The 72,089-nt window shown below is 32.0% G+C and overlaps 3 protein-coding genes across 3 annotated transcripts; 2 read left to right on the top strand and 1 right to left on the bottom strand.

Moving 5' to 3' along the window:
- The first annotated feature begins 38,753 nt into the window (after positions 1-38,753).
- On the top strand, positions 38,754-42,921 carry LOC120190017 (alpha/beta hydrolase domain-containing protein 17B-like). The gene is made up of 6 exons (XM_039193145.1): positions 38,754-39,504; positions 39,593-39,629; positions 40,185-40,421; positions 40,532-40,579; positions 42,094-42,539; positions 42,647-42,921. Exons 1-6 carry the CDS (start codon positions 39,209-39,211, stop codon positions 42,717-42,719), a joined length of 1,137 nt encoding a protein of 378 aa, XP_039049076.1. The 5' UTR covers positions 38,754-39,208; the 3' UTR covers positions 42,720-42,921.
- Positions 42,922-53,913: 10,992 nt separating this feature from the next.
- Positions 53,914-57,134, top strand: LOC120190037 (repressor of RNA polymerase III transcription MAF1 homolog). The gene is made up of 11 exons (XM_039193165.1): positions 53,914-53,995; positions 54,755-54,842; positions 54,970-55,040; positions 55,117-55,166; positions 55,259-55,332; positions 55,421-55,483; positions 55,841-55,928; positions 56,349-56,411; positions 56,482-56,561; positions 56,655-56,726; positions 56,819-57,134. The coding sequence occupies exons 2-11, from the start codon at positions 54,811-54,813 to the stop codon at positions 56,898-56,900; spliced, it is 675 nt and encodes a 224-aa protein (XP_039049096.1). The 5' UTR covers positions 53,914-53,995; positions 54,755-54,810; the 3' UTR covers positions 56,901-57,134.
- A 9,056-nt stretch (positions 57,135-66,190) lies between these two features.
- Positions 66,191-67,424, bottom strand: LOC120190653 (transcription factor MYB20-like). Its single transcript, XM_039193704.1, has 2 exons — positions 67,092-67,424; positions 66,191-66,890 (listed from the first exon to the last, which is right to left on the bottom strand). The coding sequence occupies exons 1-2, from the start codon at positions 67,352-67,354 to the stop codon at positions 66,260-66,262; spliced, it is 894 nt and encodes a 297-aa protein (XP_039049635.1). The 5' UTR covers positions 67,355-67,424; the 3' UTR covers positions 66,191-66,259.
- Positions 67,425-72,089: the final 4,665 nt, after the last annotated feature.

The raw sequence follows: 72,089 nt of genomic DNA, 5'->3' as shown, positions 1-72,089 counted from the left end.
CTTTAATGAGGATAATATAGCCGTTTTAGTGTGAAATCAATTAATAAAACAGTTTGGAGCGTGGGGGGAATCGGTACCCTAAGTGTAAAATTCAAATATTTTGACCGTTACACAGGGGGGAATCAGTACCCCCTGGGGTGGAATCGGTTCCCTCCGAGCATACTGGAATTCTCGGAGCCAAACCATTAAGGGGGAAATCGGTATCCCCTTGGGGGGGAATCGGTTCCCTCTGAGCAATCTGGAATTTTTGGCTTTAAAATGGTTTGAAATACTTTGTAAAATTATTTTGAAATTGTTTTAAGATTAAAACTTAATTTTACATTTGAGTAAGGATTAAAAATGATTTTTGAAAGATTTAGAGTAATGTTTTGATATTCGAATAATTATATCGAATATACTTAGAAAACCTTTATTGTACAATCTTAAAATTCATTTAACTTAATTTGTTATATCGAAATATCAAAATGTTTTCAACGTGAACCCAAAAGAATTTGGGTACCAAAAATTAGAAATTAATCTATGTATGTAGGAAAATGAGCATTGCTATAAGACACGGGAAACAAATCCAAATTCATGGTACCTTGATAGTGGATGCTCGAGACACATGACCGGAGACAAAAGCCGGTTCATAGAGCTTAATGCCAAAAATAGGGGTGAAGTGACTTTTGGTGATAATTCAAAAGGTCACATTGAAGGTATTGGTACTATAGGTAATACCTCTTCCATACAAATTAAAAATGTGTTATATATGAATTGATTAAAGCATAATCTATTGAGTATTAGTCAATTATGTGATAAGGGATTCAATGTCATGTTTGAAATTAATGGTTGTAAAGTCATTGACATTGCATCTAATCGGATTATGCTTGTTGGTCATAGAATAGGGAACATATACATGGTGCATTTAGATTCTATTGATATGACTAATTTGTGCCTAGTGGCTAAGGATGAACATGATAGTTGGTTATGGCATAGAAGACTAGGACATGCTAGTATGAGTGTTTTGCAACAGCTAATTCAAGGTGATTTAGTTCGAGGGTTGCCTAAGCTTAAATTTGATAATGATAAAATCTGTGATGCTTGTGCTAAAGGAAAACAAAAGCGAGTTTCTTTTAAATCCATTAATGACGTATCAACTAGTAGAGTATTACAATTGATCCATATAGATCTTTTTGGGCCAACTAGGACTAATAGCTTGGGTGGAAAACAATATGCATTTGTCTTGGTAGATGACTATTCTAGATATACTTGGGTTCTATTTTTAAGTACTAAAGATGAAGCATTAGAAAATTTCATCACATTTTCAAAAGTAATCCAAAACGAAAAAGGTTACTCTATCACTAGTGTTAGAAGTGATAATGTCACTGAATTTGAAAATCTTAGATTTAATGAGTTTTGTAATTCTAATGGTATTAGCCATAATTTTTCAGCACCTAGAACCCCTCAACAAAATGGAGTTATTGAGAGGAAAAATCAAACTTTAGAAGAAATGGCTAGAACCATGCTTTGTGAAAATAATTTGCCAAATTTTTTTGGGCGGAAGCCACAAATACTGCTTGTTATGTTGTAAATCGAGTAATGATTAGACCAATTTTAAAGAAAACTCCATATGGAATTTTCAAAAATAAAAAGCCTAACATTAGCTATTTTTATCCTTTTGGATGTAAATGTTTTGTTTTAAACAACGGTAAAGAAAACCTTGGCAAATTTGATGCTAAAAGCGATGAAGGAATTTTTCTGGGCTATTCCTTAAATTCTAAAGCTTATCGAGTATTTAATAAAAGAACTTTAGTTGTAGAAGAGTCTATACATGTTGTTTTCGATGATAATCTCCTTCCGAGGAAGGATTCTTGTGCTAATGATGATGTAGGTATTATAAATACAAATGACGTTAGACATGACGTTGGAGAATCATCATCAAAGGAAGAAACGAAAGATGAGGAAACTCATGATCCTCTTGAGAATCCAACCATTGAAGAAAGGGAAGTATCTTATCCAAGAGAGTACAACTATGTCAAGGATGGTGAGATTATAGGTGATCCATCCAAAGGGGTAACAACTCGATCTTCTCTTAGAAATATTTGTAATTATGTTGCGTTTATTTCATTCATAGAGCCTAAGAATATTAAAGAAGCATTAAATGATGAACATTGGATTATGTCTATGCGAGAAGAGTTAAATCAATTTGAGAGAAGTAAAATATGGACATTAGTTGAAAAGCCTAGTAATAAATCTACTGTAGGTACTAGATGGGTATTTAGGAATAAGCTTGATGAGAGTGGTAATATAGTGAGAAACAAGGCTAGACTTGTTGCTCAAGGGTATACTCAAGAAGAGGGCATAGACTATGATGAAACATACGCTCTTGTAGCTAGGATGGAAGCAATTAGAATGTTATTAGTATTTGTATGTTTTCATGAATTTAAATTATATCAAATAGACGTTAAAAGTGCATTTTTAAATGGTTTTATAAAAGAATAAGTGTATGTGGAACAACCTCCAGGTTTTGAAGATTCAAAATTTCCGGATCATGTTCTTAAATTGACAAAAACACTTTATGGTTTAAAACAAGCTCCTAGAGCTTGGTATGAAAGATTGTCAAATTTTTCAATTGAAAAAGGTTTTTCAAAAGGGAAGGTTGACACTACATTATTTTTAAAGCATAAAGGTAAAGATTTATTAGTAGTTCAAATTTATGTTGATGATATAATATTTGGTTCTACTAATGATGTTCTTTGCCAAGAATTTTCTAAGCTAATGCAAAGCGAATTTGAAATGAGCATGATGGGGGAGCTCTCATTTTTCTTGGGACTCCAAATCAAGCAAAGAAAAGATGGCATCTTCATCAATCAAGCTAAGTACGTTAAAGATATGCTCAATAAATTTGGACTAGAAAATGGCAAGCCTCATGACACTCCAATGAGATCTTCAACAAAGCTTGACTTAGATGAGGGAGGTAAATGTGTATATGTTAAATTATATAGGTCAATGATTGGATCTTTACTTTATCTAACTGCAAGTAGACCGGACATTATGTTTAGTGTTTGCTTATATGCTATATTTCAATCATGCCCTAAGGAATCACATTTACAAGCTGTTAAGAGAATATTTAGATACCTTAAGGACACTCCTAGTTTAGGACTTTGGTATCCTAGAGACTCTAGCTTTAGCTTACATGCCTTTTCTGATGCGGATTATGGAGGATGCAAATTAGATAGGAAAAGCACCTCCGGTACTTGCCAATTCCTTGGAAATATGTTGATTTCTTAGTTTTCAAAGAAACAAAATTGTGTTGCATTATCTACCACTGAAGCGGAATACATTTCAGCTGGTAGTTGTTGTGCACAAGTTTTATGGATAAAACAACAACTTTTTTATTATGGAATTGAAGTAGGTACCATTCCTATCAAGTGCGACAATACTAGTGCTATTTGTCTCACTAAAAATCCCATCCAACACTCTAGAACTAAGCACATTGAAATAAGACATTACTTCATTAGAGACCATGTCACTAAGGAAGATGTAGTTCTAGAATTTGTTGATACTTTGCATCAATTAGCGGATATCTTTACAAAACCTTTAGACAAGGAACGTTTTTGGACACTTAGGAGAGAATTAGGTTTAACTGACCTATCTTCACTAAGTGTTTAAAATAATTTTAGCATTTTAAAGAATAAATGAAAAATGCTTATAATAGTCATTTCTGATTACATTCATTGCTATTAGTTAGGGGGAGTTTATGATTCTTGATGAAAAATTAACTTTATGTTCAAATGTAGTTTAAGGATTAATTTGATTGATTGAACATAATTAATTTTTGATATATGAGTTGCCAATACCACTAGAGAAGATTAATTTAGCATTTTGAGTGTTTAAAATATAGATTTTTGAATTATAGGGCAGAGGGAATCGATACCCCCTTGAAGGGGAACCGATTCCCCCTAGGGGAATCGATACCCCCCTGGGGTTCTGGTTTTTTACGGGCAGAACACCCTATTTTTCTCAAACCCTCTTTATCTTCTTCTATTGCCGTCGTGCTCTTCTCCTCTCTCTCTCTCTATCTCCTCTTTGCTTCATAACATCTATTTCTAGTCGGAATTTCATCATTTTTCAAATCCTAAACCTGCTAGCATCATTAAAATCGTGCAAACAACATCAAAATCCACTCAATCTCATCTTTCAAGGTAAATTTTTCTAAACTCTCTATTTTATTGATTTTGAACATAGGACTAGTTTCAATTAGTTCTAGATAGAAATAGTGATCGGACATTGATTATTAGTGTTTAGAAACTAAATTTTTATAACTAATTTCATCAAAATCTCATAAATTTTCTATTAATTTTTGAATTTTTGAAATAAAAAAAACGAAAATCTTTAATTAATTTTAAACTATATATACTATGGTTTTTCAAACATTATTTTCAATAGTTTTTCAAAACTTTGCCCATTAGGATTTTTTTTAACCTTGAAATATTGAGAACTCAATTGAGTTTTGGGATTGATTGAATTGCATACATGTGTTTTCTAAATTGCAGGTTATCCATTCTATTCCGATTTCCTAAACCATGTCCAATCCTAAACGTGCTAGGTCTTCATCTAGTCGTTCAAACCAACAACCAAATCCACCTCCAAATCCTCCTCCCATTCCTGAAAATCCTATTCATAATCTCGTTGATCCTAATATGACTATCCAAAACTCGTGCTTCAATCATCTTGGTCCTAGAAATCATCGTTTTTGGTATTATCAATATTTTGACTCTTACAAAATTAGAGAAGAACGTATCCCTTCTCTTCAAGCTATGATAGATATCAATTTTAGATATCTTCCTCTTTGACAAGAGTGGAAATTTGATAAACTTTGTGACCTTGAACCTATAGTTTACCATCAACTTGTTCGCATCTTCTATTCTAATGTCGTTTGTATTAAAAACCGAGCTCAAACCAAAACCATAAGTGTTCATTCCTATCTCCTAGGTCAATTCTTCCATATTAACTCAGCTTACATAGCCAATGAATTAGGATTAGATAATGATGGTATATCAAATGAAAAACAGTTTTTAGGTTCTCGTTATAAAAGAAGTGATAGTGCGAGTGTCTTAGATCTTCATGATCGTTTTCTCATCTAATGATTTCTTGGTGGTTTCGACCATCCGGAGGTCGTTACTCAACTCTTAGAGCCTTGGATCTTTGGTGGTTACATTATTTCCAAAATAATATTAAAATAAATCTACCTCAGATTATTTTTGCTGAAATTGTTGAAACCGTAAATCTTGTTCCTAATAAGAAACTCTGTTCATCTCTAGTTTACGGTTACATTCTGAGTAATCTATTTTCTAAAGTCGGGCTTAGAGTTGGTTTAGATGCCGTCTTTCCTCTAAAAAACAAATTAATCTTCTTTCCTTAACGAGAGCAGGATGGATAAATAATAAAGAAACCGGTGGGTTCGATCTTCTGAGAATACTCCGGGAGCTAGTTCTTCACAAGCTCCACCAGAAACTGACGACGATCCCGAGCTTGAAAAATTAATGCAAGATATTGACGAAGCCGACGATGAGCCGGAGCAGCACGAGGAATAAGCTCAGCAAGAAGATCAAGTGCCTCCATATTTTCAATCATTTATGGAGACATTTGATTTCCGTTATGAATCCTTGGATTCTCGCTTCACTTCCATAGAATCTCACTTCTCGACTATGAAAGCTTAACAATTGGAAATTCTCCGGGAGATGCGTGCAAACAATGAAGCAACCAACGCTCGTATTAATGCACTCACTCATGAAATGGTTTCCCTCCTCCCGATCCTCCTACGGATGCTTAAACTTTGATATTTGCTTTGCTTGTTTGGATTGAACTTGGATATTTGCATTATTGTTAAAACATTTTGAATGCTTTTGGATTGTTTATTTTTTGTTGTTCGAACTTATGTTTAATATATTTGATTTGGATTTCGTGTTTATTTTGCATCTTTAGACATATATGACAAATTATCCATTACATGTTTATGAATATTGATTATGAAACTAATGGCTAACCTCTCTTTTGATTGTGATCTTAGCAACTTAAGCTTTATATTAATAAATCAATTGGCTTACGTTTTTCAAAATTATTGTTTAAAACGTTTTTATAGGGTCTTTTTGATTTAACAAAAAGGGGGAGAAAGTGTTAAAGTAAGGGGGAGTAGTATTTTTCAAAATCAAAATTCATTTTGAAATTAGAAAATCTTAAAATGTTTTGTTATATCAAAAAGGGGGAGATTATTGAAAACATTTTGATGTTTCGATATAACAAATTAAATTAAAAGAATTTTAATTTTGAAAATGATTTTTCTAAGCATATTCGATATATTAAATCGAATATCAAAATATTACTCAATTATTTCAAAGTTCATTTTAAATCCTTACTAAAGTGTAAAATCAAGTTTTAATCTTAAAATAATTTCAAAACAATTTTACAAAGTATTTCGAACCGTTTCAAAGCCAAAAATTACAGTTTGTCCAGAGGGAACCGATTCCCCCCCAAGGGGGTACCGATTCCCCCTGGATGGGTTTGCTCCGAGAAATTCCAGTATGCTCGGAGGGAACTGATTCCCTCCAGGGGGTATCGATTCCCCCTATTGTTCAACGGTTGAATATTTGAATTTTACACTTAGGGAACCGATTCCCTATGAGGGGGTACCGATTCCCCCCACGCTCCAAGCAGAAATATTAATTGTTTTCACACTTAAACGGCTCCAATAACTTCATTAATGATCCCCAACGTTCAGAAGTGATTCAAGGTGTATTTAAGCAAGCTTAGAAGCCATTGATCAATAACAAGAAACAACAAGCAACTAGAATCAAGAGAGAATCAAAGAGAAAGCATCAAACCTCAAGTTTAAGCATTTCAAGCCTATTTTTCATTCAATATTCATTTTGCTTTCAAGAACACTTATTGTGCTCAATTATATTTAATCTTGAGTGTTCTTTCTTTGTTCTAGAATTGTACAAACATCTTACCTTGTGAGGTTTTTCTTGTAAGTTTGTGAAATTTGTAATCTTCTCTTTGAGAAAGAGTGTTCTCAAGAATTGGGGTATAATTCTTGAGGGTGTTGTAAGGTTATCTCTTTGGCCTCAAAAGAAATAACAAATTAGTGAATTTGTTGGAAAATCCTTAGTGTGAATAGCTAAAGTAGTGGACGTAGACTTTGATTGAGAAAGTTGAACCACTCTAAATCGCTGTGCAACTACTTTAAAATTTCTGCAAAAGCTTCCAAAAAATTTTAATTGCCAATTCACCCTCCTCTTGACCGATTCCTTCAATCGATTAACTCAACAGGGTACATTGATGATTGATTTATAAGATGAAGTTGTGATACTTGAGTTTGAACCCAGAAAATTTGCATTGTGAATGAGTAAGAATGTGAGTTGAATGAGTCAAATAAATTAATACTGAGTTAGTTTCAACCAGAAAGGAAGTATATGATTGGAAGAACTGTTGCTAATTGACAAGGTTAAGTGATGAAGAACGTAGTTTAAAGATTAAAGTTGATGTCAGGTTAAGCTAACAGAGTATGGCATAAATTTGTAAATGGTTATGTATTTGATTATGTAAATGTGAGGTAGTGCAAGAGATAAGGATTTATATGTTTGAAGGAAATTAAGGATATGTGTATTGTGATTTGAACAAGAATTTTACAAAGAATAAGATTTGTGCAAGGAGTGTTTATTTTTCAAATTTATAAAGAGGTGATAAAGATCAGTAATCATAGATGAGCATAAGTGATAGGAAAAGAGTATGTGAGTATGAAAGAAAAGATATGATTTGTGCACAAAGAGATTTTGATTTTGAATGAATAAAGGAATAATAGAATAAGGAAACGAGAGGATAAAGTTTAAAGGATCAGATATGATAAAGACTATATGAAAGTGTAGATGATATGTTCAATATAGAAGTATGAAAAGTGTGCAAGGTGATGTGAAAAGATTGTTTAATTTTGTAAAGTATATGTTTAATCACATTTGAAGAAGATTTAAGGTTGTGTTCTTGGTTAAATGATGATAGAATAAGAGTTTGATTATTATTATGAAGTAATTAGAGATGGATTTATGATGTTGGGTGATGAAAATTGATGTTACTATTTACATGATGATTGACATTGTATAGATTTTTAAAAGGACAAAGAAAACATGCAGAATCAAAGGAGAGAAAAGACAGGAATGAATGGAGTTCTTTGGGGAATTGAAGTTAAATCACTGATCATAAATTATGAAGGAATAAAGTTGAGAAAACAACATGAGAATATTAGAAGATATGTTATTATCAAGATGTGTAGTGAAAATTCGAGGGCGGATTTTCTTTAAAGAATGAGAGATTTGTAACATCCTCAATACCGGGTTAGTGACCAAATTGAAATGTTTCGTAATTTGGTGATTAAAGTAGAATAATTGAATAGTTCAATAATTTATATGGAAATATTTCCTAGAAGTTGTTAGTAATTAATAAAGGAATTAAAGGGCAAAATGGTTATTTGATAAGGAAAATTTTTATATTCCTTTTATAAGATAAGGGAACCACGTGGAAAATGAGAGAATTCTCCAGAGTTTTCTTTCTTCTTCTTCCTCCTCCCGTATCTCCAAGCTCAAAGGTGAGTTTCTTTGCTTGTTGATTAATTGTTGATTTTAAGGTTGGGTTATGATCATTAGATGATAATTAAGCTTAAGGAAAGCTTATTTTGTTCTAAAACAACAAGATTAAAGATATAGAAGAGATTAAAGAAAATGAGTTTTTAGATGAATTTCTGGAAAAGAGTTAATAACTGAAATTTGAGAAGGAATTTGACTTGTCATCACTAATAATAAGAGATTTATGAAGTTATAAAGGATTAATAACAAAGTTGAAAGTTTAGTACGATTCTTAAAATTAAGAATCATGATGAGATATGGAAGATAAATATGGTTTATATGAATACAAGTTGGTTTAAGTAATGGTTGTTGAGTTTAATGACATGATAGGGGCTTAAAATAGAAGAATTGAATGAAGAGTTGATGATTTTCGGGCGTAAAATACAAATTCTGGGCAAAGTGTATCGATGCACATTCAATGTGTACCGATGCACTCTTTAAAGAAAAAACATCGAAAGTCATCAGTGTATCGATGCACAAGTAGTGCATTGATGCACCCCCTTAAAATACAAACATCGAATGAGATTTATGTACTGATGTATAGATAGTGCATCGATGCACCCGTCAAGGGATGCATCGATACACAGTGTAGTGCATCGATGCATACGTTTATTAAGAGATGAAAATAACTTTTCTTTTAGCCTAAGAAATGATAGTTTAGAATATATTAATTATTATACTGATAAGTATCAATATATTACTATGTAGATACAAAGCCTAAACAAGTTCCGGAACTTGGCAAGTATGATCAATAAAGGAAAAGATAATATATTGGTATTGACTAGTGGGGCCAGGTGAGTGCGTATTATTAGAAAATACGTATTGTATATATAAATTGGACTTGCGACAAGTCTGTTTCCAATATGTTGAATATATGATTGTATGATTAGAAGTATGCTTATGTTTGATATTACATGAATATGCTTAGTTCATATTACATGTTATGTGGTATGAATTTATATGATATGTGTTATATGGCAATGATTTATGTATTATAGGAAAATGTTATATGAGTTATATGAACTTGAGATATAAATTATAGGATCACGAACTATGTAAAATACCAATGACTTATGTGATAACAAGAGGAAATGACTATATAAACATGTAAGATAAATTATATGGGAAAGATTTATAGGCTTAAATGAATTTATAATGAATAAGATATATAAATAAAAATCTATGAAGCCATAGAGAGATATTATAGGAGCTTTTGATGATAATTTATTAGAAGACTTGTATATGTGATAAGCTATGTGAAACTGAACTAGGTAAATATATGAAATTAGTAAATAAATGATGGGAGATAAGTAATTATGTAAAACATGGAGTTATATATATATATATATATATATATATTATGAAAATGTGTACATGAATACATGCATAAGTGATATATGTTTATAGGTTATAATATGTTACATAATTTATGTGAATATAAAAGTATAAACCATAAGTTATATGATATGAGATAAGTTATTATATGTACATAGTGTACGTTATAAAATGTGATCTATGTGATTACCGGAGAAAGGATAATAGTTATATGAGTATATGAGTAAGTTTATAGGTTAATGATAGGACATATAAGATTATATAAATGTATTATAATATGGAAACTGAACTAAGTTGATGTTGAGCTTTATGAGTAAAAGTTATGTGATTATGAGTAACATGATTACACGATCTTAATATATGATATGTGACATGAGATATATAAAAGAGAAAGTATATGTCATATGAAATATTATATAACTATGTGATTATATGAAAAAGAATACAATTATTATGTGATAAGCTCTGTGATATGTGAATCATATGAAAATGTTCTACGCGTAAGTGAACCATGTGTTTATATGTATATGTTATATGTGATTTATATGACAATGAGCTATGTGAAAGAACTATATGACTAGGTAAATATGTGAATGTGTGATAACATAAATATTAATGCCCATGTTATGTGTCCTGAGAGCTAGAGGTATAGTTGGCATGCCAAGAGTCAAGGGTCTACACGGTCCTTTGGGACATATATGTATTCCTTGGAACATGTGTGATGTCTTTTGAGACACATACTTGATCCTTTGCATATGTATATGATTCTTAAATAATTTTCTACGTGGTCCTTAGAGACATTTTATATGGCACTTCAGTGCAATTCTACGCGGCACTTATGTGCAATTCTACGTGGCACTTCGGTGCATTTATATGAGCTGTGGTGACAACATTAGTGCACAACCTCTAGAGACTCACAAATCAATAGTTCTCACATATGTACATGGGCTAATTAAAAGATAATAACAAATATATGTTGTGATATGATAAATTTTATAGAAAGGACATGATGAGGTATAGGTATAGTATATTATTAGGAAGGTTAAGTATATATGTGCTATGTGATTAAATGATAAGTGACTAATGATGATTTATATGCATGCATGTATTTCTTATTAGATAATCTGATATGATTTATATGATGATGTATATATTGTTTGGTTAATTGAATAATATGTTGAGTAAAAGAATAGATATAAGAGGATATAATTATAAGATATAAATGATAAGAATATTGATAATGGACTAAGGTTAGAGATTTAAAATAATGTGTGATATGTATATGATATATATAATGTTATATGGTTTTGATGTGGCATTATAAGATGATATGTTCATGCATGTGTAAATAGTTAGAGTTCTTTCATAATTTAATGCCTCACTAAGTCATCGACTTAGCGTATGAATGTTTCACACGTAGGTTTCGAGAAGAGGAAAAAGGGATCAAAGATGAGCTCATCAGGTGAGTATCTCCTTCCTGAAGTTCAGATCAGAAAAATCTTGAATTTTATGCATTTTATGAAATGTAGTTGGCATGTAAGATAAAGGATTGGTATTGAATACGCTCTGATAAGTTTTGTAAATCAATATGTTTTACACAATAGCAATTAGTTGGTTTATTGAAAATATCTAACTAAATTTTTATTTAATTATTTTATTTTTGTTAAAATATATTATTTAAAAAGTCAAATATGACACCTCAGACTCGTATCCGGGCCGGATATGGGTTGGGGTGTTACATTTAATGGTATCGGAGCTAAGGTTTAGCCTATTCTAGGCTGAAACCCAAGGTAAAAAGAGTTTTAAAATGTGTACATGCAAACACAGAGTGAAAAAATTCTGATCTGATAGTATAAGGAGTATGATGTCTTGTTAATAAAATAAGATTAGTTTAATATAGTAGAAATCAGATCGTGAGAATTTTGAAGGAAAGTAAGAGGTGAACCTGATGGTGATAACAATTCACTTGCCCTGGCCAGGCAGGATGAAGAGCGGACACATCAGGAAGTGCCTCGTAAGATCAAAGGTTGATTTCAGAAAGCTGAAATTATATTAGAATAATGATAGAAGATCTTCATTGTTTTGAATTAGAAAAACGATATGGATTAGCTTTGTTAGTATGTGGATAAAGATAGAATATGGTGAATAAGTGTCACCATAAGAACGTTAAAAAGATCAAATGATGTGGTGAGTATTTGTAGAAGAGCTCAAGAATAAGTGCATCAGTGACAAGTGTATAAGATATATGGAGATAGAGTTTATGAATTTGAAACAAAGGAATTGTAACGTGTATGGATAAGAGTACAGTTTGATAAACTGAATGAATTGTTGTTATGCTAAATTAAGTGAATATGAGGTATGCAAGTGGTTTGTGAATGGATTGTGCACAGATGAAAAGAGTGTTATAGTGCTAAAGTTCTAAGGAAAAGGTTCATAAGGATTAAGAGAACTGGTATGTTGGGTTTCAAATATAACCTTGGTTGGAATTAGCTGTATTCCATATCAAATGATCAAAAATTTGATGAAAAACGGATAAGCTTGAATAGTAGAGTATGGTATTGGAAGATTAAATAAGGAGTTAAGAATGAATATGAAATTAAGTTTAAAAATGAAAGCAATGGATTGGATTAAAAGTTTTGCTAGAAATTATGTAAATAAAAATTATTTTAAAAGAATCAAGTGATATACGCACTGTTTTGCAAGGGTTTAAGAATGGGTACATTGAAGATTGATTTATAAGATGAAGTTGTGATGCTTGAGTTTGAACCCGGGAAATTTACATTGTGAATGAGTAATAATGTGAGTTGAATGAGTCAAATAAATTAATACTGAGTTAGTTTCTACCGGAAAGGATATATATGATTGGAAGAATTGTTGTTAATTGACAAGGTTAAGTGATGAAGAACGTAGTTTAAAGATTAAAGTTGATGTCAGGTTAAGAAAACATAGTATGGCGTAAATTTATAAATGGTTATGTATTTGATTATGTAAATGTGAGGTAGTGAAAGAGATAAGGATTTATATGTTTGAAGGAAGTTAATGATATGTGTATTGTGATTCGAACAAGAATTTTACAAAGAATAAGATTTGTGTAAGGAGTGTTGATTTTCAAAGTTATAAAGAGGTGATAAAGATCAATAATCATAGATGAGCATAAATGATAGGAAAAGAGTATGTGACTATGAAAGAAAAGATATGATTTGTGCACAAGGAGATTTTGATTTTGAATGAATAAATGAATAATGGAATAAGGAATGAAAGGATAAAGTTTAAAGGATCAGATATGATAAAGACTATATGGAAGTATAGATGATATGTTCAATATAGAAGTAAGAAAAGTGTGCAAGGTGATGTGAAAAGATTGTTTGATTTTATAAAGTATATGTTTAATCACATTTGAAGAAGATTTAAGGTTGTGTTCTTGGTTAAATGATGATAGAATAAGAGTTTGATTATTGTTATGAAGTAATTAGAGATGGATTTATGATGTTGGGTGATGAAAATGGATGTTACTATCTACATGATGAGTGACATTGTATAGATTTTTAAAAGGACAAAGAAAATATGCAGAATCAAAGGAGAGAAAAGACAGGAATGAATGGAGTTCTTTGGGGAATTGAAGTTAAATCACTGATCATAAATTACGAAGGAATAAAGTTGAGAAAATAACATGAGAATATTATAAGATATGTTATTATCAAGATGTCTAGTGAAAATTCGAGGATGAATTTTCTTTAAAGGATGGGAGATTTGTAACATCCTCAATACCGGGTTAGTGACCAAATTGAAATGTTTTGTAATTTGATGATAAAAGTAGAATAATTGAATAGTTCAATGATTTATATGGAAATATATCCTAGAAGTTGTTAGTAATTAATAAAGGAATTAAAGGGCAAAATGGTCATTTGACAAGGAAAATTTTTATATTCCTTTTATAAGATAAGGGAACCACGTGGGAAATGAGAGAATTCTCCAGAGTTTTCTTTCTTCTTCTTCCTCCTCCCGTATCTCCAAGCTCAAAGGTGAATTTCTTTGCTTGTTGATTATATGTTGATTTTAAGGTTGGGTTATGATCATTAGATGATAATTAAGCTTAAGGAAAGCTTAATTTGTTCTAAAACAACAAGATTAAAGATGTAGAAGAGATTAAAGAAAATGAGTTTTTAGATGAATTTCTTGAAAAGAGTTAATAAGTGAAATTTGAGAAGGAATTTGACTTGTCATCGCTAAGAATAAGAGATTTATGAAGTTAGAAAGGATTAATAACAAAGTTGAAAGTTTAGTACGATTCTTAAAATTAAGAATCATGATGAGATATGAAAGATAGAGATGATTTATATGAATACAAGTTGGTTTAAGTAATGGTAGTTGAGTTTAATTACATGATAGGGGCTTAAAATAGAAGAATTGAATGAAGAGTTGATGATTTTCGGGCGTAAAATACGAATTCTGGGCAAAGTGTATCGATGCACATTCAATGTGTACCGATGCACTCTTTAAAGAAGAAACATCGAATGACATCAGTGTATCGATGCACAAGTAGTGCATCGATGCACCCCCTTAAAATACAAACATCGAATGAGATTTATGTACCGATGTATAGATAGTGCATCGATGCACCCGTCAAGGGATGCATCGATACACGGTGTAGTGCATCGATGCATATGTTTATTAAGAGATGAAAATAGCTTTTCTTTTAGCCTAAGAAATGATATTTTAGAATATATTAATTAGTATACTGATAAGTATCAATATATTACTATATAGATACAGAGCCTAAACAAGTTCCAGAACTTGGCAAGTAAGATCGATCAAGGAAAAGATAACAGATCGATATTGACTAGTGAGGCCATGTGAGTGCGTATTATTAGAATATACGTATTGTATATGTAAATTGGACTTGCGACAAATCTGTTTCCAATATGTTGAATATATGATTGTATGATTAGAAGTATGCTTATGTTTGATATTACGTGAATATGCTTAGTTTGAATTACATGTTATGTGGTATGAATTTATATTATATGTGTTATATGGCAATGATTTATGTATTATAGGAAAATGTTATATGAGTTATATGAACCTGAGATATAAATTATAAGATCACGAACTATGTAAAATACCAATGACTTATATGATAACAAGAGGAAGTGACTATATAAACATGTAAGACAAATTATATGGGAAAGATTTATAGGCTTAAATGAATTTATAATGAATAAGATATATAGTAAAAATCTATGAAGCCATAGAGAGATATTATAGGAGCTTTTGATGATAATTTATTAGAAGACTTGTATATGTGATAAGTTATGTGAAACTGAACTAGGTAAATATATAAAATTAGTAAATAAATGATGGGAGATAAGTAATTATGTAAAACATAGAGTTATATATATATATATATATATATTATATGAAAATGTGTACATGAATACATGCATAAGTGATATATGTTTATAGGTTATAATATGTTACAGAATTTATGTGAATATAAAAGTATAAACCATAAGTTATATGATATGAGATAAGTGTACATAGTGTACGTTATAAAATGTGATCTATGTGATTACGGGAGAAATGATAATAGTTATATTAGTATATGAGTAAGTTTATAGGTTAATGATAGGACATATAAGATTATATAAATGTATTATAATATGGAAAGTGAACTAAGTTTAATGATGTTGAACCTTATGAGTAGAAGTTATGTGATTATGAGTAACATGATTACATGATCATAATATATGATACGTGACATGAGATATATGAAATAGAAAGTATATGTCATATGAAATATTATATAACTATGTGATTATATGAAAAAGAATACAATTATTATGTGATAAGCTCTGTGATAGGTGAATCATATGAAAATGTTCTACGCGTAAGTGAACAATGTGTTTATATGTATATGTGATATGTGATTTATATGTCAATGAGCTATGTGAAAGAACTATGTGACTAGATAAATATGTGAATGTGTGATAACATTAATATTAATGCCCATGTTATGTGTCCTGAGAGCTAGAGGTATAGTTGGCATGCCAAGAGTCAAGGGTCTACACGGTCCTTCGGGACATATATGTATTCCTTGGAACATGTGTGATGTCTTTTGAGACACATACTTGATCCTTTGCATATGTATATGATTCTTAAGGAATTTTCTACGTGGTCCTTAGGGACATTTTATATGGCACTTCAGTGCAATTCTACGCGGCACTTCTGTGCAATTCTACGTGGCACTTCGGTGCATTTATACGAGTTGTGGTGACAACATTAGTGCACAACCTCTAGAGACTCACATATCAATAGTTCTCACATATGTACATGGGCTAATTAAAAGATAATAACAAATATATGTTGTGATATGATAAATTTTATAGCAAGGACATGATGAGGTATAGGTATAGTATATGATTAAGAAGGTTAAGTATACATTCTATGTTATTAAATGATAAGTGACTAATGATGATTTATATGCATGCATGTATTTCTTATTAGATAATCTGATATGATTTATATGATGATGTATGTATTGCTTGGTTAATTGAATAATATGTTGAGTAAAAGAATAGATATAAGAGGATATAATTATAAGATATAAATGAGAAGAATATTGATAATGGACTAAGGTTAGAGATTTAAAATAATGTGTGATATGTATATGATATATATAATGTTATATGGTTTTGATGTAGTATTATAAGATGATATGTTCATGCATGTGTAATTAGTTAGAGTTCTTTCATAATTTAATGCCTCACTAAGTCATCGACTTAGCGTGTGAATATTTCACACGTAGGTTTCGAGAAGAGTAAAAAGAGATCAAAGATGAGCTCATCAGGTCAGCATCTCCTTCCTGAAGTTCAGATCAGAAAAATCTTGAATTTTATGCATTTTATGAAATGTAGTTGGCATGTAAAATAAAAGATTGGTGTCGGATACGCTCTGATAAGTTTTGTAAATCAATATATTTTACACAATAACAATTATTTGGCTTATTGAAAATGTCGAACTGAATTTTTATTTAATTATTTTATTTTTGTCAAAATAAATAATTTAAAAAGTCAATATGACACCTCGGACTCGTATCCGGGTCAGATATGGGTTGGGGTGTTACATTTAATGGTATCATAGCTAAGGTTTAGTCGATTCTAGGCTGAAACCCAAGGTAAAAAGAGTTTTAAAATGTGTACATGCCAACATAGAGTGAAAAATTTCTGATCTGATAGTATAAAGAGTATGATGTCTTGTTAATAGAATAAGATTAGTTTAATATAGTAGAAATTAGATCATGAGAATTTTGAAGGAATGCGAGAGGTGAACCTGATGGTGATAACAATTCACCTGCCCTGGCTAGGCAGGATGAAGAGCGGACACATCAGGAAGTGCCTCGTAAGATCAAAGGTTGATTTCATAAAGCTGAAATTATATTAGAATAATGATAGAAGATCTTCATTGTTTTGAATCAGAAAAACGATATGGATTAGTTTTGTTAGTATGTGGATAAAGATAGAATATGGTGAATAAGTGTCACCATAAGAACGTTAAAAAGATCAAATGATGTTGTGAGTATTTGTAGAAGAGCTCAAGAATAAGTGCATCAGTGACAAGTGTATAAGATATATGGAGATAGAGTTTATGAATTTGAAACAAGGGAATTGTAACGTGTATGGATAAGAGTACAGTTTGATAAACTGAATGAATTGTTGTTATGCTAAATTAAGTGAATATGAGGTATGCAAGTGGTTTGTGAATGGATTGTGCCCAGATGAAAGGAGTGTTATAGTGCTAAAGTTCTAAGGAAAAGGTTCATAAGGATTAAGAGAACTGGTATGTTGGGTTTCAAATATAACCTTGGTTGGAATGAGTTGTATTCCATATCAAAGGATAAAATATTTGATGAAAAACGGATACGCTTGAATAGTAGAGTATGGTACTGGAAGATTAAATAAGGAGTTAAGAATGGATATGAAATTAAGTTTAGAAAGGAAAGTAATGGATTGGATTAAAAGTTTTGCTAGAAATTATGTAAAGCAAAATTATTTTAAAAGAATCAAGTGATATACGTACTGTTTTGCAATGGCTTAAGAATGGGTTCATTCATGATTGATTTATAAGATGAAGTTGTGATGCTTGAGTTTGAACCAAGGAAATTTACATTGTGAATGAGTAAGAATGTGAGTTGAATGAGTCAAATAAATTAATACTGAGTTAGTTTCTACCGGAAAGGATGTATATGATTGGAAGAACTGTTGCTAATTGACAAGGTTAAGTGATGAAGAACGTAGTTTAAAGATTAAAGTTGATGCTAGGTTAAGCTAACAGAATATGGCGTAAATTTATAAATGGTTATGTAAATGTGGGGTAGTGAAAGAAATAAGGATTTACATGTTTGAAGGAAGTTAAGGATATGTGTATTGTGATTCGAACAAGAATTTCACAAAGAATAAGATTTGTGCAAGGAGTGTTGATTTTCAAAGTTATAAAGAGGTGATAAAGATCAGTAATCATATATGAGCATAAGTGATAGGAAAAGAGTATGTGAGTATGAAAGAAAAGATATGATTTGTGCACAAGGAGATTTTGATTTTGAATGAATAAAGGAATAATGGAATAAGGAAATGAAAGGATAAACTTTAAAGGATCAGATATGATAAAGACTATATGGAAGTGTAGATGATATGTTCAATATAGAAGTAAGAAAAGTGTGCAAGGTGATGTGAAAAGATTGTTTGATTTTGTAAAGTATATGTTTAATCACATTTATAGAAGATTTAAAGGTTGTGTTCTTGGTTAAATGATGATAGAATAAGAGTTTGATTATTATTATGAAGTAATTAGAGATGGATTTATGATGTTGGGTGATAAAAATGGATGTTACTGTCTACATGATGAGTGACATTGTATAGATTTTTAAAAGGACAAAGAAAATATGCAGAATCAAATGAGAGAAAAGACAGGAATGAATGTAGTTCTTTGGGGAATTGAAGTTAAATCACTGATCATAAATTACGAAGGAATAAAGTTGAGAAAACAACATGAGAATATTAGAAGATATGTTATTATCAAGATGTGTAGTGAAAATTTGAGGACGAACTTTCTTTAAAGGATGGGAGATTTGTAACATCCTCAATACCGGGTTAGTGACCTAATTGAATTTTTTCAGAATTTGGTGATTAAAGTAGATTAATTGAATAGTTCAATGATTTATATGGAAATATTTCCTAGAAGTTGTTAGTAATTAATAAAGGAATTAAAGGGCAAAATGGTCATTTGATAAGGAAAATTTTTATATTCCTTTTATAAGATAAGGGAACTACGTGGGAAATGAGAGAATTCTCCCGAGTTTTCTTTCTTCTTCCTCCTCCTCCCGTATCTCCAAGCTCAAAGGTGAGTTTCTTTGCTTGTTGATTAATTGTTGATTTTAAGGTTGGGTTATGATCATTAAATGATAATTAAGCTTAAGGAAAGCTTAATTTGTTCTAAAACAACAAGATGAAAGATATAGAAGAGATTAAAGAAAATGAGTTTTTAGATGAATTTTTGGAAAAGAGTTAATAAGTGAAATTTGAGAAGGAATTTGACTTGTCATCACTAAGAATAAGAGATTTATGAAGTTAGAAATGATTAATAACAAAGTTGAAAGTTTGGTACGATTCTTAAAATTAAGAATCATGATGAGATATGGAAGATAGAGATAGTTTATATGAATACAAGTTGGTTTAAGTAATGGTAGTTGAGTTTAATGACATGATAGGGGCTTAAAATAGAAGAATTGAATGAAGAGTTGATGATTTTCGGGCGTAAAATACGAATTCTGGGCAAAGTGTATCAATGCACATTCAATGTGTACCGATGCACTCTTTAAAGAAGAAACATCGAATGACATCAGTGTATCGATGCACAAGTAGTGCATCGATGCACCCTCTTAAAATACAAACATCGAATGAGATTTATTTCTGATGCATATATAGTGCATCGATGCACCCATCAAGGGATGCATCGATGCACCCGTCAAGGGATGCATCGATACACGGTGTAGTGCATCGATGCATAAGTTTATTAAGAGATGAAAATAGCTTTTCTTTTAGCCTAAGAAATTATAGTTTAGAATATATTAATTAGTATACTAATAAGTATCAATATATTACTTTGTAGATACAGAGCTTAAACAAGTTTCGGAACTTGGCAAGTAAGATCGATCAAGGAAAAGATAACAGATCGGTATTGACTAGTGAGGCCAGGTGAGTGCGTATTATTAGAATATACGTATTGTATATGTAAATTGGACTTGCGAAAAGTATGTTTCCAATATGTTGAATATATGATTGTATGATTAGAAGTATTCTTATGTTCGATATTATGTGAATATGCTTAGTTCGTATTACATGTTATGTGGTATGAATTTATATGATATGTGTTATATGGCAATGATTTATGTATTATAGGAAAATGTTATATGAGTTATATGAACCTGAGATATAAATTATAGGATCACGAACTATGTAAAATACCAATGACTTATGTGATAACGAGACGAAGTGACTATATAAACATGTAAGATAAATTATATGGGGAAGATTTATAGGCTTAAATGAATTTATAATGAATAAGATATATAATAAAAATCTATGAAGCCATAGAGAGATATTATAGGAGCTTTTGATGATAACTTATTAGAAGACTTGTATATGTGATAAGCTATGTGAAACTGAACTAGGTAAATATATGAAATTAGTAAATAAATGATGGGAGATAAGTAATTATGTAAAACATATATATATATATATATATATATATATTATATGAAAATGTGTACATGAATACACGCATAAGTGATATATGTTTATAGGTTATAATATGTTACATAATTATTTTAACCAACATGACTCATTTAACCAACATGACTCATTTAATCAACATGACTCATTTACTATCAATATAATTATTATTTATATCTTGTAATCATATCCTTTCGTACTTAACATTTTAACCAACATGACTCATTTAACCACGCAATACACATATCATCGTTCAAATCATATGATACAATTCATCTCACAAAAGCATATTCATCACATGTAATATATTTATTGTTATATCCTTGTTTAGCCCATGTACACTTTTGAGAACTATAGATATGTGAGTCTATTGAGGTTGTACACTATGCTATCACTACAGTTCATATGGGTCCCACTAGGGGCTATGAAATTTGTCCCGAATGACCACTATGAAATGTCCCAAAGGACCACTATGTTCCGAAAGACCACTGTGTCCCGAAGGACCACAGTGTCCCGAAGGACCACTGTGTCACGAAGGACCAATGTGTCACGAAGGACCACTATGTCCCGAAGGACCGCGTAGACCCTCGACTATTGGCATGCCAACTATATCTCTAGATCTCATAACACATAACATAGGCAATATCTTTATATCGTTTCACATCTTCATATAATCATATGATTCACTTTCACTTGTCACATATACTTTCTCTTTCATATATCTCATGTCATATATCACAGGGCTCTTTATCTCATTCTCATATGATCATATAATCATGTAGTTCACTTCTCATATCATTTTGCATGGTTTTACATAAACATATATCATATCTTATTCATATATATATATATATATATCCGCAAACACATGTAAACACATATTTTCTTATCTTATAACTTATGTTACCTATGCCTGTAATCTTATGACTTATTGTTAAGTAACTCAAATAACATTTTATTATTATATACTTTATTCCATAACCCTATATTCACATAACACATATACACTCATACTATCAAGCATACATACATTTCATATTAATCACATACTTCATGTACTATACTATCGGAATAGACTTATCGCAAGTCAATTTCCATATAATCCTATGCAATAAGATGCACTCACCTTGGCCTCACTAAGTTCCAATCCACTTTTATGATTTCCTTTCTTTCGATAGAATCTTAATTTGATGATCGTTCCAGAACTTGTTCGAGTTCGGTATCTACATAATCATACACGGATCCATATCAGTATCCAATTGATGTATTCTAATCTATCATTTCTTAAACCAAAAAGAAAGATTTATTCCATTTCCTATTGAAGTGCATCGATACACAAATCACCTTCGATGTTTTCCTTTTAAGGGGGTGCATCGATGCACTCCTTATGCATCGATGCACTAATTGCATTCGATGTTCATTTATTTGAGAGTGCATCCATGCACATTGAATATGCATCGATGCACACAACCCAGAAATTCCATTTGAGCCCGAAAATTCTTATTTTGACCTCAAATTCTACTTATTAACCCCTCCTTATGCCTTAAAACTCATCTATACATATGTAAACCTTCTTATAATACTATAACACTTAACTATCCCTCATAATTCACCACAATACTTGAATCAAAGAATTTCATCAAATTTTCAATGTGTTCTTAATTCAATTCTATCACCTCTAACTTCTTAATTAACCCTTTGACAAGTCAAATTTAACTTCAAATTCTGTTAACTCCTTCTATTCAATAATTCACTTAATAACTCCTTTTTCTAAATCTCTTATAACTTATTCATTTTAGAGTTTTAGGTCACCATAACTCTTCCCTTACTCTTTCTTATCACTCAAGAATCAAAAGAAACCATAAGATTGAAGAAACAAGCAAATTAAATCCAACTCACCTTATACATGAAGACACAGAAAGAAGAAGAAACGGAACTCCATCTCTCCAGAATTTTCTTTCCCATTTACACGTGGTTATCTCATTTATAAAGAGATAATAAAAATCTTTCTTTACAAAGACCAATTTACCCTTAATCCCTTACATATTTACCAAATAGTCCTCAAAATATTCCTAATTAAGTCTAAACTTTCATATCATTCGAAATTAGACTTCAAATTTTCAAAACTTCCATTTTAGTCACTTGCTCTAGTTTTGGGATGTTACAAATCTCCCATCCTTTTAAGAAAATTCGTCATCGAATTTTCATTGCACATACCAATAAGAACATACCTTATAATGTTCTCATGTTGCCTCCTTTACTTAACCTTTCCTTCTTTTAGTTCTTCAACTTCCTTTTCCCTTTATACATTCATTTACTGTCACTTATCATATAAATAGTAACCAGTAACTTCATTCCATTTATGTCTTTTTCTCTCCTTCGATTCTGTATTTTCCTTTGACCTTTCTAAAATTTCATGTAATGTCACTCATTACGTAGACAGTAACATCCATCTCTAATTACCTTATAACAATAACCAAACTCTTCTTTTTTTTTATTTTTTTTCCATCATCATTTGACCAAGAACACAACCTTAAATCTTCTTTAAATATGATTAAACATACACTTTAAAGAATTAAACAATTTCTTCACATCACCTTGCACACCTTTTTTTTTACTTCTATATCGAAATTATCATCTACACTTCCATATAACTTTTATCATCTTTGATCTTAAAACTCAGTCCTTTTTCATTTCTTTATTATATTATTCCTTTATTCATTCAACATCGAAATCTCCTTATACATAAATCATATATTTCCTTTCATGTTCACCTATTCTTTTTCTATCACTTATACTCATCTCTGATTACCGATCTTTATCACATTTTCTTAACTTCGATAACCAAATTCACTTATACAACCCTCATTATTTACTATCTCTTAAACTTCTATTTTCCTTTCTTAAAGCTCCATACAATTACTTATCTCCTTATCTACATCATAGTTATCTGATCCGAATACACAACTATATTCAAATCCACCTAACAATTGATTAACTCAACTTTATCTTTTCTTCCAATCTTATAACTCTATCTATTTTATTCTGACATATAGTCAATAACAACTGTTCAATCCAGGGCACAGGCCCTAATCAACTAATCATACATCTTCTTTTCCGTCAAAATTTTCCCTTCACGGTATCGTACTCAACTATTCAAATTCATACTTTTACTTGTACACTGTACTATTCCTCTAATTGAGAGTCAAAAGTTGTAACTTGCTTTGTCTTATAAACTGTTCACCAATATACTCATTCATAAACTCTTCTTATCAATCCCCAGCTTTACTCAACTATATGAATCCTCACTTCTTTCACGATGTCACCTTACTATGATCAAAATATACAACTATATCCAATACATTTTCATCACGAAATCTTGTTAGTCCACGCTAACTCTCTCCTTCTATAGTACAAACCCTTATCATATCCACACTCTTTCTTATACACCATACTATTTATTTGTTTCAAACTCATAAGCTCTAACGTTACATATCTTATACGCTTGTCACTGATGCACTTATTCTTGAATTATTATACTAATTCTCACCACATTATTGATCTTCTAGCGTCCTTATGGTGACACTTGTTCACCATATTCTATCTTATCCACGTAATAACGAACTTCTCAACTTAATTTCTCCACTTTAGAAAAACAAATGAACACCTTCTAGCATGATCTTCATATCATTTATCTAAAGGTTTGTAACAACAAAACCTTCCTCAAACTTACCCTTGAGCTCGGGTGCTCATAACTCTTTTAACTATTTCGATACATTCATTCAACATCATGAATCATTCTCTAATCTTATACAGGCATTCCCTGAGGTGTTTGCTCTTCTACCTGCCTGGCCAGGGCAGGTGAATTGCTATTACCTTCAGGTGTATCGCCTTCTGTTTCACTTTGTAAATTCTCATGATCAAACATCTAGTATAACATAACAATTTAATTTTATTAACAAGACAATACACTTCTTACACTATCAGATCAGAATTTTTTTTTCCACTTTGTGTTGGCATGTATACTTTTTAAAACACTTTTGACTTCGTTTTAAGCCTAGAATCGGCTAAACCATAGCTTGATACCATTAAATATAACACCCCCAACCCGTACCTGACCCGAATACGAGTCCGAGGTGTCACATTGCCCGTTCAAAACGTTTACTTTGACAAAATCTAATGAAATTTAGTTAGACATTTCCAATAAAATCCAAATAATTTCTATTGTATACAATGTATGGTTTTACAAATTGGTCAGAGCGTATCCGGTACAAATCTTTTATATTACATGCCAACTACATTTCATATGACAAAATACATATAATTTAAACATATTTCTGATCTGAATTGTGGAAAGGAGAATTTGACCTGTCTTGCTCCTCTAAACTTCTCTTCTTGCTATCCGGAACCTACGTGTGAAACACTCACACGCTAAGTCTATGACTTAGTGAGACATTAAACACATAAAAGTAACTCTAACTACTTAATCATGCATGAACATATCATATCATGCTATCTCATAAAACAATATAGCATTTCATATAATCAAATGTACACATCATTCATTCTTTCCATCATTAACCTTACTTTACTATCAATATAATTATTATTTATATCATGTAATCATATCCTTTCGTACTTAACATTTTAACCAACATGACTCATTTAACCATGCAATACACATATCATCATTCAAATCATATGATACAATTCATCTCACAAAAGCATTTTCATCACATGTAATATATTTATTGTTATATCCTTGTTTAGCCCATGTACACTTTTGAGAACTATAGATATGTGAGTCTATTGAGGTTGTGCACTATGCTGTCACCACAGCTTGTATGGGGTCCTACTAGGGGCTATAAAATTTATCCCGAATGACCACTATGAAATGTCCCGAATGACCACTATGTCCCGAATGACCACTGTGTCCTGAAGGACCGCGTAGACCCTCGACTCTTGGCATGCCAACTATATCTCTAGATCTCATAACACATAACATGGGCAATATCTTTATATCGTTTCCCATCTTCATATAATCATATGATTCACTTTCACTTGACACATATACTTTCTCTTTCATATATCTCATGTCATATATCATATGGCTTTTTATCTCATTCTCATATGATCATATAATCATGTAGTTCACTTCTCATATCATTTTGCATGGTTTTACATAAACATATATTATATATTATTCATATATATATATATATATATATATATATATATATATATGTTGAAAACATTTTTGTGTTTCGTTATAACAAATTAAGTTTAAATGAATTTTAGGATTTTACAAATGATTTTCTAAGTATATTCGATTTAATTAATCGAATATCAAATTATTACTCCAAGTCTTTCAAGTTCAAATTCAAATCTTACTAAATGTGTAAAATTGTGTTTTATACTTAAACTATTTTTGAAACAATTTTCATAAAGTATTTTAAACCAAAATCAAGCCTAAAATCAATTTATCAAAGTGAGGCACCGATGCACCAATCCATGCATCGATGCACCATGAATTAAATTGAACATCAAATGCATTTCATGCATCGATGCACATACCATGCATCGATGCACTGAGGATTTTATGAAAACATCGAATGCATTTGATGCATCGATGCACCAGCCATGCATTGATGCACTCTGGCTATTTTGAAACATCGAATGCACTAAGGGTGGGTCTAATGGTCAAAATATTTGAATTTTACACTGATGCACCGATGCACCATGGGTATGCATCGATGTACTGACGCTTCTAACTTCTTTAATTAATTGTTTTCACACTTAAACAACTCTATTGACTCCACTAAGCATCCCCAACGTTCAGAATCATTTTAAGGTGTATTTAAACAAGCTTAGAAGCCATTGATCAATAATAAGAAATAACAATCAACAAGAATCAAGAGAGAATCAAAGAGAAAGCATCAAACCTCAAGTTTGAGCATTTCAAGCCTATTTTTTATTCAATATTCATTTTGCTTTCAAGAACACTACTTGTACTCAATTGTATTCATTTTTTAATGTTCTTTTCTTTGTTCTAGAATTGTGCAAACAATCTACCTTGTGAGGATTTCCTTGTAAGTTTGTAAATTTGTAATATTCTCTTTGAGAAATAGTGTTCTCAAGAATTGGGGTATATTCTTGAGGGAGTTGTAAGGTTATCTCTTTGGCCTCAAAAGAAAGAACAAATTAGTGAATTTGTTGGAAAATCCTTAGTGTAGATAGCTAAGGCAGTGGACGTAGACTTTGATTGAGAAAGCTGAACCACTCTAAATCGCTGTGTAATTACTTTCAATTTTCTACAAAAGCTTCCACCAAAATTTTAATTGCCAATTCACCCCTCTTGGTCGATTCTGTCGATCGATTAACTCAACAATTAGTATCAGAGCCTCACTCATTTGAAGGTTTAATCGCCTCTTGAGTCGATTCGGAAAGAGTTACATCGATTATCAAGTCATCAATGACCTCTACTTCAAATGTCGACTCCGGTCTCGATTCGATACCCGTCAACAAGCCTCCTTTCTTCAATGGAGCTAATATGCCTATTGGAAGAATAGGATGATGTATTTCATTCAAGCAAGTGACATGGGAGCATGGAATGTTGTAGAAGACAGATATATCAAGCCTCTCACTCATCCAAGATTGTGGAGTGAATGAGAGATAAGAATGTTCCAACTCAACTCCAAAGCAATCCATATCATATTTTGTGCTCTTGGACCAGATGAATATGGAAGAGTTTCATCTTGTACAACCGCCAAAGAAATATGGGATAAACTACAAGTCACTCATGAAGGCACCGACGAGGTAAAAAAATCTAAAATTAGTCTTCTAACACATAGCTATGAAAATTTCATGATGAAACCAAATGAAGATATCAAAGCTATGACAAATAAATTCTTAACGATTGTCAATGGTCTCAAATCATATGGAGAGATCATTCCAAACGAAAAACTTGTGAGGAAGTTAGTTTACTCACTTCCAAAATTGTGGCAATCCAAGAAGACGGCAATCATCGAGGCTAAGAACCTAAAATCATTAACTCTTGAAGAGCTAATTGGTTCCCTCCTCACTCATGAAACGATGCTTGAAGATGACGTGGGCCTCGATAAGATTGATGAGACACCAAAGGAGAAGGAGAAGAAGAAAAACATCAAATCCACAAAAGATGAGAGTGATTCAGATGAAGATGACGATGACGAGGAAATGGCATTGTTTGTCAAACGATTCAGAAAAATGATGAGACCTTACCAAGGAAGAAAATTCAAACGAAATGAAGGTCTAAAAAATGAACCAAAAGAGAAGGACCCTATCATTTGCTATGAATGCAAAAAGTCGGGGCATGTCAAATATGATTGCCCACAATTGAAAAGAAAAGGTCAATCAAAGAATAAGCATAAGGCTCATGTGGCTACATGGAGCGATGAAGAGGGTTCCGATGAAGAGGAACAAGAAGTAGCAAACTTGTGCTTGATGGCATTCAGGGAAGATTCTAGGGTAACCTCTAACTCATCTGAATTAGATGATTTATCTTGTGATAAGTTATTAGAGGAATATAATGGGTTAGCTTCGGATTATGAGAAATTGTTTTTAAAATATAAAAATGATGTCTCAAAATTGAAAAATGAAAATAAGCTCATATCCTAGACCAACAATGATTTTGAAAGTAAAATCAAAGATTTGCAAATCAAACTAGAAGAGTTTGAAAAGAAAAATTCGGATTTGCAAAATTTACTTTCATATGTCAATGATGATCATCAAAAGAAAATTGATGATCTTAAAGCTTCTTTTGATAAAGTTGGAACAAAACATTTTGAAAATGGAGAAAATTCAAAATCCAACTTTGTTAGAGAAAGTTTTAAAAACTACAATCATAGAAGTCCCCGAAGAACCTTTAATGGAAAATCGTTAAAAGTATATGGGTTCCTAAAGAACTCATTACTACTAAAGATAAATATGTCCTACACAAATGGATACCTAAGGGGATTAGGATTTTGGAAACTAATGAATATGGACCCAAAAGAATTTGGGTACCAAAAATTAGAAATTAATCTATGTTTGTAGGAAAAAGAGCATTGCTACAAGGCACGGGAAACAAATTCAAACTCATGGTACCTTGATAATGGATGCTCAAGACACATGACCGGAGACAAAAGCCGGTTCATAGAGCTTAACGCCAAAAATGGAGCAGAAGTGACTTTTGGTGATAATTCAAAAGGTCACATCAAAGGTATATGTACCATAGGTAATACCTCTTCCATACAAATTAAAAATGTTTTATATGTGAATGGATTAAAGCATAATCTCTTAAGTATTAGTCAATTATGTGATAAAGGATTCAATGTCATGTTTGAAACTAATGGTTGTAAAGTTATTGATATTGCATCTAATCGGATTATGCTTGTTGGTCATAGAATAGGAAACATATACATGGTGCATTTAGACTCTATTGATATGACTAATTTATGCCTAGTTGCTAAGGATGAGCATGATAGTTGGTTATGACATAGGAGACTAGGACAAGCTAGTATGAGTGTTTTGCAACGGCTAATTTAAGGAAATTTAGTTCGAGGGTTGCCAAAGCTTAAATTTGATAATGATAAAATTTGTGATGCTTGTGCTAAAGGAAAACAAAAGCGAATTTCTTTTAAATCCATTAATGATGTATCAACTAGTAGAGTATTACAATTGATCCATATAGATCTTTTTGGGCCAACTAGGACTACTAGCTTGGGTGGAAAACAATATGCATTTGTCTTGGTAGATGACTATTCTAGATATACTTGGGTTCTATTCTTAAGTACTAAAGATGAAGCATTAGAAAAATTCATCACGTTTTCAAAAGTAATCCAAAACGAAAAAGGTTACTCTATAACTAGTGTTAGGAGTGATCATGGAACTGAATTTGAAAATCTTGGATTTACTGATTTTTTGTAATTATAATGGTATTAGCCATAATTTTGCAGCACCTAGAACCCCTCAACAAAAATGGAGTTGTTGAGAGGAAAAATTGAATTTTAGAAGAAATGGGTATAACCATGCTTTGTGAAAACAATTTGCCAAAATAGTTTTGGGCGAAAGCCACAAATACCGCTTGTTATGTTGTAAATCGAGTAATGATTAGGCCAATCTTAAAGAAAACTCCATATGAAATTTTCAAAAATAAAAAGTCTAACATTAGCTATTTTCATCCTTTTGGATGTAAATGTTTTGTTTTAAACAATGGTAAAGACAATCTTGGCAAATTTGATGTTAAAAGTGATGAAGGAATTTTTCTGGGTTATTCCTTAAATTCTAAAGCTTATTGAGTATTTAATAAAAGAACTTTAGTTGTAGAAGAGTCTATACATGTTGTTTTCGATGATAATCCCCTTCCGAGGAAGGATTCTTGTTTGAATGATGATGTAGGTATTATAAATATAAATGACGTTGAACATGATGTTGGAGAACCATCATCAAAGGAAGAAACGAAATATGGGGAAACTCAAGATCCTCTCGAGAATCCAACCATTGAAGAAAGGGAAGTATTTTACCCAAGAGAGTACAACTATGTCAAGGATGGTGAGATTATAGGTGATCCATCCAAAGGGGTAACAACTCGATCTTCTCTTAGAAATATTTGTAATTATGTTGCATTTATCTCATGCATAGAGCCTAAGAATATTAAAGAAGCATTAAAAGATGAACATTGGATTATGGCTATGCAAGAAGAGTTAAATCAATTTGAGAGAAGTAAAGTATGGACATTAGTTGAAAGGCCTAGTAATAAATCTACTGTAGGTACTAGATGGGTATTTAGGAATAAACTTGATGAGAGTGGTAATATAGTGAGAAACAAGGCTGGACTTGTTGCTCAAGGCTATACTCAAGAAGAAGGCATAGATTATGATGAAACATACGCTCCCGTAGCTAGGATGAAAGCAATTAGAATGTTATTAGCATTTGCATGTTTTCATGAATTTAAATTATATCAAATGGATGTTAAAAGTGCATTTTTAAATGGTTTTATAACAGAAGAAGTGTATGTGGAACAACCTACTGGTTTTGAAGATTTAAAATTTCCAAATCATGTTCTTAAGTTGACAAAAGCACTTTATGGTTTAAAACAAGCTCCTAGAGCTTGGTATGAAAGATTGTCAAACTTTTTAATTGAGAAAGGTTTTTCAAAAGGGAGTGTTGAAACTACATTGTTTTTAAAGCATAAAGGTAAAGATTTATAAGTAGTTCAAATTTATGTTGATGATATAATATTTGGCTCTACTAATGATGTTCTTTGCCAAGAATTTTCAATGCTAATGCAAAGTGAATTCGAGATGAGCATGATGGGGGAGCTTTCATTTTTCTTGGGACTCCAAATCAAGCAAAAAAAAGATGGCATCTTCATCAATCAAGCTAAGTACATCAAAGACATGCTCAAGAAGTTTGGACTGGAAAATGGGAAACCGCATGACACTCCAATGAGCTCATCAACAAAGCTTGACATAGATGAATGAGGTAAATGTATGGATGTTAAATTATATAGGTCAATGATTGGTTCTTTGCTTTATCTAACTGCAAGTAGACCGAACATTATGTTTAGTGTTTGCTTATGTGCTAGATTTTAATCATGCCCTAAAGAATCACATTTACTAGCTGTTAAGAGGATCTTTAGATACCTTAAGGACACTCCTAGTTTAGGACTTTGGTATCCTAGAGACTCTAGCTTTAGCTTGCATGCCTTCTCTGATGCGGATTATGGAGGATGCAAATTAGATAGGAAAAGCACCTCCGGTACTTGCCAATTCCTTGGAAATATGTTGATTTCTTGGTTTTCAAAGAAACAAAATTGTGTTGCATTATCTACCACTGAAGCGGAATACATTTCAGTCGGTAGTTGTTGTGCACAAGTTTTATGGATGAAACAACAACTTTTTGATTATGGAATTGAAGTAGGTACCATTCCTATCAAGTATGACAATACTAGTGCTATTTTTCTCACTAAAAATCCCATCCAACACTCTAGAACTAAGCATATTGAAATTAGACATCACTTCATTAGAGACCATGTCGCTAAGGAAGATGTAGTTCTAGAATTTGTTGATACTTTGCACCAATTAGCGGATATCTTTACAAAACCTTTAGACAAGGAAATATTTTAGACAATTATGAGAGAATTAGGTTTAACTGACCTATCTTCACTTAGTGTTTAAAATAATTTTATCACCTTTACGTATAAATGAAAAATGCTTATAATAATAATTTTTTATTGTATTCTTTGCTATTAGTTAGGGGGAGTTTATGTTGCTTGATGAAAATTAATTTTATGTTCAAAAGTAGTTTAAGGATTAATTTGATTGATTGAACATGATTAATTTTCAATATATGAGTTGCCAATACCACTAGAGCCAATTAATTTAGCATTTTGAGTGTTTAAAACAGATTTTTGACATTTTTGTGCTTCATGCATCGATACACCTAACAGTGCATCGATGCATCTTTGAATGTGCATTGATATACCATGAAGGTGCACCGATGCACACCTTGAATGTGCATCGATGCACAAGGCCATGCATCGATGCATCAGTTGGGTTTTGGGGTTTATAATGCTTATTTTCTCATTTGTTTAAAACCCTAAAAACTATACTCTTCAGCCATACGCCTCCTCTCCCTCTCCTACTCTCAAATTTGCTCCAAATCTTTCGGTTTTATTCGGAAATCTTTCATACTTCAACTCTTAATCCTGCTTTTATCATCAAATCGTGCAAAACAACATCACATTCCTCTCAAATCTGAAATTTTCAAGGTATTTTTCTAAAACCCTCTATTTTATCATATTCTAATCTTAGGACTAGTTTTAATTAGTTCTAGGATGAACATTTTATCGGGCATTGATTGTTTGATGATTACAAACTAGATTTTACAACCAATTTCATCAAAACCTCACAAATTTTCAAAGAAATTTTTGAATTTTTGAAATTAAAAATAATCAAAAATTTGAATTTAATTTTTAAATTTGATGTTTCTGATTTAATTATATTGTTTTCATAAAAACTATACATATTATGATTTTACAAAAATTGTTTTCAAATAGTTTTCAAAACCTTGCCCATTAGGATTCAGTTTAGAGAACCTTGAATTATTGAGGACTCAATGGAGTTTTGGGATTGATTATTGTGCATACATGTGTTTCAAATTGCAGGTTACATTCCTTTTCCGAATCTTTAAAACATGTCAAATCCTAAACGCCCTAGGACTTCATCGAGTCATTCTCGTTCAAACCAACCTCCTAATCCCGTTCCTCCTCCACCTACATCTCTATTAGGATCTTGTTTTAACATGTCTGAGCGTCGTAGAGACGAATTGTACTCTAGGTACAAAAATTCTTTTCAATCTTATAGAATCCGGGAAGAGTGTATTCCTTCTCTTCAAGCTATGATAGATATTCACTTTGAATACCTTACGATTCTTAAAGCTTGGAAGTTTGATAAAATGTTTCAGCTCAAACCTATCGTTTATCAACAGTTAGTCCGCATTTTATATTCCAATGCGGTATGTATTCAAAACGAAACTCAATGTGGGACTATAGCCATTAGATCCTATCTTTTAGGCCAATATATTAATATTGACCCCGAGACTATAGCTTTCCTTTTTGGGTTATATGATGATGGGTTATATAATGAGAATGAAAATGTGGAATATCCCTATGTTCCAAATTCTAGTGTTAGTACTCTACGATCTCATCACGATCGTTTTCTTCATTTGATAATCTCTTGGTGGTTTAGACCATCCGGAGGTAGGTACTCTACTCTTCGTGCTAGGGATTTATGGTGGATGCATTGTATTAAAAATAAGATCAAAATAAATATGCCCCATGTTATTTTTAGTCAACTAGTGGATATCATAAACATTGTTCCTTCAAAACATGTTGAAACTTTGATTTATGGATGTCCTCTGAGTAACCTCTTTATCAAACTCGGTCTAAATGTCTCTCTTGACAATCCTATCCCACTCCAAAATCAAATCAATCTTACTTCCTTGAAGAAAGCGGATTGTAAACAAGACGAGGAAACCGGTCTTTGGGTATTTCGACCCGGTAAGCAAACTCCGGGAGCTAGCTCTTCACGAGCTGCTCCTAGCTCTTCTCGTGCTCCTCCTCTTCCTTCGGCACCGGCTGCTGACGATGATCCTGAGTTTCAACAACTTATGCAAGATATCGACGATCACGTTCCAGACGATGAGCCTGCACCGGAACCAGCATGGCAAGAAGATCAAATGCCACCATATTTTCGATCCTTCTTGGAGTCGTTTGATCTGAGGTTTGCCTCCATGGAGTCTCAGATTACTGAGTTTCAGCGAGAGATGCGTGAACGTATGGACACGCTCACTCTTGAAGTTCGAGCTCATTACCCTCCTCCTCCCGACCCTCCGATGGATTAGACCTTTTCTCCATGCTTTCTTAGTATTTCAAACTTGGATTTTTTTTTATATTTATGGATTGTTAAATGCTTGAATTTTTTATGGTTTAGATGATTGGATTTTTATATATTTGGTTTGGTTGAATTTTCTTATTTTTGCATCATTAGATATATATGACCAATTATGACATTTCACATTTGTTTATGAATATTGATTATGGAACTAATGGCTAATCTCTCTTTTGATTGTGATCTTAGCAGCTTAAGCTATATATATATATTTAAAATCAATTGGCTATGCTTTTTAAAACTTTGTTTAAAACATTTTAATGTCTTTATGGTTTAACAAAAAGGGGAAGAAGTGTAAAAGTGTTAAAGGGGAGAAGTGTTGTAGTAAGATGAGTAATTTTTCAAAATTGCTTTCAAAATTTTAGAAAATCTTAAAATAACACAAATGTTTTGTTATATCAAAAAGGGGGAGATTGTTGAAAACATTTTTGTGTTTCGATATAACAAATTAAGTTTAAATGAATTTTAAGATTTTACAAATGATTTTCTAAGTATATTCGATTTAATTAATCGAATATCAAATTATTACTCCAAGTCTTTCAAGTTCAAATTCAAACCTTACTAAATGTGTAAAATTGTGTTTTATACTTAAACTATTTTTGAAACAATTTTCATAAAGTATTTTGAACCAAAATCAAGCCTAAAATCAATTTATCAAAGTGATGCACCGATGCACCAATCCATGCATCGATGCACCATGAATTAAATTGAACATCGAATGCATTTCATGCATCGATGCACATACCATGCAACGATGCACTGAGGATTTTATGAAAACATCGAATGCATTTGATGCATCGATGCACCAGCCATGCATCGATGCACTCTGGCTATTTTGAAACATCGAATGCACTTGATGCATCGATGCACTCTTAGTGCACCGATACACTAAGGGTACAACGGTCAAAATATTTGAATTTTACACCGATGCACCATGGGTATGCATCGATGCACTGATGCTCCCAACTGCTTTAATTAATTGTTTTCACACTTAAACGGCTCTATTGACTCCACTAAGCATCCCCAACGTTCAGAATCATTTGAAGGTATATTTAAACAAGCTTAGAAGCTATTGATCAATAATAAGAAACAACAATCAATAAGAATCAAGAGAGAAACAAAGAGAAAGCATCAAACCTCAAGTTTGAGCATTTCAAGCCTATTTTTCATTCAATATTCATTTTGTTTTCAAGAACACTACTTGTACTTAATTGTATTCATTTTTTAGTGTTCTTTTTTTTGTTCTAGAATTGTGCAAACAATCTACCTTGTGAGGATTTCCTTGAAAGTTTGCAAATTTGTAATCTTCTCTTTGAGAAATAGCATTCTCAAGAATTGGGGTATATTCTTGAGGGAGTTGTAAGGTTATCTCTTTGGCCTCAAAGAAAGAACAAATTAGTGAATTTGTTGGAAAATCCTTAGTATGGATAGCTAAGGTAGTGGACGTAGAATTTGATTGAGAAAGTCAAATCACTCTAAATCGTTGTGCAATTACTTTCAATTTTCTGCAAAAGCTTCTACCAAAATTTTAATTGCCAATTCACCCCCTCTTGGCCGATTCCGTCGATCGATTAACTCAACAATATATATATATCCGCAAACACATATAAACACATATTTTCTTATCTTATAACTTATGTTACCTATGCCTGTAATCTTATGACTTATTGTTAAGTAACTCAAATAACATTTTATTATTACATACTTTATTTTATAACCCTATATTCACATAACACATATACACTTATACTATCAAGCATACATACATTTCATATTAATCACATACTTCATGTACTATACTATCGGAATAGACTTAACGCAAGTCAATTTCCATATAATCCTATGCAATAAGATGCACTCACCTTGGCCTCACTAAGTTCCAATCCACTTTTATGATTTCTTTTCTTTCGATCGAATCTTAATTTGATTATCGTTCTGGAACTTGTTCGAGTTCAGTATCTACATAATCATACACAGATCAATATCAGTATCCAATTGATGTATTCTAATATATCATTTCTTAAACCAAAAGAAAGATTTATTCCATTTCCTATTGAAGTGCATCGATACATTCTACAGTGTATCGATGCATCCCTTAACATGTGCATCGATGCACTACTCATGCATCGATACACAAATCACCTTCGATGTTTTCCTTTTAAGGGGGTGCATCGATGCACTCCTTATGCATCGATGCACTAATTGCATTCTATGTTCATTTATTTGAGAGTGCATCGATGCACATTGAATATGCATCAATGGACACAACCTAGAAATTCCATTTGAGCCCGAAAATTCTTACTTTGACCTCAAATTCTACTTATTAACCCCTCCTTATGCCTTAAAACTCATCTATACATATGTAAACCTTCTTATAGTACTATAACACTTAACTATCCCTCATAATTCACCACAATACTTGAATCAAAGAATTTTATCAAATTTTCCATGTGTTCTTAATTCAATTCTATCACCTCTAACTTCTTAATTAACTCTTTGAAAAGTCAAATTTAACTTCAAATTCTGTTAACTCCTTCTATTTCAATAATTCACTTAAGAACTCCTTTTTCTAAATCTCTTATAACTTGTTCATTTTGGAGTTTTAGGTCACCATAACTCTTCCCTTACTCTTTCTTATCACTCAAAAATCAAAAGAAACCATAAGATTGAAGAAACAAGCAAATTAAATCCAACTCACCTTATACATGAAGACACAGAAAGAAGAAGAAACTAAACCCCATCTCTCCAGAATTTTATTTCCCATTTACACGTGGTTATCTCTTTTATAAAGAGATAATAAAAATCTTTCTTTGCAAAGACCAATTTACCCTTACGTCCTTACATATTTACCAAATAGTCCTCAAAATATTCCTAATTAAGTCTGAACTTTCAGATCTTTCGAAATTAGACTTCAAATTTTCAAAACTTCCATTTTAGTCACTTGCTCTAGTTTTGGGATGTTACATGTGTGATGTCTTTTGAGACACATACTTAATCCTTTGCATATGTATATAATTCTTAAAGAGTTTTCTATGTGGTCCTTAGGGACATTTTATATGGCACTTTGGTGCAATTCTATGCGGCGCTTTGGTGCATTTCTACGTGGCACTTCGGTGCAATTCTATGCGGCGCTTTGGTGCATTTCTACGTGGCACTTCGGTGCATTTCTACGTGGCACTTCGGTGCATTTATACGAGCTGTGGTGACAGCATTAGTGCACAACCTCTAGAGACTCATATATCAATAGTTCTCACATATGTACATGGGCTAATTAAAAGATAATAACAAATATATGTTGTGATATGATAAATTTTATAGCAAGGACATGATGAGGTATAGGTATAGTATATGATTAAGAAGGTTAAGTATATGTGTTATGTGATTAAATGATAAGTGACTAATGATGATTTATATGCATGCATGTATTTCTTATTAGATAATTTGATATGATTTATATGATAATGTTTGTATTGTTTGGTTAATTGAATAATATGTTGAGTAAAAGAATAGATATAAGAGGATATAATTATAAGATATAAATGATAAGAATATTGATAGTGGACTAAGGTTAGAGATTTAAAATAATGTGTGATATGTATATGATATATATAATGTTATATGGTTTTGATGTGGCATTATAAGATGATATGTTCATGCATGTGTAAATAGTTAGAGTTCTTTCATAATTTAATGCCTCACTAAGTCATCGACTTAGCGTGTGAATGTTTCACACGTAGATTTCGAGAAGAGGACAAAGGGATCGAAGATGAGCTCATCAGGTCAGCATCTCCTTCCTGAAATTCAAATCAAAAAAATCTTGAATTTTATGTATTTTATGAAATATAGTTGGCATGTAAGATAAAAGATTGGTGTTGGAAACACTCTGATAAGTTTTGTAAATCAATATATTTTACATAATAGCAATTATTTGGTTTATTGAAAATGTCGAACTGAATTTTTATTTAATTATTTTATGTCAAAATAAATGATTTAAAAAGTCAATGTGACACATCGGATTCGTATTCGGGTCGGATATGGGATGGGGTGTTACAAGTTAATCTTTTAAATTAAATCAAATTTATCTTTTATTACTTAAGTGTATGATCTTTTATTACTTAAGTGTATGATGCTAAAATTCAGTGTCAAAACAAGATCAATGTACAATAACCTTTACTAATATATTTTTTATTTTTTAAAAATATATTTTTTATTTTTTAAAAATAAAATATTATTTTCTTGACATACAACACAAAGTGAAATCCTTAATTTTTTTAAAGAAAAATCATTAATAATATTTTTCATGTATTAAATTTATACACCAATAATACATTAAATATTTCATAAATTAAAAAGAATAAATGAAATTCATAAATTACGTGGTATTCAATGCGATCGTACAACACTCGGAAAGTTAAAAAAAAAAAAACAAGACAAATCCATAATTCTCACCAAAACAAAATTCCAAAGCAACTCTACGGTGATCTGATGTCCCCAACTATTTTGTATTGTCGTTACGAGGACACGTGTCACTCAGACACCTAATCGGTCACCATCGTTCTGCCCGTCCCCCTCCCTCTTTAATCCTTTCCCATACACCACACGTGCTGTCTTTCCGTTTTCTCCCCGGAGTTTACTCAAACCCTAAAAAATAATTACTCTCCGGTTTTTCTCTCCCCCCAGACACTCCCACCAACGTCCTAATCTGTCTTCCTCTCTAAGTTCTAACACGGTTTCGCTCAACAGCAAAGGGAACCTGTCCATATTTTCTACTCCTTTTGGTTGACTGAAGAAAGTTTTCGTTTTTTCAAAAACAAATCCATCGTTTTCTCTATCATCAACAAGGAACAGATAGAACCCAATACTGTTTTCTTTTTCTTATTTTTGTTTCCACCCAAAAATGTTCATGCTTCGCAACTCAAAATAAAGAGCTGGTTTTGGTTTTTTGTTCTTTTCAATAATGGGAGTTGTGACATCAACGATGGCGGCCAAGTTTGCATTTTTCCCACCTAATCCGCCGTCGTATACGGTGGTGGAGAGTGGAGGGAAGCTGGTAATGAGTGGGGTGCTAGCAAGGGAGAACGTCGATGTGTTAAAGGTGGGAACTAAGAGAGGGAATGAGGTGGTGGCTGTGTATATGAAGAACCCTGGAGCTGCGTTGACTGTTCTTTACTCACACGGGAATGCGGCTGATCTGGGTCAAATGTATGATCTTTTCAGTGAACTCAGTTTACACCTCAGAGTTAACTTATTGAGGTAAGTTTAAACCGCTCCATATGAGATTTTTAATTTATGGGTAATTTCTCTTTTCTTTTTTAATCAAAGTTTCCTCTTTTTTTTGCAGTTATGATTATTCTGGGTATGGGCAGTCAAGTGGGAAGGTATGGGTGCATATGGATTGTTATTTTTTAATTACACATACTGATTTGTTTGGTTGGTGGGGAAGAGTGGGTGAAGGAAGAAGTTTTTGCAGGTTGAATCTTTCATTTTGTAGGGATTGTAATTAAGAAGGTCTTCAATTTTTATTTGGTGATTTCTTTTATGATTTTCTAGATGTCAGAAAATGGGAACTTTTAGGAATTTATGTTATTTTAGCTGTTTTTAAGGTTTTGATTTAGAACTATAAATTGAGTAGTAGGAATATGTTAATGGAAAGGTGAATCTCATACTATCTTATGCATACTGTCTGGTATAGCTAAATCTTTGCTTATTTACACATAATAATGTTTACATCACACAATTTTTATTACAAAAAACGAGTTCAAATTCGTACTCTCAAGTTAATGATCTCAAATAAAGCATAATTCCTTGGATTATTCAGCGAAGACAGCATTGTTTTATATAAATCACTGAACTTGTTTGGTTTGGCTTAGTTCCGAACTTTGTAAATTAGTAAAATCCTAATAATATAGCATTTTTATTTATTCTTTTGACAGCCAACTGAGCAGAACACCTACGCCGACATAGAAGCTGTATATAGATGCCTTGGGGAGAAATATGGAGTGAAGGAGGAAGATGTTATCTTATACGGTCAATCAGTTGGGAGTGGTCCTACTCTAGATCTCACAACTCGGTTGCCTAAACTTAGGGCTGTGGTTCTTCACAGCCCAATATTGTCTGGTCTGAGAGTAATGTATCCAGTGAAGCGAACTTACTGGTTTGACATATATAAGGTTCTGCCAACTTTCAACGCACAATTATATAGCTTAATGTCTTAATCCGTTGTTACCTACCTGGTTTTAAGTATACTTTCTTGTTGTTTCTTTCCCTGTTCATGATGCAGAATATTGACAAGATACCATTGGTCAACTGTCCTGTTCTGGTAATCCATGTGAGTATTACCTCGATTTATTTGTAATATTTACTTGTCTTAGTTGTTGGTCATTTGTAATAGTTTGTGCACTATGAAAGGGTTCAATCAGTTACGGTGATCCATTGTTCAAATTGAAATAAAGAGAAAAACAGAGTGGTTGGCTGCATCGCATATGTTTCCTTCTAAAATATCTGTACTATTTCTTTATTTTTCCCTTGTATCTTTGCATATTCCTAGTCCCTATATTTTATGTGCTTGATAATGCATTTCCATTCTAAAGAACAATTGCTACAACAATTTTGAAGCCTTGTCAAAATTTAGGAACAGACCGTACGGACACTGTAGTTATGGTGTTTTTGGATGGGGCAATAGGAACAGATCCTTGAAATGCTGTAGTTGATAGTTGCTTGTTTGAATAATGGACTTGTAAATTTAGAAATCATCACATAATATACATTCTACAACATTTTTTTAAATTAAATAGATCTGATGAAAATTTAACAAACCTGATTGATATTTGAGGAAACACAGATGTTTAATAGATAAAATGGAAAATGGAATAGGTATCTTGAGTTGGAGAGTGAAATAGGAAGCTCCGCTGATCATGAGGAAGAAAAAGGAAAAAAAATGAGAATGGTAAATAGTTTTGTTGAATTTCACTGGAATTTGAAGAAGTTTCTGGTGTTTATGGAAACTGAGACCTGTTGCCAATGATAAGATTCTAGAATCTTTTATGTAAGAGCTTCTCTCCCATTTTTTGTTTTTGCCTTTTTTTTCACAGGTTTGCTTTCATTTTGACATCTTACATTGGTGAATAATCTGTAAACTAAACCCTTGGAGCCTAAACTAGACTAGCAGTTCGAGGGAAAAAAAGTACTTTTTGGATTGCCCCCTTATTTTTTCTCACTTCGACATATTACATTGGTCTATAAGTTGTGAACTGTATACTTGGAGCTTATAATAGACTGGCAGTTCGTAAAATATTTTTTGCGATTCCTCTTTGTTCTTATTTTGACATATTATGTAGTTCTATAAGTAAACTGTGTAGTTGGAGCCTATAATAGGAAAATACCTTTTGCAATTCCTCCTGCTTCCTACTGTTTTTGACGCTTTACATATAAATATATTCAGGAATTCCTTAAAATTTACCATTTTCGAGGGCTTTCATATACCGTTTGCTTGACTCTAGGATACTCCAATTGCTTTATCCAATATTTGAAAATGATGTTCATCCGGACACATGGATTGTGATGTTTGTGATTTGTAAATAATGTGATCAGACAATTAGGCAAGTTCTTTTATGTACATAATTTTCCTCGGGTGTTCAAATATCTTGTTAATAAGTGTGACTAGAAACTCCAAAAGGTTGTGAGTTGGAGTTGTCGGATATCTACTCAGTCAGTGACATTTATTCTTGAAATGATTGTGGTATGTCGCCGCAAATGCTATTGGAACGTGTAATCCGGAATGTGTCATTACCTCAAATGTGCTTGTTATGCTATCATTATTCACCTGTTTTTGTTGTATTTCAGGGAACGGCTGATGATGTTGTGGATTGTTCCCATGGTAAGCAGCTTTGGGAACTTTGTAAAGAGAAATATGAACCTTTATGGGTTAAAGGAGGGAATCACTGCGACTTGGAACTATATCCACAATACATCAGGCATCTCAAAAAATTCATTTCAGTCATCGAGAAATCTCATCTTAGAAATGGGTCTGCCCCACTTCCTGGTCAACCAGAGAAACCTCGTAACAGCACAGATTTCAGGGAGACATCCAGACTAAGCACAGATCAGAGAGAAAAGAGTAGGGCCAGTACTGACCAAAGAGAAATGCCAAAGTTAAGCACTGACCGTAGAGAAAAAGCAAGAACCAGCACCGAGAGAAGAGAAAAATCAAGAAAGAGTGTGGATCGACCTGACAAATTATGTAATGGCAGCTCTGACCAACCTGAGAAAGCAAGGAACAGTATTGATCGGTTAGTTTGAGTTCATGCTCGCAATTTATTTACCTTTGTTTTGAGTTATAATGTAGTGAGTCTTATGAAAAAGTGGTTTTATTGGCTGTCATGATTGAATGCTGCAGCTTTGGGGAGATGATTAGATCCGTTGGATTGTGCAATATCGGTTGTTTCAGGCCTACGACAACAACCATCTGAGTATTGGTAAAGACCAGTCTGCTAATTGAGGTTGTATTTTAGATTCCATTTTATTTAATTTGATTGGTCCATAGGGTTGTCCAGGGTGATACGAAAAAGCCTAATGTTTTATTTGCCATAACTGAAGAGATTTAATCAGGGCAAACGGTGTATCTTAATTGGTTGCACTTTTTAGTTAATAAATCCCTTCTCCATGCTCTCACCTTGTTCCATATGTTTGTATGCGGAAATGCTAATGTCTTTATGCCATTAATACAACGGTACTATGATAGATGAGTGGGATTGGTGGTTTTGCTGTCCATGCATATGTCTTCTCATTTGATCCACGCAGCATACGAGGGATTATGATAGTCTTTTAGGGATCGGTTTTAGGAAGATGAAGATGTTGAAATTCAGGAGGGGCAACATTCATCATGGAATCTGCCGAAAAGAGGGCCATACCATATATCAACTAGAATCCCTACAAGACATTGTTTGATGAGTTAGCGACGGTGAAACAGTGACTTACTATTTCAATCACTGGCATTTGTTGTTCCTCCTTATCATAATAACAAAAGCACTTGAATATGGTTTTATGTGAAGCTTGAGGAATGGCAACATACTTGGTTAAATTTTAGGTTCAAATGATCATTTAGTTATTGATGTTTGGAACTGGTAAAAAATTATGATTCTACATTATAAAATAATAATAAATTTTAATAATTTAGCTATTATTTTATAGTGGTTTGATAAATTTAGTAATCATTTATAGTAAGTTAATAAAGATTAATGTTCATTTTATAATCATTTGAGAAATTTTAAAATTCCAAGATATAAAATTAGAGAAAATAACCTGAGTGATCAAAAATATCTTATAATATACGATTTTAATTAATTTTTTATGGATTTGCCAAAATGACCAACTAAATCGCAATGCGATCGATAATTCGCAATGCGATCGATAATTCGCAGCGCAATCTTCGGTATCGCAAATCAGTTTCCAGATTCGCAACGCGATTCTGACTATCGCATTGCGATTTTTCAAATTTGCATTGCGATTTTTCGAAATCGCAATGCGAATATGTAAATCGCAATGCGATTCTGACTATCGCAACGCGATTCTGATTATCGCAACGAGATTCTGACTATCGCAACGCGATTCTGACTGTCGCAACACTGAATTTCAAATTCGCAACAGGTTTTAGTTTCGCAATACAAATGTTTTGGGTATATAACTACGCATCAGAAGCAACTCATAACCTAAATCCCTAAATAGCAACTCATTTCATCTCCATCTATCACTCTCTCCGGCGACATCCGTTCCTATATCCAACGACATCCTTCCCCATCCGGCAACAGGTTTTAGTTTCGCAGCTCGTTTGTTTAGTAAATTAATTTACAATAATGAAATCATCTAACGTTGATCATGTTTGGATAGATTTGTGTTTTGGAGGGTCATGGGAGAATGTTCATGGTGTTTTACAATATATGTCTTTACTCATGAATCTTCAACTAAAACTGTCATTAAAAAAGTTAACTTATGAAACTCTAATGTTACGTGTTGCAAATAAATTAAATTTAGAGCCCTTAAGTGGATTTAGGCTATCTTATCAGAGAAAATGTAAAGTTTATTTGTTAACTGACAATGAAGATGTTGAACGATTCATTGCTTACATTAGTGTTTCGCAAGATGATGTTACATTGTATGTTGTTGAACCTAGAAGTAGTGAAGTTGGGTCAGTAGCGGGTAGTAATCAACTAAGTTTTTCAACCCCAGTTTATGGTGCTCAAAATTTAATGGTTCCACCACAAATTCATCACCAAGCAAATTTTGTTTCACCACATTTCCAATATTAAACACAATCTCAAAACCCACAACATTTCCCTAATCCAAATCCCAATCAACTTTCAGCACCAAATTCCGGTTTTCGTATTGACCAGTTAGATGATGATGAGCCAACAGAAAAAATTGTGAGTACTAGTCAGTATTCGAAATTTGATCTTGGTCAATACCCGGACTTTGATCTTGGTCAATACTCGGATTTTGATGATGTTTCAGAAAAAGAAACAGACCTTGCGTGTAATGATTTTGATATTGGTCAATACCCGAATTTTGATGATGAAACAGCCGCTGCCGAGGAAGATGTTGTTGATGATAATGAGGAGGAAGTTACGACTGTGAATGAACATGTTGAACATCCATTCTGTAATTCATATAACCCTGAAGAAGAAAAAGAAATCCCCAAAGAAAAGTCCCCGAAGAAAATGCCACGGGAGTATAACTGGAATATGCCATAATTACTTCAAATACCGGAAGAAGAGTTGGTAAATATAGCAGTTGATTGTTACACAAAAATTATTCGTATCAAGAAAGATGATTGTTTTGATAGAAAGGAAGACTTGAAGATAGCTTTGTATACGAAATGTGTGGAAGATGGCTATCAACTAAAAGTTAACAAATCAAGCAAAGATCGTTTCGAAACAAGGTGTATGATTGACAAAAACTGTACGTGGCGTATGATTGCAAAGAGGATAAAAGATTGCGAAATGTTTCAAGTTAGGACTTTTATTGATAAACATACATGTTCAAAAACCCAAGTTTTTCCTCACTATAGACAGGCAAACAAAAAGGTGTTGGGTGGTTTTCTGGCTGAGTTAATGTTTTTGAATGGCAGAGTATATCGGGGACATGAAATTATGACTGACATGAATGCTCGGTTCAAGATTAGTATCTCATATTCTCAAGCTTGGAGAGCCAAATGTTATGCATTGGAATTGTTGAGAGGGTCGCCAGAAGCATCGTTTGCCCAACTGCTGGCTTATTGTCACAATTTAAAGCTGAAAAATCATGGGTCGGTAACTCATATCAAAACAGATAGAGATGGATGCTTTGAGTTGCTGTTTATCGCCATTGGTGCTGCGGTTAGTAAATCAATATAATTTTGTTGACTCATTTTTGTTAGTTACATGCATTTCACATTTAGATGATTATATTTCTTGTGTATATGATTTTGTAGATTCGTTCGTTTATTAATTGCATGCGCCCAGTTATTATAGTTGACGGAGCACATTTAAAAGGCTGATACCTTGGAGTAAACTTATTAGCAGTAGCCATGGATGCTAACAATGGGATACTGCCAATAGCTTACGGGGTTAGCAAATCTGAAACCTCTGATTCATGGACATGGTTTATGGGGCATCTTAGGGATTGCATAGGTCCTATTAGCAATCTAACAATCATATCCGATAGGGAAAACTCAATTGACAACGCTGTTAGAAGGTGTTTCCCATATGCTTTTCATGGACTTTGTGGTGTTCATTTGTATAGAAATCTAAAATCAAGGTATGCTGGTATAAAAAATCACAAATGGACATATTGGAAGGCTGTAAAAGCTTATCGGGAAGTAGATTTTAATAAGCATATAAATTGTTTAAGACGTGTTTTGCCTCAGTGTGCTCAAACACTAGAAGATGTCGGGTTTGAAAGATGGTCAAGAGTACATCAACTTGGAGCAAGATATGGTTTCATGACGTCTAATAGTGTAGAATCAATCAACACTCTAAGTCGTCATTCCCGGAAATTACCCATTACTATATTAATGGAGTTTTTTCGAGCCTCTATTCAACAGTGGTACTACAAGAAAAGAAACCATGCAGGTATTATTTCTTTAAATTCGTAACTTATCATATATTTTACTAAGTATTATTTATTTAAATTTATAGGAACATTGGAACATCGTGTTACACCATGGACTGAAAAAAAAGATAACGAAACGTGTTGTGAAGTCAACGTCATGGAGAGTTGAACCATGTTCAAACACTTTGTTTGAAGTACTGGATAATAACTTAAGTGGGCTTGTCGATCTAAATGCAAAGACGTGTAGTTGTATGAAATGGCAAACATCTGGTTATCCGTGTGGCCATGTTACTCTTCATCTAAACCAAGATGATTCAAGCGCATACGCTATGGATTGCTACACTACAAAAGTATATCGACAAAATTATGCCGAGATTATCTACCCTATTCCACATCCTTCTGAGTGGGACATATCAGATGACTTACAAACAGTTTTGCAACCAGCCATGGACATAAGGCTACCTGGCCGACCAAAAAGTCACGATCGTATACCGTCTAAGGGTGAAGAGAAGAAGAAATCGACATGTAGTCGGTGCAAGGAAAGTGGTCATACAAGGTTGACATGTGGATCACCAGTGCCATCACAATCATCTTTTCCTCTACCCAAATATGGATCCTCATCAAAATCCAAAGCTCATATGGTGTCAAGAAAAAGGCAATCAAAATCGCAATCAAAATCAAAATACCAATCACAACCGGCTTCACCTTTTGGGACTATTAACTTAGGTGATTTTTAAATGCAAACGTTGTATTATGTGTATTTTATGTGTAAACTTTTAACATTTTCAGTTAGGCATGTATTAGTAACTTGAGTTTGAACATTGCTATGATCTGTTCAGTTGTTATCACTTATTACACATTCATTTGAATATCGCAACGCGAATTTGACTATCGTAACTCAAAAATCGCAACGCGAATTTAACTATCGTAACGAAAAAATCGCAACGCGAATTTGACTATCGCAACGCGAATTTAACTATCGCAACAAGAATTTGACTATCGCAACGTGAATTTGATTATCGCAACGGGTATTCGACTATCGCAACCAGAAAATCGCAAAGCGTATTAGACTATCGCAACGCGAATTGACTTTCGCGTTGCGATTTTGGCTTTCGCATTGCGATTTTGAGTTTAGCGTTGCGAAAGTGTACCTTCAACAGGTCTTTTGCCTTCAATATGATGCAGATTGAAATCAACAAATCAACTTTTACATTTCAATCAATTAAACAACCACAAATAAGAATTATTTACACATCAATATTAAACAAATCAACTTTTACAAATCAATTTTTACAAATCAATTAAACAAGACAAAATTGCTAATAATTCTTTTTTTTTCCTCATCAATTAAACAAATCAGACTTTTAAGAATCAATTAAACAATCAAAAAAAGTGTACCCAGACAGTTGTTTATGCACCCATACATCAATTTCACGCAGCTCACTTCAGGATTAACCTGTAGAAACCAAACATTTGCTCAAACAATACTTTTTACACATCTAAAACCAACAAACAGCAAATTATTATTGAATTCTAGGTACTTAACAACACTTGCATTTGACTTACAAATTGTTTATGGACACTTTCATAACGCGGATGCAGGTAGGCAGCGTCTCGCATATATCGCTCTAGCCATAAAATGCCGAAACCACAAGCCTACTGCACCTCTATCTCTATCGGTGGGAGGTAGAAACTGTGTACTTCCTGTCGTCAAATGCTCCAAGCACATGCATACGAGAGGACCACAATCTCCTATGGCTTCCTACGTTTGTTGTGGCGCAGTCTCGTCTCTGATAACTGTAACATTGAACTTCTTTGGCTTCTTGTTTCCAGAATAAGTCCAATAATTAATCGAATCTAAGAATTTAGCCAAATGAGAGCTCCATCCCTTAATAATATCTCTCAAATCAGACAATGATATGTAATTTATCATGCTGTCATATACTATTGTCTTTAGGGATGGGAGCTGAAGCTCGACGAGAAGCCAATGAGTACGTTCCAAAACAGGGATAAACACCTGCATCGAAATGTAATAATTCAAATTGCGCACTTATTTATGAAAACCTTTAAAATATTTAAACAAATAAATATTAACCTTACCGACCTCCCACCATGCAGGATAAAGTTTAGCTTGTCCATTAGCCAACACATATGATTCCTGTCATTGATTCTTCAAGTGAACTACGTGAAAAGACGTCGGCATAATTGTATATCGTGTATTTTTTTATTTTTCTTCAATTTCCTTACTATTAGAAGACGTGACACCCATGCATCAATATGTTGTTTTACAAAAAAAACATATATTAGTGAATTACATAAATTTAAAAAAAATTAATCAAAATGAAATATAAGAAGAAATATAATACTTACCCCCATCGAAATAGCCATTGTCTTCAACCCCTAATAACACACCCCACCAAGACCGTTCAATCAACAAATGCATATCATCGTTGAGTTTGTATATGTCAGCGTAAAACCCTTGGCTCCGCTCATATAGATAAAAATCAACTGCGGTCTTAGCCCAAAGGGTATTATCCAGAATTATTTTCGGTAGTTGTTTCCTCTCCACTTCATCTGCCGGAATGGTACTGGTCGGTAACTTATACGAAAGCCAACAGTCATCTATCATGTCCGGCACATGAGGGGGTTTCTCAATAATTCGATATATTACGCCGTGTGAATCGGGCTCTAGAATGTTGGGAGAGACCTTTTCAACGATGACAGTGGCCTCTTGAACATTGGGAGGGGACTCTTGAGGGATGATAGGGGCCTCTTGAACGATAGGGGAGGCCTCTTGAACGATGACAGGTGAGTCGGGCTTTTTCTTACGGATTCTTCGCACTATTGGGGTGAACAGAGACATAATGGCACGTGCACGCCGTCTGATGCGTGAACTCCGTCTTGCAAGAAAAACCCGACGTAGAGCATCCACCTTAGCGGGCCGCTAAAAATAAATTAATACATAAATCAGTAAATAAACAGACATGATATTAAACAGTGAAAACAAAGACAAATATATTTCAAACTTGCACGGTATTCACCCAAGTCATTATTCTATCATTGTTCACAAAATGCATCAGATAACATTTCAGAAGTAATCAAAACATTTAAAATGACAACATATAGGTTTAGTGCATGTTCAATGACAACATAAAGAGTAGTAGTTTATTCTTGAAACTTAAATTTTCAACACTGTGAATTTAGTATTTATCTTTGTCTTTTGGTTGAAGTAATGCAATTCATTCAAGTTTCAATTTGCAGAAGAAGAATAGAATCTAAAACTTAAAATCGCAACACGAATGACTATCGCAATGCGAATTTGACTATCGCAACGAGAGAATCGCAATGCGATTTTTATTTCGAATTGTGATTCTTTCGTTGCGATAGTCAAATTCGCGTTGTGATAGTCATTTTCGCGTTGCGATAGTCATTTTCGCGTTGCGAAAGTAAACTATTCTTCTTCTGCAAATTGAAACTTGAATGGATTGCATTACTTCAACCAAAAGACAACCAAAAACAAATACTAACTTCACAAGGTTAAAGAATAAACAGTTTAGCAGTATTGGCAGCAACCGAATGAATCTACTAAGCAATCTAAGTGAAATAGTTAATCTAAGTGAAATGGTTAATCTAAGTGAAATTACGAGTAAATTTATCATCAAGTTAAATATGAAAAATATTAAACTTACCTCGTTGCGTAGAGTATGAACCTTATTCTACAACGATGCTACCATCTCACGTAGAGCGGCTACCTCACCACGTAAAGTAGACACCTCAACACACCATGCACCATTGTCACCACGTAAAGTACCGACCTCCTCACGCAAGGCATTGACCTCATCACGTAACTCCCCTAACTTATCCCGTGGAGGTGGAGGTGGAGAACAGGGAGATAAACGTCGTGGCATCTTTGTCGGTCGCCTATCATGAGGTGATGGTGGAGAAGAGGCTCGATGATGTGACAGAATAGGTGATGGCTCTCGTTGTGGAGGTGTATAGTCGGGTCGATCAGGTGATGGCTCTGGGTGAGGTGATGGCTCTTGAAGTGGAGGCTGCTCATCATCTGTGCCATCAAAAAAACGCTTACTAGCTTTCCACTAATCAGTGGCAAGCTCAGCTTCCGTCGGTGTCAGCCTCTGTAATGGAGTGTTGGCCTCCTAACAATATAAAAGCTCAAACAAAGTTAAACGTGTACTAGTAATAACTTGTTTATAAACATATGGTAGTATTTGTGTTAACTTACATTATTTATTGTCGTATACGGTAGTAAATCTTCCCATTGCTGCAAGGTCCGTTTCCTCTTCCAGGAAATAGCCCTAGGAATATCATTAGAAGTTTTTAATGCATATGTCTGCATGGCGGGAAAGGCCTCAAATATCCAAATCTACAAACAATATAATAACAAACATTAGTAATTGTTAAATAATTAATTATAATTTTGGAAACATTATATAAAAATTCTTACCTTAAAGGCCCAAATAAAGCCTGACAAAGTGTATTTTGGAACCATCGCCACGCAAACTTTTTTGATCATCAAAGGCAGACGACAACTTATTCCATGTAACTTTCCATAGATACGAACCCCACGGAAACAGGTTCCATGCATTTAGGTCCTCTACCAATTTAATTAGATCATTAGGAATAGGTTGTCTGGCCTCTCTGCCTAAAAAGTCGGCATGTAAAAGTATTAGAAGGCATACTCTGACAACATCGACGTCATCCATCCGAGTAAAACCATCTTTCTTATTCAATAATCTCGTTAAGTCTTCCACGTGTAAATTCGGCTTCTCCATTGACAGCTCAGGAAAAACCCGGGATAACCATGATAGGCGAGTAATATGTCTAGTGTATCAACCTACATCATCGTGTCCGAAGCGTAGACCGGTGATTAAGCAAAACTCCTCCCGCCCAAAACACATATACGCCGGTGGAAAATCAAACCATATCTCTTCATCACGATGTTGTATAGTCTCTGGTAGATTTCTAGTCATGGTTTGAAGAAACAGATGGGTCAACATAGCATCTCCACCCGGATGTTGTACTTTCAGCCATGGCCCGAAGCAAGTATCCTCAAATATTTTTCTTTGTGCAGGTGAAAGCTTCGACGCAATTGTTTTGGACAAGCTTACTTTATTTCTTAAGGTCAATTGAGCCGAATAAAAGTTCTACAAAAACAATAAACATACCAAGTTAGATATACCAAAAACTACACTATGAAGATATACCAAGAACAATAAACATAAAGAGTAGTAGTTTATTCTTCAAACTTAAATTTGCAACACTGTGAATTTAGTATTTGTCTTTGTTTTTTTGTTGAAGTAATGCAATTCATTCAAGTTTCAATTTGCAGAAGAAGAATAGTTTATGAAACTTAAAATCGCAACACGAAAATGACTATCGCAACGCGAATTTGACTATCGCAACGCGAAACTAAAATAGCATTGCGATTCTGACGTTGCGATTTTCATTTCGCGTTGCAATTCTCGGTTTCAAATACTAAAATTGAAACTTGAATGGATTGCATTACTTCAACTAAAAGACAAAACAAAGACAAATACTAAATTTATAGGGTTTAAAGACTAAACAGTTTAGCAGTGTTGGCAGCAATCGAATGAATTTAATAAGCAATCTAAATGAAATGGTTAATCTATTATTGAAATTACCAGTAAACTTATCATCAATTTCAATATGAAAAACCTAATAATAATGTAAAAATTTCAAAATAAAAATAATTAAAAAAACTAACCCTCGGTGGTTGATTTGGTTGATTTTCCATTTCTGACCGTGAATGATTGTGAGGGTGACTCTAAGAGATGGAGATAGACGGATTTCGTCGGAGATGGGGACTGATTTCGTTGGAGATAGGGACGGATGTCGCCTTAGAGAGTGAGAGATGGAGATGAGACTAAGTTGTGATTTAGGATTTTAGGTTATGAGTTGCGATTACGGGATATACTGTGGATGGTTCAGTGTTCCGATTGGAATTTGAAAAAAAATACGCGTTGCGATAATAATGGCGCTTTGAAAATCGCATTACGATAGTCAGCATCGCGTTGCGATAGTCAGAATCACGTTGCGATAGTCAGAATCTCGTTGCGATAGTCAGAATCGCGTTGCGATAGTCATAATCGCATTGCGATTTATATATTCGCATTGCGATTTATATATTCGCATTGCGATTTACATATTCGCATTGCGAATTCGGAAAATCGCAACGCGAATTTGTAAAATCGCAATGCGATAGTCAGAATCGCGTTGCGAATCTGGAAACTGATTTGCGATATCGGAGATCGCGTTGCGAATTATCGATCGCATTGCGATTTAGTTGGTCATTTTGGCAAATCCAAAAAAAGTTAGTTAAAATCATATATTATAAGGCATTTTTGGTCACTGAGGTTAATTTCTCATAAAATTATATTCAACGTAATTAATAATTATTTAAACACTTTATATTAAATTTTATATAATCTTGTTTTAAGCCCAAAGAAATGCCCTTGACAATATTAAACTGTATTATTTTTTAAAATCTACTTTTAAATGGGTAACAAACACACACACACATATAGTTTTCTTTATCAACGAACTTTGACGTCTCGCATGTATGCCTTTGATGCTGCGTTGGAGGTCTTGTTTGAGAAAGGTTTCGTACGTCTTGTCAATTTTAACCAAATTTAAAATTAATATAATTCAAATCGTTAAAATTAAGTGCGTTTAGACTCTTATATTATCGGTTCGTTCGGTTTAAGTCATTCAGACATTAACTTTCTATGCATGTGCTTTTTCTTTTTCTTCTTTAAAAATTAAGGGTAACTGGTCTTTTACATTATCAGTTTGTTCGGTTTAAGTCTTTTTGTTATTAATTTCCGTTAACTCCCTTTTGTTTAAGTCTCTTTTGTTTAAGTCCCTAACATGGTTGAGAGACTAAAATCGAACAGATTGATAACGTTAGAGACCATTTTTCCTTAATTTTGAAATTGGTGACCAAAATCGGTCAAATTGAAAACATAGGAGACTATTCGCATAGTTTACCCTTTTTTATTTTTTATTTTTCAATTAATACTTTCGTTAATTTGTTAACGGGAGTTAACGACCGAGGGACCAAAATCGAACGAATCGATAATGTAAGGGACTAAAATCACTTTTTTTTTTGAATCGGTAACCAAAATCGGACTGATCGAAAACATAGGGGACCGTCCATATAGTTTACCCTATAATATTTATTTTTATTTTTTATTGACATGATATAAAGATAAAATAATTGACATAAACATTTGAAATATTGACATTAATTTAACAGTTCTATTATTGTTTCATCTTATTTAGATTATTTTGAGAAATTTAAAAGTTCGAGATCAAAATATATAAAAAATATTTAAGGATAAAAATAACAAAACTGATAAAGTTACAGGGTAAAATGTCATTCTACCCTTTCCCTAATAATATCCTGTTTGTATTATCATTCACAGCCTTATAATAGAATATATTTATGAAAAAAATAAATACAGCCACGTTTTTCATTTTGAATTTTCGGCTTTTCGCTATATTTTTTTATGTTCCCGATACTTCCTTCAAAACTTTCCCCTTTTTCTTCCCTCCAACTTCGCAACGAAATCGTTAATTACCTGCGGCAGGCTTTCCCTTTCTCCTCCGACATCGAAGTGTAATTTCCCCTTTTTTTGTTCTAATTTCTTTAGGTAGTTCTGTTACTTTTTTGCAACTTAGATTTTACATTTGTAAGTTCTTTTGATCCAATTCATGTCAAAATTGTCTAGTATTGGAGACGGTGTTGAATTTAGCCTTCATATTTAGATTTCATTAAGTTTTGTGGTTATACTTTCATTTTTTGTTGATTATTGGATTAAAACTGATGGAAATCAACTAAACTGGGTCAATTACATTAACAAATTGTTCCGTGAAATATTCTAATCCTGTTAATTTTTATTTATTGGATTTGAAAGTGTAGTTGGAAAATTAGATACAGATTTTTTATCCGAAGCCCCCTACTTCTCTGTGATGAACTGTTCCAAATTAATAAGCCATGGGAAGCAAATTTTAGTATTATAATTTATATTTATTTTTTTTATAAAATAATCAATGTTTAAATCTTCAACAATAGAATAGTGGGACTATAGATAGAGATGAGATAAAAACTAAGCTGGGAAGTGACAATATTGAGGTATGTATTAGTGGAGTGTGTTTTTGTTCAAAAATGAAGAATTTTTTCTTTCTAAATTCTGTTTTTATTTCTATAATTTTATTTGGCGTTTGAGTTTGACTTGCTTTGATATATGAATCCGGCTTGTGACCCTGAAGTGCTTCGATCTGATTGCATCATATCAGTGATAATTTGCTTTTGTTCATGCAGTTATTTCTACATTCTAGTTTCATTGTATAAATCCTTTCTTTTCTTCGTGTGCAGTCCAGTTTTGGCATCCTTTACAGCAAGATCCAATAGTTTGTCTGAACGTATTCAGTATGAAGTTCTTAGAATACACTCCGCTGGACCGGTAATTTTCAATTATTAAAAACGGAAGTGTAGCAGATTTTCCTCCCCCTTGGTTCTTAGATTCATGATCTTTGTCACTTTCTGCCTTTTGATTTGAAGTCTGACTTAATTTGTATCTTATTTTCTAGAATAAATGGTTTCTTGAATGATTTAAACCTCGGTGAGCGTACCATCAAAGGAAGCCTTGAAGCATACTCTTGTAAGTTCACCTACATAAGTTGTCCCGTTGATTTTGGAGATATTTGATTCAAACTCCGTTTTCCCCATGCTTCTAGGCAAACACACTGGGACAGATAAAAGACTCTCTCTCAGTTTGGAGAATGAGGTTTTGAGAACATACAAATATCATGTGAATGATCCCTGTTTCTTTAGAATTTTATTACTGTTGAGGGGTTTCTGATGTTTGTTTCATATCAGATCCTTGACTATCTTGGGAAATCCTCAGATACCGACTCCTGCTCGCCAGTTGAATTCCTGTTGAGCAGATCAAGGTTGTAAATATTATATGCAGTTATACATGGTTTCCTTTTTGTTTTCATTCATATTTATTTGACCAGATTTTTATCATGTGCATTTCAGCCGGAAGACATTGATCTATTTGGTGCTTACCCTCTATCACATGTATCCTGATTATGACTTCAGGTATCTCTGTATATGTCTCATCAGTACATTTTCATCAAAGAGTGTTTAAAGGAGGATTATGGGTAATGCCACTGTCAGCTTATTGGGCGACTTGACAACCCACTATATAATCTTCTTTTAATTGCTTTGGGAGTGTTGTCAAAAGGTTTTGACGAACAGTTCAGCCTACTGTCGCTCTAGAAGGAGCTGAGAGTTCAATTCTCTCCATTTCCCAAATCTAATCCTGCTGATTATATGGGTTTGTTTGTGTCTGATTCAAGTGATTTTTTGTGCCATTGAGTGCTTTATACGCTTTCATGTCTGCGTTGATATGGTTCCCTTATATTTTGGTATTGCATGTGCCTTTGTGGTTTCCAGTGCAGTTAAAGCACACCAGTTCTTCACAGAGGAAAGCTGGGATACCTTTAAACAGATTTTTGATACCTTCATGGTTGAAGCGTCAAAGGTATTGACATAAGTATTCATTTATCCACTTGACATGGATCTCAAAAGTTTACAAGCCAAAATTGTGAGAGAGAGAATATGCATTTCCTCGAATGATTTAACTTGCAGTTACTATTTTTGCACTCACCTATCTTCTGTTCTTGCGGTGCTTATATTAGTCATGAATATAGCTTACGTGGTTTTGGTCTAGAATTTGTCCATTGGTTGTTTCATGAATGAGTCATGACCCTTGGTGCAAATGTTTTGTTGTGTGCATGTCATTTGGGGTGGAAGAGAGGGATGTGGAGGAGATGCTGCTGGTGTTGATGGTGGTTTGTAGTATGCTAGACAAGCGATTTCTAGCATTCATTCGATTATGATATCTTCCGTAAATAAGTTGCTTTGCATTGCTTGTAAGTTTATTGCTTCACATCATTGACAGGAATGGGTTGAGACATATGGAGGCAGCTCACTACTGGAAACAATTTATAAGGCTCTAGATGAGGTGAGCGTGGTTTCTAAATGCCTAATGCAAGTCTCAGCAGGTGGTTATTTTAAAATACCGGGTAATGCAGGTTGTGGAACTCTCAGAGTGTGAAATTTATAGTTATAATCCAGATTCCGGTGCAGATCCCTTTCTAGAGAAAGGAGCTATGTAAGTGTGTGTGTGTGTGTGTGTAATTAATACATCAATGAATTGCCCTTGGGCCATAATTGATCATTAATAGTTGGGGATTTATGCTTCCAGATGGTCCTTCGGTTTCTTCTTCTACAATAGGAAACTAAAGCGTGTAGTGAGTTTCAGCTTTTGCTGCTTAAGGTGTGTCTGATTATGTCCCTGAAAACTTATAGCTATTTACAAGCTTCGGTGATTATCTTTAGGACCTTATTACCATATGTTGTTCCCATCAGTAACTTGGTGGCCGATGGTTTTGTCGCTGACAACTTGTGTTACGAGGAAGATGGTGAAATATTCGATAACATGGACATATGATCACTTTACATATTTGTTGCACAATGTGTCGATACCCTTTGACATCGGTGTGTAGTTAGTTATGTTCCATAGCATATTGCTCGCATGAGCCGAGCAGACTTGATTTTCTGCTTTGCTGTGTATATGTAGTCTATTACCCAGACTTGGAGTTCGAGTACTGACGTGAGTATGTTCAATTGTTTTTAAAGTGTTTTCTTATGTTTGGAGGTTTACATTTATGTAGTGATGTTAGAATAGGACAGATGCTGGACATGATATTGTGTCATTTCGTCAATTGAAGTTCGGCTTTTGCTCATTTTATATTAAGGAGATGACGGTTAGACACGTTCTCTGTATGACCCTAGTTCTAAAAGTCAGCATTAAATCAACTTCAAGTAGGCTTGTAAACGAACCCAACGAACATGAACGAGGGTATGTTTATGTTTATTCATTTAATTTTAACTGAACAACGAACGAACATGAATTATTAAATGAACATAATTTTTGTTATTGTTCATTTGTTAAGGAAAAAGCTTGTTTGTGTTTGTTTGTTAAAAACGAACTCAAACAACACAAATGAATGCATACGAACATAAATTTAAACGATTTTGGGTTTTTTTAATCTATCGTGAAATGAAAGGGATAGTGAGTTGCTGGGTGAGAAATACATATATGATTTTTTTTTTTTTTGAAAAAAACATATGCAAATAAATTTAAATGAATATAAATCAATGTATTATTGAATGTTCACAGATAAATGAACGGATGAGTCTTTTATTTGTCTTTTTATTTAATTAAATGAGCAAAGAAATATATTCATGTTCAATTTAACAAATATAAAAACTTATTGAATAATTCGTTGAACGTTTGGTTCGTTTACAATCCTAACTTCAAGTGCAGCTGCTGAAACCTCTAGATTTATGATATTTTTGTTGAATACATCCAATAACCTGATGCACGAAAACAAACGTTGAATCAAATTATCTGCTATAAGTTTAAACAATGTGCTATAGAATCTAATATGTATATGTGAAACGCCCGAAGAAAATTAGAAGGGTAGAAAATTAAAGATAAACACGTAGAATGATATAATTTTTTTTAATCTTTCTCTCTATTGATGTGCTTCATTAAAAAATTGAAAGAGGTTTTAAAAAATAATTTTAAACTCACATTTTCATTTTTTTATTACAATTTTTTGAAGTTGCATAAGGCCCGGCCCACACAACTATCCAATCAAAAATATTAAATAAGTTGAAAGATTAATAAATGGGCTTAAATATAAAATAAGTGTTCAAATTATATCGCTTTTCACAAATAGGTGCTTACAGTATTTTTTTAATCACTTAGGTGTCTAAATGTTACAAACGTTACAACTTTAGGTGTCCGGTTCGTAACTACCATTAATTTTCTCGGTTAAGTGACGTGTGTTGTATTTTGATAATTTTGATTTTTTTTAATTAAAAATATTATTATATTTATAAAAAAATATAATTTCTCTTAAATTAAAAACAAAAACTCAAAATACATAAAAAATCATAACCCTAACCATCTTCGCCGCCCTTTATGGTCACAACCACTACCGTCAACTTAGTCTCTGTCATTCTTCTAGCCATATGTTGTCTTAATTGCTGCCAATTGACCGTCGAAATCGTGTGTGATCACAATTTTCATCCTAGGTCCTGTGGGGTACAAAACGTTAATTGGTCGTCGATCAGCCCCAATTTCATAGGGATATTGATCGTTGGAGGTAGGTGAGGTCGTGTAGAGCTTCGTCAATGGTAAAGGACGGCGACCGATGTGAGTTTAGGGGTTGAAATGAAAGTTTTCAAAGTTTTGGAGCTATTTCAAAATTTTGTGTGTTTTTTTAATATATAATTTTAATTTTAAATTTTAAATAATTTTTTTAAAATTATCAGAATGTGACACATGTCACTTAACGGAGGAAATTAATTGTGCTTACGGTCTGGATACCTAAAGTTGTAACGTTTGTAACGTTAAACACCGAGATCATTTAAAAAAATATTGTAAGCACCTGTTCGTGAAAGACGATATAGTTTGCGTACATATTTTATATTTAAGTCTAATAAATTTGGAGCACTTGCTTAAAATAATTAAATAAAGTTGGACCACGTTAACTGGACTATAAAAAAGGTCAATGACTTGCGTCCATAAAGTTATAGGCTTAATCTTTATATAAGAAGAAATAAGGATGAATTTTCATTTGAGTCTGAATTTGAGAACAAGTGATTTGAATGTAGGATGTCACTGTTAAACATATAATCGTATGGATTAATTTATTTTTATAACAAAGCTTTTACTTTATGTTTAAATTGTAAGTGATTACTGAATTTGCATTTTTTTTAAAATAAATGGTTAGAAAGTTTCAAAGAAGAAATATGATTATAAATAATGATCTAATAAATAAATGCTCTATCCTTTATTTTTTTCCCCATCATCCAATCAGGTGATTAATAATCTTTTTAAGTCACTAAATTATATATATATATATATAAGCGTATGGATTATCATATGAATATAATATTAATATTAGGGAAGCAGTAGGTTATGAACAATGCATTAATTTTGTAAAATAAAGTAAAAGATTCTTGGATGGTATCACTTTCCTGTTTTGGCATGTATGAGATGGACCCAACTGCTCTGAGTTGGTTCACCAGATTGCATGGTTCCATAGATAAAAAAGCAAACAAATAAATAATAATTATGACGTTATGATGACATCTTAACTCAAAAGCCATCTGCTATTTTCAACAATCTTTTAAAATTATTAATTTAACATACTTTTTAACAAAAATTCAAGGTATTAAATTTGTATATTTTTTAATATTATAAGATATTGTAAGTACATCAACACAAACTAAAACTTTTTAAGAATAATAATATTCTTTTAACTGTAATAATTCATTTATATATACTTTTTAAATATTCTTTCATAAAAGATTAGTAAACGGATAAGGTTTGAATATAATAATATTATATCTCAAAAGGAACTGTCACACTCTCACAATGAATAAAATGATCATGTTTGTTTTATAACCCTAACAAACTCCGAATGGAAAAAGAAAAGAAAGTGTGGTAGAGGTGGAGGTGGAGATTGGGTATTTGAAAGACTAAAAGGAATAGAGGGTCGGTGTTTAATCTCCACTCAATTTTTCTTACATATACTTTTATTATTCAAATGACGAAAAGAGGATATAATCATGAACGAATGTAAAATTTTATATCAAAAGGGTTAATCCATATAATTTTAAGAGAATATAAATTCATAAAATTTTAGAGGATAAAAATATATTATTAATAAAAAATGATTATAAATATGTTCTCATGGAAAGTTAAAGAATAGCTAAAAAATAGTTATTAAAATCAACCCTCTACTTATTTATTTTGAAGGAATCGCTCCATTATACATCATCTTCATGACTTGCTTAAGTCGTGATCACGATCCAAATTTTACAAAAATTGTTTTCATAAAAAAACAACTTTTTATAACCTTTTTCATTAACATGATTAAAGTTTTACGAAGAAACGATGATACGTCGAAACAAGGATGGATCAAGGAGGTGGGTAGAGGTTGTCATTCATCTTGAAAATTTAAAATTATCATATATTTTAGATTTATTTTATATATTATTGAAAATTTATTTTTGTTCCTAAAATTTTACAAATTTGTCCCTTCATAAGATTTTAAAAGTTTATCCTTTAAAATAAAATTTTACATCTATCGTTGTGAAGAACATTTAATTTTAGACATTCGAGAAAAGGATAAGGAGAGATCTAAGATGGAATGAATGATACAATTGATTTATAATTGAAGAAATTAAACTTTATTATCTCTTATTTTATTTATTGTACTTTTAATTTTTCAATTTATTCATTGAACTTTTTAGATTGGATTTTTTTGATCACTCGACTGTTTTATCTCTAACAACTGGATGACGTGGAATAATTTAATATTTGTCATTCCTCTTAAAAATTTAAAATTATCATACATTTTAGATTTATTTTATATATTATGAATTGAAAATTTATTTTCGTTTTTAAAATTTTATAAATTTATCATCTCCTAAAATTTTAAAAATTTATCCTTTAAAACGAAATATAAAGGAAAATGTCATGCCGCATCCTGTTCCCACACCAAAAGCCAGTACTACTTCGGAAGTGGAAATTGTGGGAGGGGAACAAGAGACAGTGAGGGTTTGAAGGGGAGATTGTGATGGGTTTTTTTTTTTTTTTGTGAGGGGGGGGGGCGGTGAGGGTGGGGGTAAGGAATAAGGATTTAGGAGAGAAAAAAACCTCCGATAACGGTGATTGAAGGTGGTCAAAATAGCGACTAATATGGTGGTTAGATTCTAAATTGGTTGAGAGAGAGAGAGAGAGAGACAGAAAAGAAGAATAATTACGAAGACATGAGAAATTTTTTAAAAAAATTCAAACAAAACGATTTTTTTGTAAAAAAAATAATTTTATGTATGAATCTAAAACGGCTTTATTTTGGTGTAGATGGTCATGTCATAATATCGTTAGAAAGTTAACGGCTGTGTTTTTAAAAAAATTCAATCTATTAGATTTAGTGAGTAAATTTAAAAAATTAAAAGTAAATTGAATGAAATTGGAGAGAGAAGAGTTTAGTAAATTAATTTCTAATTTACCCTTGAAAAAAATTGGTGTGCTGTGCACGTACTTCGAGTTTCTTTCTAAGGGGAGAAAAAAAGGAAGTGGAAGGGGCACAACATCCACTTAAAAGCTCTGCAGTAAACACGCGCGTCGGACGACAGCCCCATGATTTAGCAACAGCCCAAACTTTGGAGCAGAGAGCATGCACTCATGCCCCTAATATTTATCATTTAATAATTGGCAGAGTCCGAGATTCCGCGGTTTTAAATTTTAGCGTAAACTATACGAATGATCCTTCGGTTATAGAGTAATATTTTATTGAATCTTCAAATTATTAAAAAATATAAAATGGCCTTTTAACTATAGAACGTTATTTTATTAAGTCCATCGACTATTAAAAGTTATAAAATAGTCACATGACTACTAATATGCTCCAAACTCATTCCTTTTTTGTTAAAAATTTGATGACCGTCTTAATTGGACTTTAATTTATTGATTTATATATGATAGTCGTTTGAGATTTTGAGATCATATATTATCATATCACACTCAACAGGATAACGTCTAGCTCAGACTCCCGTCAACTTTTTTTTAAATGACAAATTTGGAACATATGAATAATCAAGTGACTATTTTATAACTTTTAATAGTCATAAGACTCAACAAAAAAATACTCAATAATTAAAAAATTATTTCATAACTTTTAATAGTTGAAATATCCGACAAAGCATAAGAAACCTATTAAATCATGTCAATTGTCGATTCTCTTCTCAAAAGCATCATTGTATGTTGATTTCAATCCTTCCCAACACCTGCTTTTTATCCTGAATTCTCCATGCTTTGTTATTAGATAGCTTATCCATTACGTGTGATTCCCATCAGCATCCATCCTTAAACTTTATTTGCATGTTTACTGTACATTTCAGAACAATACTGTAAATTATGTATTAAAATATTTTATAACGTAGACTTGTATAAATAATGACTAATTTAAAAATATTTTTAATATATATATATATATATATATATTAACAATAGAAAATTTTATACGCCGAGTGATGAAATATATGTGTAATAGTCAGTTGTTGATTCTGTTATAACTTATTAAAGTCAGTTGGGTTTGTTAGTTATGAGCTGGGCTTATTATAAATACCCATTGTATCTTTGGTTATGTAGGATTAACTTTTCAATATACCTCCTTTTGTTAAATAATTATTAGTGAACTCTTTGACCTTTCTTTTTTACTTAATTTCTTTTTTCAGTTGCGGATACAAAATATTTTTTAGAGCTGACATATGTATGTATTAATAATATAAATTTTTCGTATGGGTAGGCACAAATAAAATTTTAGGGTTAGACATCAATAATAAAATAAACAACTAACATAAAAAAAATTAGATTCCAAGGTGAGCATGTGCCCACCCTAAATTACACGTATGTCCGCCACTATCTGCTTTGTTGTTAATAAAGCTTGTACTAACTCTGTTGTTGAATTATCCTTCGATCATCAGAATTCCATTTAATATTAGAAAAAAATATATAATTATTAGTAGAAAATTCATATTCTAAAATAGACATGTGTCCGTCCTCACCCAAACATGACTCTATCGATGCATGGGAACAAAAGTAATTTTTTTAAGAGACATTAATTGATCTAGTAAGATAATACACTATATATCAAGTTACTATTAAAATATACAATTGTCTAGCTTTATTTTTTTATTAAAATAATATTTAGATATTGCTTTGTATTAATTTAACAAAACATTACAAATTTTATAATAAGAAGCCAAATTAAAATTTTTAAAATTTTTGGAGGCCAAACACAAATAATCACATTTTTATAGTTTGTTCATATTGAATTCAGTTGACTTTGTTTTGCTATTTAAATAATTATAAAATAACATTTTTATAATTTAGTTAAAATTAAATCCAAAATTCAAAATCACCTACCAAAAATATTTCCATATGGTTGATTTGACTTTGATGTGAGTTGGTATGTATAATAATGTAAGAAGTAAAGAGGGATACGTCGTTGCCCAAAAGTGTTCCACTTTTATTTTGTCAACCTCATTAAAACTCGACTTAATTAGAATAAATTAAATGTTTTTAATTTGATTTAATGTCAAAAATTCACTACATTTATATTAACTTTTAATTTTATAGACTCGACTCAATAAATTTTAAATTAGAATTAAATTATAAATTAAAATTTTAAATGATTTTAAATTTTAAATAATTAATAGATTTATTTTCAAGTTCAATTCAACTCCTTTAACTTTGCATGAGATATATATATCGTATATGAAATAAATATAAGAAATATGTGTATATTATATATGATTATATACAATCTTTTAAATTAAAATCAAATAATACTATAAAATTATAAATATTAACAATTAAATTTAAATATAAACTCAATTTAATAAAAAAATATCAAATAAAATTTAAATTATAAAATATAAAATATCCTCAACTAACTTAAATCTTTTAATTCAATTTGATTAAACTAGATCGAATTTTACCTTATTGACACCTGTATTTAGTCAAGTGAAGTGAAGTCAATTTGTTTTCTTGCTGCCTTCCGAGTCTTGCTATTCTACGCGTTTGTCGGCGAGTGGAAGAATGAGGGTATCCCACTACACCCTAAAACTTCTGTTCTATTATTTCTGTCAATTAATTTGACATGATTTATTTTTAAAAACCATTAATTTGATTATATTTCGTATATACTTTTGACTTTTTGTACAGTTGGACAATGCACATTAAGGAAAAGAAAAAGGAAAAAAGTTGTAATATATTTGTTTAACTATACAAAGTTTATACGGTATATAATCGTATGTTTTCGAAAAAAACAAACCTCATCACTTAATCGAATTGAAGTGATTTTTCATTAGGGTGAACATTCGATTGAGTTGAGTAAAATAAGAAAAATTAAGTTATTCGAATTGATGAGTATATTTTACAACTAAAATATTATTTAAAAATTTTTGAGTCGATTTGTTTGAGTTTTTATTTAAATTTAATTGTAAATATTTATAATATTATAATATTATTGATTATACTTTAAACGATTTTCTATAAGTATGCACAATATAATATATATATATATATATTCATATTTTTTTCATATATGATATACATATATTATACATAATCGAGAGTCTCGACTCAAATTTAAAAACTAATCCATTAATTATAATTTTTTGAATTATTTGATTTATCATTCGATATATTCAAATTTTTTTTGGTGAACGAAGGAAAGCTATCTTCTATAGCTAACTAAATCAAGGCAACATCTTCCGGGAGCAGACTTGCCACAGCCGATGGTGAAGTTCATAGACAATGCACTTCTAAGTCGGATGGAGACGCATATTTTGCCAGGGAATTGGCCAGTCAGTGAGTTGAGTCGAGTTTATTAAATTATAATCCAAAGTCAATTTAAATCGAGGTTTTTTTAAATAAAAAGGTTTAATTTTTCAAATCGAGTCGAATTTTATTATCCCTTAATTATTGTGGCTGGGTCTTGTTGCCTCTGCTCCATAAACGCAATGCATCCCCAAGTAGACGTGGTTTGGTAGAGGGGGTATCTTTATTAGTGGTCCAGAAACAGCGGACGATGTTGTCGCAATTTTCATCAAAAGCTCAATATGCATGAAATCGAAACAATGTAGTGTTGCCTTCATGTTTGTCTTCGCGCACACCACAAGTGTCCACCATGACTGGGCAATGGTCCGAGATGGAGTTCGGAACGTGATAGATCATGGAACGCGGGAATAACTCCCATCAAGTTAAGCTCGCAACACTACGATCAAGTCTTTCTCGAATGTTGTTCGTGGTTAATCTACTCCTTTCTCACGTGTACCATTGGGCATTGTAACCCAAATCAGAGAGTTCGCAGTCTTGCAATGTTGATCTGAAGGCTTTCGTACTCTTTTTCGATCTCACTCGTCCTCCTTTACCGCATAACTAGTTCTGACAATATATCAACGCTTATACAATTGAAAGATGAAGTATATTACTTTGTGCATTCATGAATCTCCCGTCAATAATAAAAGTAGACTCTGAAATAATAATACTAATTAATATAGTAAAATTATCTTAAGATCTTAAATTCGAACAGTTACATTTGTAGAATGTAAATTATCGATGATTAAAAGAAGATTATGAGCATATAATACTTTATAATAACCCAAAATATTAAGAAAAAACCTCTGGTAATAATTTGCTCAAAAAAAATTAAGTCTCAATTGTCCTTCACCATTTCAATGTATCAAAGTTCTTTTTTTTAGGAGTGAACTACTTCCAAATAACAATTTATAACACCCTAAATCTAAATTAAAATCAACTTGTATGAAGTTGTACTAATTTAATCAAAGGCTTGGATTTGTTATATTAAAAATATAATAACGTCTTTATTATTTTATATAATTCGATAAAATTACTTTTTCGTTAAATATTAAACAAATACATAATAAAACACTCGTAATTAACAAATCAAACATATGTAAAGGAAAAATAGTATCAATTTGAACTCACAACACATTGACTTTGTCTCTTCAGTGCATCCATCATTAACAAATGAAAGTTTATTTATTTTTCAAGGAAACATTATAAAAAAGAAAGAAAGAGAAACTAGAAATAAAGTGATGGAATTTCCTCATTGTTTCTCTATATTTTATTTTTTTTCCTTTCCCTCCTCTTATGTGACATTGAGAATTTAAGAAACGAAAAAAAGAACAAAATTATAAAAGTTCATATGTCCAAGAATCATAGTCAACACCCCTTGTTGGGCTCTGAATTAGAGGAGATGATAATGAATCAAGACCTAGCTTCGTATCACTATCATCGTCATTATTGATTAGCAAATCCCAGCTGCTGAAATCATCAATATCCCACAAGCTCAAAGTGTTGCTACCAGTATCGGTGGTGGTGTGGTCAGAGGGCCATTCAAAATCTGCAGGAAAGTAGTGCAAATATTCAAGGAAGTTGGAAGAATTTGTACCCGAAGAAGAACATAACGACGAAGAAGAAGATGTGGATGGAGGAGCAGAGACCAAGATTTCATGGGGTTCCATCAATGGAACTTCATCAATGGAAAAAACATCAATATTATTATTATTGTTCATCGTTATCATCATCTCCATTGGGTCAAATAATGTGCTTGTCAGGCTCTTATCTTCCACTTTTGTTTCAGCCTGCTTGGATTTGTCAACTTGCTTCTTTTTCTCCTGCTGCTCTTCAGCTGTCGATAATGGCTTGTGGGTGAGTGGATCGATGCCCATTTCCCTCAGCTTCTTCTTGATGTGAGTGTTCCAGTGGTTCTTGATCTCATTATCAGTTCTTCCAGGGAGATGAGAGGCAATCTTAGACCATCTGGAATTGTCAAAAAACTAAATTATTAAAAATAAAAAATAAAAAGCAAGTGCGAAGATGTAAAGTAAAACGATGAGTTGAAATTTGGGACCATTACAAAAAAAGGATGACTTTTTTGTGGCCACAAGAAATTTTCTCCATTCCTCTAAAGCTTCCATGGTTTTCAAAAATGAATGAGCAGTGATGGAAAGGGAAATGAACCTGTTGCCAAGTTGAGCATGGAGTTCAATCACCATTTGCTCTTCATCTTCAGATAAAAGTCCTCTTTTAAGGTCTGGTCTCAAATAATTTGTCCATCTCAGCCTGCAACTCTTACCGCACCTTAACAAACCTGCAAGCTTAGGAACAGCTCGCCAGCAGCATTGGCCATTGGTGAGGATGAAGGTGACGAGCTTCTTATCTTCTTCAGCCGTCCATGGCCCTTTCTTCAGCCCTACTTTATCACAACATGGTTGCCTTCCCATCTTTCCCAAAGTAATGTATCCGATTTTACCCAGAGAAAAAGAAGAAAGAAATAATCAGTGGAAATGGAAGAGAGCAAGCACAGAAAGAAAATGGAACTCTTTGATGCACTGATCACAAAGCACAAACACAAGTTCCCACCTGGGTTTTTATAAATGAATCCCCTCACGTGCATATCAATGAAGCAACGCGTAACACACGTGCGATCTCTCTTCATGAAAGCTCTTCATCAAACTTAGGTTATGTTTATTTTATTCACAACAGTTTACAAAAAATAATTTTTAGAAGATGAATTATTATTTAAAAAATATGATAAATTTATATTTAAATAATTATGTAGCACGTAATATAAAAATATTATAATAATTAATTTTAAAAAGAAAAATATTAAGATTAATATATCTAATTTGGTTTAAATTAAATTTTGATCTAATTTATTTATAAAGAGTTATTTAAAAAAACATTTTACGTTCTTGAATTTTTTGAGACAATTTGCATAAAATGAATTAATTTCATTATTTTTCGTTGTTCAAATTATTTTTCATGAAAGAAACACTAAAAATATAAAAAAAAATTATCTGTAAATATTTTCTACAAAACAAACACATTTTTATTTTTATTTGTTTTATTGAGCTAAAGGTGATTACAAGATAGTATATGTTCTAAGTACTATCAATCATTTGACAATAAACGCTCAATCACCATTGCAATCGCTAGTGCTCAAACTTATGACCTCTAGGAACAACAAAAATTATTTGACAATAAATGCTCAAACACACTTTCATTTTTATATGTATATATATTTCTTTCTTTCGGTTTCATGCATGAGATTTAGATATACTATAATTAACACATAAAAGTAAAAAAAAAAAAAACTAGAATATTTAACTTAGGTTCGAAAAGATCTACGTAAGGTATGAAAGTAAGATTGTATAAAATTTCAATGTATTCTTTTAATTATTGCTTGTAGACTAATTTGAGTATGTAAAAATTTGTTTACTTTTGTCTGATAGCCTTATGTACCAAGTAAAACTGTTCCATTTTCTACTTCTACCAAAAGTAGGGTTTGTAGTGGGATTATTGTTGAGACACCATAACCAACAATTTTATCATATAAATTTTGTTAAATCGGCTCAATCAGAGATGAACACAAGATTTTATATTAGAGTATGAATATTTAAACTTTTAGGAGATAATAAACTTATAAAATTCTAAAGAGGACAAAAACATATTTTCAATAATATATATAGTTAATTACATCAAATATCCTCAAAGTATGACCTTCATTCTATATTGATCTCCAAACTTTTTGAACATTCCAATTTCATCCCAAACTATACGTATATACTAATCACATCCCTTGTTTATAAAATTATTAGGCCAAGTTATATTATTATATGTTAAGAAAACAAAATTTAGGTTAAACTATGGTTGAAACTAATTACATATTTAGATGAATTTGGGGATGTAGTTAGAATATTCAAAAGTTTGGGGACTAATTTTGAAAGAGGGTCATATTTTAGGGATGAAATTAAAATGTTTAAAAGTTTAAAGACAAATTTAGAATAAGAGTCACAGTTTGAGGATAGAATTAGTATATTCAAAAGTTTAAAGACCAATTTAAAATGAAGATTATAACTTAGGAGATATAAGATACAATTAACTCTAAAATACACGATGATTTGAAATTTTCAATGAATGAATATCTCCTATAACCCCTCGATCCATCCCAACATCTCACCCTTAAGTTTTCAGCATGTTAGCTTGTTTCTCACACAAATTTGTCAATTTCTTTACTTGATACGATGAATCAAAAGGAAGAACAATAAAAACTATATTAATCAAACGATATTCCTCCACAAATTGTTTTTCTTAATATCATTATCATCTTCCTTTGTTTGTACAAATCTAAAACTTAGTTTTAAATTCTCGTCGATCTTATCAGTCAACTTCTTATGTATCAATGTCGAATTATAGCTCTCTTCTTTATATGATAAGTCCATCTTTTTTTTATCTTCTTTGATATGTGTACGATTCATTTTTTTTTATATACAGATTGCTTGTCACTTCATAACTAGGTAAGAATGCAGGGTTTTATATTACGAGACAAACTTAAAATAGTATGAGAAAATTATAAAATTTTAGGAGGACTAAAACATATATTCAATTAAAAATATTTAAAATATACAAAAATTTAAAATTTTCAAGAAACGATTATATGCACCCGCTCATTCTAGATCCATCATGTCAGGACCATAGCTACAAATGCATTCAACCTCAACGATTATGAAAGTTTTGTATTTAATTGGTATTGGTATATGTATCACTCGTGCCATTGGGAAGATTCAACAATGAAATTCAATTGGTATTGTTATTTGTTTATGGTAAGTGTCTTATCGTGGATTGTTGTATTCAGTGCCATTCTCGGTTGTTGTATCCCACTGCGTACGGTGGTTTGTTACGAGTTAGGTAAATAAATGACTGTACAATAGAAATGAGACACAAATTTATTAAAAAAAATTAAAAGAGAATTATGAAGAGAAATTCATTATAATCTTAACATTATAAAAGGTTTGCACCTTCAAAGGTATTTTGGTTTCTAAGTCTTAATCAACAATCTCGATCTGTATTATCTATTTATAATATTAATTATTTGACGAAAAATAAATTATAGATTATAAAAAAAAATCTTATTTGCTATAAATTTTTACGTTCAATAAAAAAAACTAAATGTAACTCCATAAACTCATCAAACCTAATGTGCCGCTTTAATTTTTTTTCTTCTTCATCATAATACGATAGCATTTATACACTTGAATTCATGAAAAGTCATAGTAGCATTAAAATATGTTTACAAAATTAGAGCTTCATTTAACCAATATTACTCAAAATAAATTCTAAAATATAAATAGGATGACAAACCAATTACATGAAAGAGTTTTATAGATATAAATGCTCACTATAGTACTCAGGTCGTACCCTGAAAACGGATATTAAAAATGCTACGGTGACAATGTTCCACGAACTAGTCGAGTCTACTAACATTCAACGGAAACATTTGAACTTTAGTTTCACAAGCTCAATACTATATTACCAATCTAATATATATCATGAAATTCATAAACATAATCATGCTAACAATATAAATAATGAGCAATGAGTATAAGCATGATATACGGTCACTAAAGTCGCAGAAATAAATACATATATAACATAAATATATAATCGTTCACTAAGGTCTTTAAGGTCGTTTAGATAGATATCCAACTGTCATTAAGGCCGCATAGATATATATATATATATATATATTTTGTTTATAACTTAAATCATATAGATAGATGCATAACATAAATATATAATCGTTTGTCTTTAAGGTGACACAAGTAAAAACATTTACGCCACTAAGGTGAATAAGTAAATACCCTTTTAGGGTGCGTTTGGTTCACGGAATATAAGATTACCAGTGGGAATGTAAGATTACCAAGGAATAGCATTACTGGGAATGTTGTATTTTGTGTTTGGTTGGCTTAGCAGGAATGTAAGATTACCGTGTTTGGTTAAAGGAATAAAAGATTATTAGAATGTATATTTGACCAAATTGTCCTAATTATATATTTGTGTAATATTACAAGTTGGAAAATATTTATATATTTTCTTTAAAAAAATTAAATTCATAATATTTATATATTTTTTACAAAATTAAAAATAAAAAAAAGTTTAATGAAAGGGTAAAATTTTATTTAAACCCTTGAACTTTATATAAAATTTTAATTATAGATTTTTTTTTGTAACTCTAAAATAATTTAAGGATAAATTTGTAATTTAACATTCGTAAAATTTTTATTATTCGATGACAGAATAAATATATTTTTGAAAAAAAATAAAAATTTAAGGGCATTTTAGTCCAAAACGCCGGTAATCCAACAATACCTAAGGAAAGGGAGGTAATGACATTCCCGGTAATATACCCCAAAAAATCCACTATTGGTAATCTTACATTACCGGGAATAGGATTCCCGGGCTAACCAAACGGGGGAATGTGGATTCCATTCCCATGGGAATCCCACATTCCCCAATCCAAACACCCCCTTAGGGGGTGTTTGGTTTAAGGAATGTGGGATTCACATGGGATGGGAATCCCACATTCCCATGTTTGGTTGGCCGGGAATCTCAGCCCCGATAATGTTTTATTATCAATAGTAGATTTTTTGGGTATATTATCGGGAATGTCATTACCTCCCTTCCCTTAGGTATTGTCACATTATCGGTGTTTTGGACTAAAATGCCCTTAAATTTTTATTTTTATTTTTCAAAAATATCCTTATTCTGTCATTGAATAATAAAAATTCTATGAAGATTAAATTATAAATTTATCCTTAAATTATTTTAGATTTACAAAAAAAAGTCTATAATTAAAATTTTATATGAAGTTCAGGGGTTAAAAAAAGTTACCCTTTCATTAAACCTTTTTTATATATTTTTAATTTTGTAAAAAAATTAATATAAATATTATGAATTTAATTTTTTAAAGAAAATATATAAATATTTTACAATTTGTAATATTATACAAATATATAATAAGGACAATTTGGTCAAATATACATTCTAATGATCTTTTATTCCTTTAACCAAACACGGTAATCTTGCATTCCTGCTAAACCAACCAAACACAAAATACAACATTCTCAGTAATCCTATTCCCTGATAATATTTTATTCTCACTGGTAATCTTACATT

This window comes from Hibiscus syriacus, unplaced genomic scaffold, assembly GCF_006381635.1.
Source record: "Hibiscus syriacus cultivar Baekdansim isolate YM2019G1 unplaced genomic scaffold, ASM638163v2 tig00116962_pilon, whole genome shotgun sequence".
NCBI lineage: Eukaryota > Viridiplantae > Streptophyta > Magnoliopsida > Malvales > Malvaceae > Hibiscus > Hibiscus syriacus.
Note: the sequence above shows the minus strand (reverse complement) of the source record. Positions and strands in the feature narration are given on the sequence as shown.

Bases quoted from the DNA above. Each gene is read 5' to 3' on its own strand.
- LOC120190017 (XM_039193145.1), top strand. From the start codon at position 39,209: ATGGGAGTTGTGACATCAACGATGGCGGCCAAGTTTGCATTTTTCCCA. The intron at 40,580-42,093 runs GTGAGTATTACC...GTTGTATTTCAG, and splicing joins GTCCTGTTCTGGTAATCCAT to GGAACGGCTGATGATGTTGT. The intron at 42,540-42,646 runs GTTAGTTTGAGT...TGAATGCTGCAG, and splicing joins GCAAGGAACAGTATTGATCG to CTTTGGGGAGATGATTAGAT.
- LOC120190037 (XM_039193165.1), top strand. From the start codon at position 54,811: ATGAAGTTCTTAGAATACACTCCGCTGGACCG. The intron at 54,843-54,969 runs GTAATTTTCAAT...CTTATTTTCTAG, and splicing joins GAATACACTCCGCTGGACCG to AATAAATGGTTTCTTGAATG. The intron at 56,412-56,481 runs GTGAGCGTGGTT...CGGGTAATGCAG, and splicing joins TTTATAAGGCTCTAGATGAG to GTTGTGGAACTCTCAGAGTG.
- LOC120190653 (XM_039193704.1), bottom strand. From the start codon at position 67,354: ATGGGAAGGCAACCATGTTGTGATAAAGTAGGGCTGAAGAAAGGGCCA. The intron at 66,891-67,091 runs GTTCATTTCCCT...TGACAATTCCAG, and splicing joins CATGCTCAACTTGGCAACAG to ATGGTCTAAGATTGCCTCTC.